Source organism: Rosa rugosa, chromosome 2 (assembly GCF_958449725.1).
Source record: "Rosa rugosa chromosome 2, drRosRugo1.1, whole genome shotgun sequence".
Classification (NCBI taxonomy): Eukaryota; Viridiplantae; Streptophyta; class Magnoliopsida; order Rosales; family Rosaceae; genus Rosa; species Rosa rugosa.
The window spans coordinates 47411729-47483574 of NC_084821.1; the positions used below are offsets into that span (position 1 = coordinate 47411729).

The 71846-nt window shown below is 40.4% G+C and overlaps 4 protein-coding genes and 1 pseudogene across 10 annotated transcripts in view; 2 read left to right on the forward strand and 3 right to left on the reverse strand.

Moving 5' to 3' along the window:
- The window catches only part of LOC133734776 (cytochrome P450 736A117-like), a 6938-nt gene extending 6515 nt beyond the window's left edge, over nt 1–423 (forward strand). The window contains exon 3 of the mRNA XM_062162395.1: nt 1–423. This exon is cut by the window's left edge and continues 411 nt beyond it. Coding sequence (XP_062018379.1) covers nt 1–207 — 207 coding nt within the window. The 3' untranslated portion in view covers nt 208–423.
- Nucleotides 424–20917: 20494 nt separating this feature from the next.
- LOC133734771 (G-type lectin S-receptor-like serine/threonine-protein kinase At4g27290) lies at nt 20918–25442 on the forward strand. Of its 4 annotated transcripts, XM_062162389.1 has the most exons (8): nt 20918–21147; nt 21754–22977; nt 23159–23272; nt 23458–23597; nt 23702–23912; nt 24041–24284; nt 24391–24541; nt 24625–25442. In XM_062162389.1, exons 2-8 carry the CDS (start codon nt 21969–21971, stop codon nt 24919–24921), a joined length of 2166 nt encoding a protein of 721 aa, XP_062018373.1. In that variant the 5' UTR covers nt 20918–21147; nt 21754–21968; the 3' UTR covers nt 24922–25442. The 4 variants fall into 4 exon arrangements, with proteins under 4 accessions (XP_062018373.1, XP_062018369.1, XP_062018372.1 ...); XM_062162385.1 differs by lacking the exon at nt 20918–21147 and having other exon boundaries at nt 21216–22977; XM_062162388.1 differs by lacking the exon at nt 20918–21147 and having other exon boundaries at nt 21216–22977; nt 23213–23272.
- Nucleotides 25443–25947: 505 nt separating this feature from the next.
- Nucleotides 25948–30341, reverse strand: LOC133734772 (protein FAR1-RELATED SEQUENCE 5-like). 3 transcript variants are annotated; one of them, XM_062162392.1, is made up of 4 exons: nt 30233–30341; nt 29835–29969; nt 27799–29762; nt 25950–26495 (listed from the first exon to the last, which is right to left on the reverse strand). In XM_062162392.1, the coding sequence occupies exons 2-3, from the start codon at nt 29947–29949 to the stop codon at nt 27823–27825; spliced, it is 2055 nt and encodes a 684-aa protein (XP_062018376.1). In that variant the 5' UTR covers nt 29950–29969; nt 30233–30341; the 3' UTR covers nt 25950–26495; nt 27799–27822. The 3 variants fall into 3 exon arrangements, with proteins under 3 accessions (XP_062018375.1, XP_062018374.1, XP_062018376.1); XM_062162391.1 differs by having other exon boundaries at nt 25948–26495; nt 27799–29992; nt 30233–30324; XM_062162390.1 differs by having other exon boundaries at nt 25949–26495; nt 27799–29969.
- A 5620-nt stretch (nt 30342–35961) lies between these two features.
- Nucleotides 35962–39842, reverse strand: LOC133734767 (G-type lectin S-receptor-like serine/threonine-protein kinase At4g27290). Of its 2 annotated transcripts, none has more exons than XM_062162380.1 (7): nt 38139–39842; nt 37848–37961; nt 37505–37659; nt 37190–37400; nt 36820–37063; nt 36562–36712; nt 35962–36477 (listed from the first exon to the last, which is right to left on the reverse strand). In XM_062162380.1, the coding sequence occupies exons 1-7, from the start codon at nt 39418–39420 to the stop codon at nt 36181–36183; spliced, it is 2454 nt and encodes an 817-aa protein (XP_062018364.1). In that variant the 5' UTR covers nt 39421–39842; the 3' UTR covers nt 35962–36180. The 2 variants fall into 2 exon arrangements, with proteins under 2 accessions (XP_062018364.1, XP_062018365.1); XM_062162381.1 differs by having other exon boundaries at nt 37848–37958; nt 38139–39835.
- Nucleotides 39843–48475: 8633 nt separating this feature from the next.
- LOC133734775 (calcium-binding protein PBP1-like) lies at nt 48476–49117 on the reverse strand (annotated as a pseudogene).
- Between the last annotated feature and the right edge of the window lie 22729 nt (nt 49118–71846).

The following is a 71846-nucleotide window of genomic DNA, read 5'->3' on the forward strand; positions in this document are numbered from 1 at the left end:
GGTTCTGGTAGACGAGGATGCCCAGGAATGCATTTTGCCATGGTTGGGGTAGAGATTGTTCTGGCAAATATTGTTCACAAGTTTGATTGGATATTGCCGGATGGTGCAAGGGCGGAGGACTTAGACATGAGTGAATCCACTGGCATAACCGCACATAGAAAATATCCTCTCAAAGCGGTTGCCAAACCATATACTTCTTGCTTCTGAGTTGCTACTCCATCCTCTCTTTAGAACTTTTCTTGTACCAAAACCTGTTTTATCACCTTCTATTAAAAGAAAAATGATCATAACAATTCACAGCGGATGCATGATCATGCATGTGATAAACAAACTACCCTGTTTAGGTGTACCTTTATATGTTTGTCAAGGAAATATATATTCTGAATAATGTGCAGACTCTGTTATATTTCTTTCACATCAAAATGTTTGGATGCAGATCAATCGGACCAGGACTGTAATATTGCTGTGATTTTCTGTTTATTATACTATACTAGAATACTGCACCCATGCAGTGCATGTATGAGGAAAATTATCAAACATGTACTTGATCTGTTAAACTGCATGATGCAACAATATCAAACATCAATAACCAAGATCATCTCATATAACAACATATCAACAACAAATAAACCAGCACCACAACATCCACACAAATCTGCAGAATAGTTTTCCTAGTGGAACTAGGACTCCACTTGGATCAATAACACTTTGGATCCCTGCAGAAACAGCTTGTCCTAGGTTCGACATCTTGAGCAACTGGAACGAGGATAAATAGCAGCAGAACTGGAGCAAGAAGCCTTCTGTATGTCAACACCAAAAGCTTCAGAATGGGGTTGAACAATATGCTAAAAACTGGTGATGAATACAGGGACTTTGCTCCCTATATATATTGGCCAAAACCACGAGTTAGACTCATCTCATAAGGAGTCTAATATTGACTGAATGTTTATCATTTAGAGAGGCTTAATTTTATCACAACACTTAATGCTAATCAGGTTAATCAGCAAATGAGTTCCCTACTTCTACTAGGAGATATACATCCATGTAGATAACCGGAATTAAAGTTATAACTATGTACTTCTTGTTATTTATGCTTAGTTAAATCAATTGTTTAATCTTAATGCATATCAGATAATGTTAAGTCCACATTTTTCCAACAATCTCCCACTTGGACTAACATTGTCTGCTTGCTACACAATTGAACCAATAACTAGATATAGATAACAAACTAAAGTGTGCACTGAAATACATAACTACTCATTACTCATTCAGCTCGGTCAATTTGCAGAAAATAATGCAGAACCTCAAACCAACTATGATTAAATAACCAGGCTGATTAAAGATCACTAACATGAATTTCTGCAATCACATAAGCTCTAGGTTGTAGAATGCCGGCGGTGGAGTGCACGGGTTAAGGGTGAGCAGGCGGTGGAGGAACTGCCTTGGACCGTCTTTGTTTCTCCGATCAGAATTCGTCACCGGTGGCGTGATAGGGATGAGGGGCCGAAGGTAGGAGATGTGCAAGAATTGGGCTGGGCCCTGTTGGGTGGCTCTGATCTCTCTACTATTTGGGCTGAAGATGGGGTTTGGGCTCATTTCTTGGGCCCTTCCCTGGTTATTATTTTATTTCATGTTGTTATTTTTTTATGTTATTTAGTTTGTTTGCGCTTTTTGCTAGAAATAAGTCCCTACATTTGTCGTGTAGGGCTAGTCGGGCTATATGTCTGTGTGTGCACTCAAAGTGCCTTGTCTGCTCTAGGTTGGCAACGACTTATTTGCTTCGTCAAATGGGCGTTGCCGCCTAGTGGCAGGGTGAGACTAAGTGTCGTCGGATTTACTTTTCGGCGGCAACGTAGGAGGAAAGCTGTGCTAAAGCTGGTAATTATGCTATGTTGTAATCAGGTTACATATCGAGTTATCTTTCCGCTATGTCACTGCTATATTAAAGCAAATGGAGTAGCTAATTGTGCACTCTTTGCTAGTTGGTGCTTGTTAGAATACAAGTCTCCTGTAGAGATTTCTGATATTATTTCAGAAAATACTCTAGGTGTTTATTGTAATCAAGGGTTTAGGCTCAATGTCCCCCACAGTTTCATTAATCAAGGCTTGAGGGCAGCCGCATCAGCCCTTTATTCAAAAAAAAAAAAAAATCACTAACATGAATTTCTGCAATCACATAAGCTCTAGGTGATAACAAGAGCAAAAATTTGGATAAGTATATCTACCTGCAATATTCAATGCTCATAGTCCAACAAAATGACTTTGATAACTCAAAGTCTTAACAGCAAAACTGAAACACTAGTGAACTGGCCGGTACTTGCTTAATTGAAAACTCAAACTAAATCTGCAGCATTTGAGAATGCAGAAAAGTTCACTTGATAACACACACTGATATTTTAAAGTTCAAAAAACCTGTAAGCAACAGTAAATGCAGAAAACTAAAACAATACTGAAACTAAAAAAAACATATATGAAATACCTCATTTTATTTAAAGTCTGCAAAATCAAAAATTACAAGCCAAGTTTAAAGAATGCAGTAACTGAACCAAGAAACCTATTACAAAAACAAATTCTAAAATTAAAAGATGGCTCCCAATGAACTCAAGCCTCCAAATCTGATAGAATTCCCATGTTCTTGGTATGTTTCTGAAAGCTTGTAACTGACAATGCTTTAGTGTAGGGATGACAAAAATCCCCAGCGGGGTGGAGCTCCATTGGATACCCGCTCCTAATGGGGGGAGAATTTGGGGACAAATGGGGAATGGGGATGGGGATCCCCAATCCCCGCTATTTAATATTGGAGATGGGGCGGGGATGGTATTGTGAACCCCATCCCCAAACCCGCCCCAATAATATATAAATATATTTAACTTATATATTTTTTAATTTATTTTTTATAATATAAATCACAAATATATATACATTTACTACTTTACTTTAATGGCTACATTTTTACTTTAATGGTGTTTTGACTTTTGCACTCACTGAATTATGATTTATGAATTTAATCATATTTTAAATTTATTTGTTGTAGATTTTGATTTTAAAAAAGGCAATATGAGAAAAAATTATTTTATTTATTAAATTCTTATTGGGGATTTGGGGCGGGTTTGGATGCTTAGTCCCCAGTGGGGATGGGGACGGGGAATCCCCAATATATTTTTATTAGGGATTGGGGCGGGGATGGGGGTAGAGAATGACCTCGGGGATGGGGATGGTATTGTGATCCCCATCCCCAACCCGCCCCATTGCCATCCCTACTTTAGTGAAAGGGTCTGCAAGCTGTGACTCGGTATTTATGTTCAAGACATTTATCTCACCATGCTTCACTTTTTCTCTAACACTATAGAATTTTAAGTCTATGTGTTTAGAGTTGTTGGACCTCTTACTGTTTTTACCAAAAAATACTGTAGCCTCATTATCACAAAATATTTTCAATGCATCTGAAACAATTGAACTTAACACTTTAGTATGCATTAAAAAAAATTTTGATCCACAAGCCTTCACAGACTCCTTCATAAATGGCTATGAACTCAGCCTGCATAGTGGAGGTTGAAATCAATGACTGCTTCATGGTTTTCCATGCAACAACCCCTCCTGCAAGCATAAAGACATAACCAGATGTGGACTTTTTAGAATCTGGATAATGACCTACAAAGTCTGAATCAGTATAGCCAACTAGTTCAAGCTTTTTAACTTGTCTGTAAACCAACATGTGAGATTTAGTTTTCTGCAAGTATCTAAGCACTTTCTTTCCTGCAACCCAGTGCTCATGACTAGGATTAGATTGAAACCTAGATAAAATTCCAACTGCAAATGATAAATCAGGTCTAGTGCAGACTTGTGCATACATTAGGCTACCAATCAACCTAGCATAAGGCTTGCTTTCCATATCAGACATCTTCCCCCCATTTTTAGAATTTTTGTTTTTGGACAGTTTGTCATAGGTGCATCACCTGATGCACAAGACTCCATTCCAAACCTCTTCAACACTTTTGTGATGTAATTGTGTTGAGACAAGCCTAATAAGCCTTGTGCCCTGTCTATCTTAATTTCAATTCCCAAGACATAGGATGCGTCACCTAAATCTTTCATGTCAAAATTTTTAGATAGAAAAGTTTTAGTATCTTTAAGCAATTTTATGTCAGTGCTAGCTAAAAGAATATAATCTACATACAGTATAAGAAAAATAAAATTATTCCCAACTGTCTTAATGTATACACATTCATCTACAATATTTTCTGAAAAGCCAAAAGATGAAATCACTGAATCAAACTTCTTATACCATTGTCTAGAAGACTGCTTGAGTCCATAAATTGATCTTTTCAGTTTGCATACATGATCTTCTTTTCCAGTTTTCACAAAACCTTTAGGTTGTTTCATATATATGACCTCATCTAACTCTCCATTCAAAAAAGCTGTTTTTACATCCATTTGATGTAGCTCCATGTTATAATGAGCTACTAGAGCCATTATAATCCTAAATGAGTCTTTAGTTGAAACTGGAGAGAATGTTTCTGTATAGTCTATGCCTTCTTTTGTGTGAAACCCTTAACTACTAGCCTGGCTTTATGCCTTTCTACATTACCATTTGCATCTCTCTTTGTCTTAAACACCCACTTGCAGCCTATTGGTTTTTGGTTTGGGTTTGGTTTAACCAATTCCCATACTGAGTTTTGCTTCATTGACTCGATTTCAGCCTTCATAGCCTTCTGCAACTTCATGGCTCTTAATAGCTTGCTTGAAGCTTGAACGATCATTATCTTCACCTAGGATATCAGTTTCTTGCAGATATACTACAAAATCACTCTCTTCCCCATATACTGGTCTTCTTTCCCTTTGTGATCTCCTAGGTTGAGGTGAAATTTGTTCTTTTGCAGGATTATTTTCTAAATGGACATCATTCATAGGTTCATCTATATGAGGTTCTAAGGCTACTAGTTCTTCTAAAGCTTGATTTTGGCTTTGAGTTTCTGCATCTGCATTACTTGACTGAATTAAAAGCAAGAAGCTCTCTAAATTTTCATTTTCTATAATTTCTTCTAATTCTAAAGACAAGTCTTCAAAATTAGTATTACTAAATCCTTCATCCAGAAATTTTGTTTGATGAGTTTCAAAAATTATGGTAAAATTATGAGCTGCATAGAACCTATAGCCTTTGGATTTTTCACAGTAGCCAATAAAATGACAATTGATTGTTTTGGATTCAAGTTTCTGTGTTAGTGCATTTGGCAACTTGGCTTCAGCCTTGCATCCCCACACATGGCAGTGATGCAAGCTACGTTGCCTTCCACACAACAACTCAAATGGCGTCTTGTCCACTGATTTACAAGGTGATCTATTGCAAATATAATTTGCAATCTTAAGAGCTTCACCCCATAAAAATATAGGTAGACCTGTAGTGCACATCATACTTCTCACCATGTTCAACAAGGTCCTATTTTTCCTTTCTGCTACTCCATTTTGGGTAGGATTATAGGGAGTTGTGTACTGAGCCTTAATGCCATTTTCCTGTAAATAAAGTGCAAAAGGACCCTTTTGCTGGCTTGCTTCAGTGTGTTTACCATAGAACTCCCCTCCCCTATCAGATCTCACTAACTTTATTTTATTCTCTAGTTGCAATTCAACTTTAGTTTTATAAATTTTGAATGCATCTAGAGCTTGTGATTTTTCTGACAGTAAATAAATGTAACAGTACCTAGAAAAATCGTCTATAAATGTGATGAAGTAAAAATTTCCACAGATAGTTTTGTGTTTAAATGGACCACATATGTCTGTATGTATTACTTCTAATAGGTTTTGACTTCTTAAGGCCTTTTTCTTTCTGCAGTTTGTCAATTTCCCTTTAAAACACTCAATGCAGTCATTCAAATCAGTATAATCCAATGCAGGTAAAATTTTATTCTTCTGGAGTGTTTTCAGTCTTTCTTTAGATATATGGCCTAATCTTCTATGCCATAGATTTGCAGACTTGTTAAATAAAATTCTTTTGGTTCCTGTGACAGTGTTATTCTTCATAGTGTTCTCATTATTTTCAATTAACATAATTTCCTGTTGAACAACAGAACAATTTAATTTCAAATAATCATGCATAAACACACCACAGCCAAGATAATTTGAACCCTAAAATAATTTTATTCCACTAAAATCAATAACAAGTTTGCATCCAATCTTAACCAAAAGACCTAGTGAAATCAAATTCCTTTTCAGAGAAGGAATGTAATAAACACTATCTAGAAAAATAAATTTCCTAAGCCTAAATCGATCTTCAGAGTCCTAATGGCCTTAACTGCTACTCTCGAACCATTTCCCACACAGACTTGGACCTAACTTTTCTTTGGTGTCCTCCTGTTTGTTAAACCCTGCAAGGAATTTGTAATGTGTATAGGTGAGCCTAAGTCTAACCAGCAAGAATGGGAAGCTATATTGACAAAGTTAACTTCTAAAGAAAAAACAGAATTTGGAAAAGACTCACCCATCTTAATCATCCAAGCCTTGAAACCACTGCAATCTTTCTTCATGTGCCCTATTTTCTTGCAAAAGTAGCACTTAAACTTAAATGTCTTTTCAGCTCTTGGTTCTGCAGCCTTTCCAGGTACTTTAGTGGTGGTAGTCTTCTTAGCCTTGAGTTTATTTTGTTTCTTCCATTTAGGCTTCTCAACTAGATTAACTGCAGTAGTTGGTTTGCCTTCTTTTCTGATCCTTTCTTCTTCTACTACACATATAGAAATCAACTTGTTCAGGTCCCAGTTAGACTCTTGGCATGGTATGAGGTTCTCAGGTTACTGTAGGTGCTAGGCAGTGACTGAAGTGCCACATGCACAACCTGAGAGTCTTTAACTCCCATGTCTAAATCCCTCAGCCTCGAGTTGAGGTCAATCAACTCCATAATGTGCTCCCTCACACTTCCTTTTCCTGAAAACTCCAGCTCATTAAACCTCTTAGATAGCCTAGCAGCTTTTGCTTTGTCACTCTCCTGGTATTTATCTCCTATGGCCTCTAGGAAATCCATGACAAGCTCTGGCTCAATAATTGAGCCCCTCACAATGTCAGACATAGAGGTTCTTATCACATTCTTAGCCTTCCTGTTGCAGCTATACCACTCCTTGTAATATTTTCTATCTTCTTCTGTGCTCTCAGTGTCTAACTCTAGGGGCTGATCCTCAATCAAGCAAAGATCCATATTTTGATGCATAGACAGATAAAATTCAACTTCGTTTCTCCACTTCTTATAATTCCAGCCATTAAGCAACTAAATCTGGCCTATAGTGACCACATTAAGTCCTAAAAACACAGAAAAAAAAAAGAAAAAAAGATTCTGCAGAAATTTTTATCTGTGCATGTGTTAATCTTTTAAAACAATACTCATGTACTTCAAAACACAAGACAAGATAAAGCAGAAGACATAGAAATTCAGAAGCAGTCATAAGCTTTAAAATCTTTAGATACATGATTAGTTTCAATAATACCCCATAGCTGAAATAACATTAAGTAATACCTTTATGGCATAAAACTCAATATTCTAAAGTTCTAAATCACCATACTGCATTTTACAAAAATCAGTCATTCCTTGAAGCAGTCTATATCTTTGGATAAGAAAAGCTTCAAGGTATCTAAATAGATAGTTGTGATTACATATGATGCTGTTCTGCATTCAAAATTACACAATGAACTACTTCTTTGGAAGACAAAATATAAGTGCAATTTTAAATGCAGTAACACAAGTTTCAATTTTGATAACACTCAAGTTTTGAAAAATGACAGTGAAGATTTGCTTTGTGCAAAATAATCAATATAATTTTCCAAGAATCACTCAAAACTAAAATTAATAACCTCATGTTTAGTTTCTCATATGAACTTATTAATTTGCATACATGCTATGAAAATAACAATACTGCAGATTTAATGTTGGGAGACACATTCCTAATTGTTAACTAAAGATTCATAGCATACTTAACCAAACAATACTCAATCCATATCACATCATCATAGTAACCACACAATTCTCAGTTTCACACTTCATATCACACGATCACAGTAAAGCATTCAACCATATATGCAGGATTCCATCAATTTGCATGATCAAGCATTCTAAATATGATTATGACAACCTTTTACATATGCTAAACAGTAATCCATATGACAACCCTTTCCATATGCAGAAATTTAAAAAACAAGTTATGAGATTCTCAATGAATATACCTTGGCCTCTGCTACAGCGCTACAACTATTATTTTAGCGGAAGCAAGAATAAAAAACAATCAACAATTTTAACCCTTCTGTCGATCCAAAAATTTCTAAAAGAGGGTCTTGAATCCTCAGATCTGAGAATTTTAATCTCAGTAAGCCCTACTCAATCCGATCCCTAAAACATAAGTGACCGTTATGTTCTAACGGTAATATTCTTTACCTGATATTTTAATTCTGGACTCGGGTTTGGGCCTATTTACTTAATGAGTTGGATTAGTACTAAAAACCGGGCTAACAACACTTGAGGCCTGTTTTGCTATAATAAGAAAATATACTTAAATTTTTTTTTTTTAGAAAATAATTTTCACTGTATTGTTTTCTAAATCATAACAAAAACGCATGATATGTGTTTTATGAAATTCCTATGGCTCTGATACCATTTGTTAAACTACACGATGCAACAATATCAAACATCAAAAACCAAGATCATCTCATATAACAACATATCAAGAACAAATAAACCAGCTGCACAACATCCACACAAATCTGCATAATAGTACTTTTTCTAGTGGAACTAGGACTCCACCTGGATCAATAACACTTTGGATCCCTGCAGAAACAGCTTGCATGTCCTAGGTTCGACATCTTGAGCAACTGGAACGAGGATAAATAGCAGCAGAACTGGAGCAAGAAGCCTTCTGTATGTCAACACCAAAAACTTCAGAATGGGGCTGAACAATATGCTAAAAACTGGTGATGAATACAGGGACTTTGCTCCCTATATATATTGGCCAAAACCACGAGTTAGACTCATCTCATAAGAAGTCTAATATCGACTGAATGTTTATCATTTAGAGAGGCTTAATTTTATCACAACACTTAATGCTAATCAGGTTAATTAGCCAATGAGTTCCCTACTTCTACTATGAGATATACATCCATGTAGATAACCGGAATTAGAGTTATAATCATGTACTTCTTGTTATTTATGCTTAGTTAAATCAATTGTTTAATCTTAATGCATATCAGATAATGTTAAGTCCACATTTTTCCAACATGATCGACTTTCAGCTAATCGGTGTGAAAAATCACATGCAGATGTCAAAACTTCCTTCACTGATACTTTCACTTCCATCCCGTTGCTCTATATTCAAAAGTCTGAAACAAAAATATTAAAAAAGAGAAAAAGAACTGTGTTATTCCCCAAGAAAATTGAAAAATGATTAAAATAGTGTACTGTCAACAACAACCTGCTCCATATACCCAGCTTGAAGATCTTGAGGAATACCATAGGAAAATGATGACAAGGTAATATTAATATTATATAAATAGCCTATAAGCACTACATTACCCGGTGGCAACAGTTGAACTAGAAGACGAGGAGCCGTCCAGCTGCCAAACAACCTCTTTCAACATCGATCTTCGTTCTGATTCTGGTTTTCTTTTGAAGAAATGCATTACGACGTTCTATAGTCATGGCCATGAGGCCATGAATGATAGGCCTGAAGCTGCCAATGCCCACGATATTGCTTTAGTCGAGGCCCTTAAAAAAAAAAAAAAAAAAAAAACTAATCTTCACACCCTTTTGTGTTCTAATTAACAAACAGATAAAGAGTGTGATTAGTAATTTGTAACGTAAAACGGTATGTTAATATCACCATCTTTAAAATTACATTTTCTAAAATAATCAAAATCTTATATCTTTCGCATTTTTTGTTGACACGAAGCAATTCATTTAATCAACCATATGTCATTTCTATGCGGTGCATCCGATATCTTGAATAATTTTTTTTCCTAATAGATTGTATGATGTTATGCTGATGGCCTGATGGGTATTAGATTGTTCTTGAGAAGCATAGTGTTGAATTGTCTGTCTGTGGGCAAGAAAGGAGCTCCAGCCAACTGCCAATATTGAGTCATATTCCAACTGATCGAAACTAGCTAGCTTCATGCAAGATAGATATTAATGTACGTACGTAGTTCAATGTTGGCTTTGAATATAGGCTATGCATGACATCCACGTACATTGAACGTAAGAAGTTGATTACGAGCGAACCAACGAACTATACTTTAAACAGGGACTGAGCGAGTTAGGATAAAAATTTTAAGGAGGCCATAATATATAGTACGACATAACTTTAATTTTTGTGGCCATTAAAAGAAAAACAAATTAACTGTAAGTCTATAATGGGAAAATGAGAGAAACATAAATTTAAGGACTAAATACTGTTTAGTCCTTGAGCTTTTGACCATAAAACAGTTCAGTCCCTGACCTTCTAATTTCACACGTTTAGTCCCTGTACTTCAAAATTTCAGACCAATAGGTCATTGTCGTCTAAAAGTCGCGGCGAAATGTTTATTATACTATCAGTTTTTTTTTTTTTTAATACCCTAAATTTATTCCTTTCTCTTTTTATTATTTTTTCTTTTTTCTTTATTTTATTTATTCTTTTTTTTTTCAAACAGAAGGAAAGAAAGGAAAAAAAAACATAAAAAAAAAACAGAAAGAAAAAAAGGGAAAAAAAATTCCTTTTCCAAAAAAAATAAAATAATTAATTAATTTAAAAAAAAAAAGAACTGAAGGCATAATAGACATTTCGCCGCGACTTTTAGACAGTAAGGACCTATTGGTCTGAAATTTTGAAGTACAGGGACTAAACGTGTGAAATTAGAAGGTCAGGGACTGAAGTGTTTTATGGTCAAAAGCTCAAGGACTAAACAGTATTTAGTCCTAAATTTAAAATGGTTTGATTTTTTAATTTAAATGAGCCATGTGAAAAATTGATTCGCTAAAATGTCATATAATGTTTTTTTTCAACGTTTGTCTCTTGTTGTTTTCAGTGTTTTTGGAAAGGGTGGTTCTAGTCGAAAATTCAAAACAATCTAATTTGAAATTTCCTTATAATTCATTAAATATTTTGGTGTAGTTATTACTAATTAAGATCCGCGATCAACTCATTTTAGTTATTTTTAATCGATATATATTATATATTTGAGAGCCAAAGTCTTTTCTAGAACCACCGATATTGCAAAACAAACAAAAAAACCTATGATCTTGATTATCAAAAAATCTTTGTAATTGTCTACTTGTTCAGCCCCTCTAAGAATCACTTTCTGGTTCCACCACTAAAAGTATACCAAAAATGTAGGCAGCTCCCTCACAAAATTCTTCGTCGTTGAATGGATAGAGGTAAAAAACAAAAAAACAAAAAATTGTAGAAAGTACAAATTTAATTGTTCAAGGGTGTTTTGGTAAAATTAAGGAGGTATACTTAGTTTTTTTTTTTTCTTTTTTTTTTGAAGGGGTTTGGAACCCAGCCAAACTGGGAGGCTCATCCCCACGCCTGACTTATTGCATTAAAATAGAATCATACCTCGAGGGGGACATAGGGCCTTGACCTCGATTATAGTTACAATTGTCCTCATAGAGTACATCCTGAATAATAGCAGGACTCTCCTCTAGCCATAAATCATTAAGATAATTTAAACTAGCAAGGTGAGCTAATCTATGAGCTGCACCGTTTGCTTCACGGAAGACAGGACAAATCTGAGTTGAGTGAAAAGATGTCAAATATGACTTATAATCATCGATAATACGCCCAACTTCAGATAAGGAGGTATACTTAGTTTTTTAAGCATTCAAAAAAGTGAATTAGATGTTTAATAAGTAAGAGAGGTCTAAATATCAAATTTGGAGGTCTAACTAGAACTACCCTTTTGGAAAATATGATAAAAAAAAAAATCAACTATCCCTTCCATACGACAACCCCACCTCATCAAAGACTCTATACTCACCTGACCAACAATCTCGCCTCACCAAATGATCAGCAGTCTCACTTCACATACTAACCGGTGATCACATCAACCAGATTGCGCGATCTCACCGATTGACCGATAACCTCACCGGGAGAATGACAAACTCCATAACCATTACACCAGCTCCTCCACTATCTCCTAACCCACAACCTCACCAACCGACCGACTTTCTCACTCGATTGACGATCTCACTAATAACTCGATATGCAATTTGTTGATCGACTGTTCCATGACCTCACTGGTTGGCAACCTCACTAACCAATGGAAAAATCTCACCACTACATCACCAGCGTCTTCACACCTACTTGACCAACGCTCAAATGATCAACCCATCAACAACCTCGCCTCACCGAATGATCAGCAGTCTCACTTCATAAACTAACCGGTGATCACATCAACCAGACTGGGCGATCTCACAGATTGACTGATAACCTCACCGACAGAATGAAAAACTCCACAACCATTACACCAGCTCCTCCACTATCTCCTAACCCACAACCTCACCAACTGACCGACTTTCTCACTCGATTGACGATCTCACTAATAAATCGATATGCAATTTGCTGATCGACTGTTCAATGACCTCACTAGTTGGCAACCTCAATGACCAATGGAAAAATCTCACCACTACATCACCAGCGTCTCCACACCTACTTGACCATCGCTCTACTGATTGACCCATCAACAACCTCGCTAGTCGGTAATTTTACAAACCAACTAACAAATCCCACCACCACCTCACTAGCAATTCCACAACCACATGATTGGCGACTTGTGATCGTCAAACCCTAACACAACCTTACGATGAGTTCACAAATATTTGACTGGCTTCTTGCCAATTGACTGATTTTCTGCCTCAATTGGCTATAACATTGTGAGACCTCATAAAATTTAAGAAGTTGAGATTAGTGCATTAGAGAGGCTGTGTGAGTGTGTTTGTGTGAGTCATTGAAGAGACTCAAGACTTTGAGAGGGGAACTGAAGATTGAGAAGGGAGTGAGGCTATTTATATGGTGGCTTATTAGAGATTCTGACTTAAAACCAAAATGACGTCATTTTGATAATTCTGGTTCAGTTTGGTTTTTGACACACAAAAACTGAAATCCAAAAGAACTAGTTCGATTTGGTTTTTTTTGTTTGCGATTCGGATTTTGGCCCCTTTTTTATTAGTTTCCGGTTTCACGAACAACCTACTAATACTTAGTTTGAAACTGGTTTGGACCTGTGTGTCCAAATTCTCTCTTATTTGCATACATTCGGCAATCTATATCCATGAAAATCATTTAAAAGTTAAATCAACCTATAAAGATCATTTTTGTAAAAAGTCGATGTGAAAAAAAGAATCGTTTATTCATTTGATTGGATCAAACAGATGAACAATTTTGTGAAAGTTTATAGTCTCATGATTAATCTTCCATTTGCTTGATGCAATGGATACATATTTTGTCGATAGTATTATGTCGGAATAAGTAACTGATAAGGGCAACTTCAACAATGAAGTGCTATTTGTGGGTGCTAAACTCATTTGGACACCTCCTTGTAACACTATTCATATAGCACCCATTCTCATCCTTAACAATGAGGTGCCCATATGGGGTGTTGTTTTCACTATTCTAGATTGAAAATATAATATGAGTAAGATTGAAAATATAATATGAGTATAATATTTATGAATGTTATATTAAAATATGTTAATATAATTAAATATGTTGACAAATTTTAGAAGAGATGGAGGATGTTTGTTACTTTGGTGTGAAGAATAAGGAAAGAATGAGTTTGTATTTATAGAATTTTCCAAAATTTCTATTCCAATGGGTAGATTTTTTCTCTTCAACTTTCTAGGTTTTTATTTTTATTGAAATTACCGTTGATTTCTCATTTTTGGATGAGTTAAGTTATGTTATGTTGAAGGAAAACCTAATTTGTATTTAGCCCAAACTCTAGGTTACTTGACCTAGTGGTAATAGGATTTAATTAGAAGGATCTAGAATCCTAATCAATGTAGAATTACTTTCCTTGTATGATTGAGATTCTATGCATTGTAATCCTCTATATAAAGAGGCCCCTATTATCAATGAGAATACACAGCAAATTCCTCTCAATTTCAGTTTCTCTACAACACGTTATCAGCACGAAGCCCTAACCCTGAAACCTAATATTCGTAGCCTTCAAATCCCAGAAACCTCCGCCGCCCTCCCGGAAGCTCTCACCTCCAGAAGAACAGAACCGGCGGCGCTGCCCCCTGAACCGGCCGGCAACCACCCGAACCGGCCCCCAGAAATTCCGATATTCTCTTTGCCCGGTTCGAAGCCTTCCTCCCTGCCTACTGCTACCAAACTTCACCAGCAGCTGAATTCTGACCCCAGATCACCGGTGACGAAAAATCTCCACCGGAACCGGTCTAGAACCACTCGAACCGGCCGCCTGAAGTAACTGCACCACCGAACCGCCGTCTGCATCTCCCTTGCTTCAGTCAACCTTGCTTAGGTCAAGGGGAGCCCAGATCAGACGCAGCCCTAGGCCCAGAAACTGAGGTGCAGCCCAAAGCCCAGAAACAGACTCACGCTCAGAAGAAAAGAAGCAGGCCCAGAACCAAAAAGCAGCCTGCCACGTCAGCAACCCGTGCCACGTCAGCAACCCGTGCCACGTCAGCACATCGGTCAACGATGAGTCAACACCGGTCAACCCACCGGTCAAAGACCGGTCAACACTTTTCCGGAAACTTTTCCGGCCAACTTCCGGCGACTTTTCCGGCCACTTTCTGCAGTTTTCCGGTGACTTTGCCGGCCACTTTTCGGTCAGCTATAGTAACTTCCGGCGCTACAGTACTTTCCGGCAGCTACAGTACTTTTTCGGGCAACATTTTTCCGGCCATCTTTTAAGGTAAACTTTTCTAAAAGTTCCCGTTTTTGAAGTTTTTATTACTTTTCTTCTTCTTTTCTCGGGGACTTGCAACCTCCCTTCTTCTACCCCCCTTTCTTCTTCATAGGGGAGACCAAAAGCCGAACTGTGGGGGTTCGTGCTCACTCCAAGCTTGGAGCTTGTAGAGTCCTCCAAACTTAAGAGTTTGTTGAGAAGAAAACGATCGACCACACACATCATTGTTTCGATCTAATCCAACCCCTCTTGGAATCGAATTTCTTGGAAGCGACTACGCTCAGAAATTTTATATGTTTTCGTGGTAGCCTTTCACGCTCCGAAACTAACCCTAATTTCTTGTTCTCTTTCAGGATGAGTAACCTGAACAAATTGGACTTTGCTCCATTGGGAACAACTGGCTCTGAATATCACAGGTGGGTTCGTGATGTCCGCCAGCATCTCAAGGCCGATGGAATCCTGGATACGATTCTCGAGCCTAGCCAGGACATGTTAACTGTTGAGCAAGCTCATGCTTTGGAAGCAAATAGAGCAGCCTTAGAGGCAAATAAGGCGAAAACCATCATCCTAATGACTCGTCATATGGATGATTCGCTCCAGTACGAGTGTATGAATGAAGAAGACCCCAGAAGGCTGTGGGTCTCACTCGAAGAAAGATTTGGCAACGTCCGTGACTCCTTCCTTGCTTCCTGACCTAGAAGTGAGATGGCATAGCCTCCGCTCCTATGATTTCAAGTCAGTTCTTGACTATAACTCGGAAGCACTTCGCATTAAATCATTAATGGAATTCTGTGGTAAAGAGATCACAAATGCGATGTTGATTGAGAAGACTCTCCCTACCTTCCCCGTTTCTGCATTGATGGTTGCTAAGAACTATCGAATTGATGTTAATGCAGGACGGATCACAAGGTTTCATGAGCTCATTGGAGCTATGAATGTCACTGAAAAGTATGACAACATCCTTGTGAAGAACTATAATTCGAGATCCGTGGAAATAGAGCATATTCCGGAATCCAATTATAGTCGTGCCCCTAAGAGAAGGCGCCAAGAGCAAAACCCTAACATTAGGGATACTTATGGACTTTGGACTTTCTGGTCCATATAATCGCTCTACTTGGGAAGGTAACCGCCAAAATAGGCAAACACGAAACCGAAGAGGTAAACGTGGAAAGAGAGAGGGAGGCAACGCCTCTGGCCATGTTGGTGGCGCCACTAACACTAAGAGCCATCTAAATGACGCTTTCAAAGCGCCTCAATCAATGGAGTTTGAGCAAAGAGATGTATGTTCCCGATGTGGAGTGTCTGATCATTGGGCACACATTTGTAGAGCTCGAGAAGAAACTGTCACCGCCTACAAAACATATTGTGAAGCAAGAGAAGCTCACTATGTAGAACAAGAAGATCAAGAAGATGATCTAGAGTGAAGGGTTGAAGACTACGAATCTGGCTGGGATTAATAGATCGCCAATTCTGTTTAAGTCTTTATTTTCCAAGAGATGTAGGCAATTGCCATATTATTTTTTTTAGTAGATGCCTATGGTTTAGTCTTTCCTCAAAGTAGGCGTACTCAATGTAAATGTGATGTCTAGGAAGGTTTTGAGATAAGTGGTAATTAAGCGAGCTTTGCTCCACCGACATCTCCCTACTCACCTGGTCACATTTGCGTTGGAATTACCGAAAGAAGTTAGACGACTACCATTGTTTTGCATTAGCTAAGCATTTGGATTAGATTCTCATAATGGTTAAGAGACAATGATGTACTCCGTTGGCTTATGAATAAAATTTTGAGTTCTTTTCATTATGACTCCATTTTGATTCATGAGCATGTTACTTTGTGACTACGATGGCTGGGCCATCAGTATTAATTCAAGGACATGGAATAGCCCAAGTTCTCTTTGCCAAATGGCACCTTGATTAATGTCACAGAAACTCTCTACGCTCCTAGGGCATCTCGCACCTATGGATAGCCAACGGATTCCATGCGAAAACGCGTGTAGAGAACAGAAATGAGTTCCTTTGCACTGCCTCTAATGATTGCGAACGAATGCGCATCTTAGAGAAGTTTATGTGTCTCTCTAGTGGACTCTATGTCACTATTCGAGCTATTAAATCCAATAAAGTTATGAGAGAAGATCTCTTGGATTTAGACACATATTGGCTTTGTCTCGACAGGATAAGTCACCCTGGTCATGATATGGTGATCCGTCTACTAAAGACTTCATATGGACACCCTCGAGAAAAATGAAGCAAGAATAAAAAATTGGTTCCTGGACTTAGCAAGACCGCAACAATTGCAGCATCTGGCGCTGCAGCTGTCTTGGGGCGCCATATGGCCGCCCAAGTCCCTTGTGACAACGCCATATATGGCGCTACCCATGGCCATGACGCCATGGATGTCAATCCCCATGGTTATAACGCCATGGATGCCACTTCCCATGGTCATGACACCATGATGGGTGATGTAGTCACAAACTTTGCTTCAATATGCGTTTCAAACGCTCAGGCCCAACCAAAATTCTCATTGGTTGCTTCTAAAGCCTCTCGCTCGTTTTACAAAGCCCGTTCCTTAGGGAAATTAGGACTGAGACCGTCCTATGCAAAGGATATGAAAATACTCATTATGTTCTTACATAGAATCCGTAGGGATTCTGTGGACTGATTCCACCAACTTGCGGACGTTTAAATATCTCATGATGTTGGTTGATATGCAAACACGCTGGTCACGTGTTGTCATTGTCCACTTGTAATGCTGCTTATGAAACACTCCTAGCACATATCATATGACAACGGGCTCACTCCCCGAATCATCCTATTCAGTCAATTGGATTTGACTATGCTAGTGAGTTTACATCGAAGACTTTCGATAGTTATTGCATTTGGGACTGATGTTGGACATCATATTCCCATTAGCACACCCAAATGGTCTCGCGGAAATGACTACGATGGTAGTCCGGACATTGGTAATAAGCACCAACCGCCTTATATCCGCTTGGGGTGATGCAATATCGCATGCAGCAATGCTAATTCGTCTACGACCCACCGCCACTCAATGTACCTCTGCGTTACAGCTAGTGACTGGGTACACGTATCGTACTTACGCGTATTTGAGTGCGCCATTTATGTGCCAATTGCGCAGCCACAGCGCTCTATGATGGGTCCTTACAGACGAATGGGCAACTCAGTTGGATTTGAGACTCCAACAATCGTCCGCCACTTAATGCCCTTGCATGGCGATCTCCTTACCGCTAGATTTGCGGATGTCACTTTGATGAGACAGTCTTCCCGTCGTTAGGGGGAGATAAGAACACAGATGTTCAGCAAGAACGACCGGAATTGTCGTGGCCTGTCCCCACTATGTCTCATCTCGATCCCTGTTAAAGTGACGAGATCACACAAATATGCTGCAAACATGCCTGCAAGGATGGACGTCCCTACGAGAGGACATAGCGCCACCCTACACAGAGGTAGGCATGGCGCTAACGCCTTAGAGAGTGGCACTCTGGCGTTACAGGCCATGGCCCCAGCTAGAATGCATGGGAGGACCGTGGGTTCGAAGGATACTTTGGCACATTCCAATCCTTTGATCATCGACACTCAAAATCCGTCTCATGAGTATCTTCCGGGTTATGGTTATTGTTGGGGGACGCCTCAACGTCAGAACCTATTCCTGAGAATATAGAGCTCTATGAAACTTACACTAGTGTACATGAGACGTGGGATAGAAACTCCATCATAATTGATGATGTAGTTGCGCATTTCGTTGCGCATGAGTTTGTTGAGTTAGATGATATCGAACCACGCTCCGTTGATGAATGAATGCCAACGTAGAGAGATTTGGCCTAAATGAAAAGATGCGATCCAGGTTAAGATGGATTCTCTAACGAAGAGGAAGGTTTTCTGAGCCAGTAATGCCAACACCTCCTGACATAAAACCTATTGACTAATGGGTCTTCGTTAGAAAGCGTGATGAGAAAAAGAGATGGCAATCTCGCCTTATGGCGCAAGGCTTCTCACAAAACGCCTTGGAATCGACTACGATGAGACATATTCTCTCGTAATGGATGTCATTGCACTCCACTACCTTGTCAGTTTGGTAGTTTCCGAATAACTGAACATGCAGCTTACAAAAGTGGTCACTACGTATCTCTATGGGGATCTAGATACGGAATATACATGAAGGTTCATGGTGAACTTCATTTACCCAAGTCAAATGGCTCTAGACCACGGAGCGCGTTTACAAAGAGGTTGAAACGCTCACTAAAGTGACTACTTGATTGGGAAGGGATATGCCCACGCGTTTCCATAACAAGTTTCGGATTCTATCGCGGTTCATGTTGGACATGATCTTCATTGGAAGCCCTTAAAGAGTTAAATGAAACCGCTGAACACTAGAAATCCGAGTTTGAGATGAAGGATTTTGGGAGAACACGATTATGTCTCGGTTTGGAACTTGAGCATCGTGTTGATAGATGCTTAGGCGCTTTGACAAGGTCAAACCTCCAAGTACCCCCATGATCGTCCGTAGTCTTGATCTTGAAAAGGATCCTCTTCGTTCAAAGGATGATGACGAAGATGCGCTAGGGGCAGAAATGCCCTAGTTAAGTACAATATGCGCATTATTGTACTTAGCTCCATGCACATGACCGGACATCTCATATATTGTGAACTTGTTAGCTAGATATAGCTCTGCGCCAACGCGATGCCATTGGATTGATGTAAAAGATATCTTTCGATACTTGAGATGTACGATTGATATGGGCTTGTTCTATCCCTACAGAGAGATGATGGATTCGGACCCATCACACACCAGGAACGCCGCCAACACTGGCCTGCGTCCCCTCTCCCCATCCCAAAACGAAGTTAGCGTTTTGGAAGGTTTTGCTGATGCTGGGTATCTCTCTGACCCACACAAAGGTCATTCCCAAACTGGTTAAGTGTTCACCATGGGTAAAGACTGTGATATCTTGGAGGTCTACAGAATAGACCCTAGTCGCTATATCTTCGGACCATGCAGAGACTATTGCTCTTCACGAAGAGATTCGTGAATGTATATGGATTGGATCCATAATTACGCATGTTCGAACAATTGTGGTTTGAAGTCTACCATAGATGAGCCTACGAGCATTTAGGATAATGCAGCTTGTTTTGAACAAATGAAGTAAGGCTACATCAAAGCGACAACACCAAGCTTAATCAGCAACAACAGACTCTCCTCAAGATCAAAATGAACTAGGTTCGATCTGAGGACAGTGTGGCAGACTTGCTCACTAAGTCATTGCCTAAATTCCACTTTCGAGAAACATGTTGGTAGCATCGTTTACGGAACTTATCTGAACTCCCATGACCGTAGTCATCAGGGGGAGATGCAGACATCAGGGGGAGATGTCTACATGTATGGTCTCGAAACGTGAAGGGTGTGTTGTGCTCTTTTTCCCCTTCGACTGAGGTTATTTTTGTCCCACTGGGTTTTTGTTACTCTGCAAGGTTTTTAACGAGGCAACGAGAGAAACACCGCGTTTGGGCAACACAAGGGGGAGTGTTGAAGGAAAACCTAATTTGTGTTTAGCCCAAACTCTAGGTTACTTGACCTAGTGGTAATAGGATTTAATTAGAAGGATCTAGAATCCTAATCAATGTAGAATTACTTTCCTTGTATGATTGAGATTCTATGCATTGTAATCCTCTATATAAAGAGGCCCCTATTATCAATGAGAATACACAGCAAATTCCTCTCAATTTCAGTTTCTCTACAACATGTTACAATATATTATCATTCAAGGGTATTTAGGGAAGTTTAAAAAGTTAACCATAGTGGGAAGAATTGGCTTAACATAATGGATATTAAAAAAGGAATGTACATACACCAACCAAGCAACATAATAAAAAGCCACATGTTCGGTGACTTTTAGTCATGCGTGGAAGTCCCCTAAAACTATAAAAACGGACATATAACCTTGTTGTCAATGTAGTAAAACTTCGTAAGTGGCCCGTAAACTCCCAAATTCTCAAGGCCCCACACCCTGAGAAAATCTATCTTTGGCCCATAGTCGCATACCGCCAGCAGAAACCATTTTCACATTCGTCCTCTTCAACAAAGCTTTCAAACAGTTCCCCGAACCCCCCAATTTGAATTCAGATGAGCTCGCTCAAAGCTAAATTCTTTTGAGCCGGAAACTCAAACTTCATTTTAGACCTGTAGTTTAGGCAAAGCTGCTGGTATTTTTCTGGGGGTACAGGCCCACCCGCTTGCTGTGTTTAACAATGGTAATCACTTCCTTACTCCACCAAAACTAGTTCTGCTCAGCAATTATTGTATGGGTTCATTCATTGAATTAGTCTCTTTCTATTTAGTTTCTTTCTTTTAGTGTGTGTGTGTGTGTGTGTGTAGTGTCGTACAAGAAATCAAAAGAAGAGTCTACCTTTGACAAGCTTGTCAAACACCATTAGTGTTTTTCCACCATACTTTGACGATTGACTGATTAGGAATTAGTGTTTTTCCACCATAGTTTGATAAATATAATACTGGGTGCTGGAGAAAGACGTCGTTGTTTTATTAGGAATTAGTGCTGTCATCTCTCATCTCTTGACGAAGTTTCAATTTTGTATGTACTAAATGTTGCCGGCCTTTGACTAATATGCATGCTTATTAGTCAATAGGCTTTGTCCGAACTTGCATATCTTCTTCTAGATCCTCAACCTACCACCGCATGTTTTTTTTGTTTCCCTTTTGATCAACCATATATTTTCTTTCCATTTTTTGAATATGAATGCTACTAGTAGAGTAGGTAGCTAATGAAGGAAAATTAAATTCGATGGGTGATCTTTGTTTTGTGGTGTTTAGTACTAGTTTGCTCTTTCTGTTGTTCACAGGTTCATTTGCAGTTGACAGCATCGGTCCCTCGCAGTCTATTCATGATAACAGCAGCACCTTGGTTTCAAGTGATGGAAGCTTTGAGCTGGGGTTCTTTAGTCCAGGTAACTCGAAAAATCGTTACTTGGGAATTTGGTACAAAAACATCCCAGTTAAAACTGTTGTTTGGGTTGCAAATCGATGCAACCCGATTGATGACTCATCCGGTGTGTTGATGATAAACAGCACAGGATATCTTGTGCTGTTGGGTCAGAATCAGAGTGTTGTGTGGTGGACAAGTTTAGCTAAGTATGCACAGAATACAATGGTACAGCTATTAGATTCTGGAAATTTTGTAGTAAGAGATGTGACAGATGGAAAGTCATTGTGGCAAAGCTTCGATTATCCTTCTGATACATTGTTACCAGAAATGAAGATGGGACGGGACTTTAGGACAGGTCTTAAAAGGGGATTATCAGCATGGAAAAATTCAGAAGACCCATGTCCAGGGGAATTCACTTATGGGATTGAAATGGAACCTCATGCATATCCTGAGGCATATTTTCGGAAAGGTGGTGTGAAATATTATCGTTCTGGCCCATGGAATGGCCTAAGATTCAGTGGTGCACCAGAACTAAGGCCTAATCCAATTTATAGTTTCGACTTTGTGTATAATGATGATGAAGTGTACTACATGTACAAACTTCAAAACAAGTCTGTAATTTCAATCATGGTCTTAAATGGAACCACGAGCACACGCGATCGCCTTACATGGATTGCAGCAGAGCAAACTTGGAGGGCCTATGCATCAGTACCTAGAGATTTCTGTGATCAATATAACCTCTGTGGAGCAAATGCAAATTGTATCATCAGTAACAATCCAGTATGTGAATGTCTACAAGGATTCACGCCTAAGTCACCAGAGAAATGGAATTCGACAGACTGGTCACTTGGATGTACGCGCAAGAAACCCCTAAGATGCCAGGAAAGTGATAAAGACGGGTTTGTCAAGTTTACTAACTTGAAATTGCCGGATACTACACATTCTTGGGTGAACAAAAGTATCAACATCAAGGAATGCAGAGCCAAATGCTTGAACAACTGTTCCTGTACGGCTTATACAAGCTCGGATATCAGAGCAGGAGGTTCTGGCTGCGCCATTTGGTTTGGCGATCTACTAGATATCAGAAACTTTCCGGGTACTGGCCAGGATCTATACATTCGAATGTCGGCTTCAGAGATAGGTATGGTACTTTGTAACATGAACTTCTGAAAGACTTTTATGTGAATTCAGTTATTCTTGCTAGTGTGTTTCAAGAATCTCATTGTTGTCTTTATATTTAAGTCATTAAACTTGCTTTCTCAATTTTCTCTGGGCCTGCAATCTAATATTTTTTCTACTTTAATGCGTCATCACATGACAAGAAGATGATGATAAAGTGAACACAGGAGTTATAGTTGCTGTTGTGATAGCCGCAGTGTTTTCAGGAATGCTCTTAGTTGGCTACTATGTCTACCGAAGCAGGACCAAATTGAAAGGTAGACTAACTTTGTAAAAATTATGTTGAATTGTGTTTGATTGTATTTGGATGAGCTCAAATGGCTAAAGGGCTTGAAAGTACTATGTGCTTTGAATAAGTTTTAGTGCGCGTTTACTTTTTTCTTCTACATTTCTTATAGGCTACACCCTAAAGCTAACATTAGGTTCATTTATGCTATATCAGAGACAGAGAAACGAGAAGAAAGGGCACAAAAGGAGGACCTGGAGCTCCCGCTCTTCAACATAAGCACAATAGCTAGTGCAACAGATGACTTTTCAGATGATTTGAAGCTTGGAGAAGGTGGCTTTGGACCTGTTTACAGGGTAAACTTTCATCTTGCTTCAGAATAACGGCCATAACTAACAAAGAATGACTTCATACTGAATTTCACAATACTTGAAATTTGAAATACTGTATAAACTTACAGGGGACACTAGCAGATGGACAAGAATTTGCTGTGAAGAGGCTTTCAAGCAGTTCTGGCCAAGGATTTAACGAGTTCATGAATGAAATTATAATGATCGCCAAACTTCAGCACCGAAATCTTGTAAAGATTCTTGGTTGTTGCGTGCAAGAAGAGGAGAAAATGCTGATGTATGAATACATGCCCAACAGAAGCCTGGACATCTTCATTTTTGGTATTTAGTTTTGAAATATTGTAAAAGTTTGGTAGAATTAGTTTTGTGCCTAGTAGATAAACAGTTTCATATAGAGAATAGTTGGATTTCGGATTAATAATATACTATTGGAATGATGAACTTGCCAGATCAAACAAGGGAAGAACTACTGTTAGATTGGCCTAAACGATTCCACATCATTTGTGGAATTGCTCGGGGTCTCCTCTATCTCCACCAAGATTCCAGGCTAAGGATTATACATAGAGATCTAAAAGCAAGTAATGTTCTACTTGATGATGAAATGAATCCTAAAATTTCAGACTTTGGCTTGGCTAGAATATTAGCTGGAGGAGATCAGACTGGAGGAAATACTAAGAGAGTGGTCGGGACATAGTAAGTTTTCCTCTAAACATTTGTCATGATAGACATGTCTACTTTTAATAATCGACATCAATGGTTTAGCTTCTCTTACTAATCTGCGATTTTCTACTTACTACAGTGGCTACATGGCACCTGAATATGCTTCTGATGGGCTATTTTCTGTGAAATCCGATGTCTTTAGCTTCGGTATATTGGTGCTGGAGATTATAAGTGGAAGGCGAAATAAGGGTTTTTATCATCCAGACGATAGCCATAATCTTATTGGAAATGCGAGTATCAAAAAAATGTTCTTCCTTTTACTTGTTAAACCTTTATACATAGAGATTGACGAATGGGGTTTGACGTGTTTCAGGCTTGGAGGTTGTGGAATGAAGGAAGGCCTTTAGAATTAATTGATTCATGGTTAGAGAGTTCATGTAATCTATCAGATGTGTTACGTTGCATTCAAGTTAGTCTTTTGTGCGTGCAACATCATCCTGAGGATCGGCCTAGCATGGCTTCTGTGGTTATAATGTTGGGAAGTGATATTGCATTGGCTCAACCTAAACAACCTGGTTTCTTTATGGAAAAGGAACATGAAGCAGGCCCTGATATAGGTAATGAATCATCTACCAATGAAACATCCATTTCGCTTTTGGAAGCTCGGTAAGGATCAATTTGTGTAGCCAGGTTCATGTTGCTTTGTTGAGGACATGATCATATATCTAAAACAGGTAACCTTTACATCTGTACGCTAGAAATTATACTTCAACATGAGGTAACTTGATTCAGAATAAGAAACATGCATTTTGCAACTCATATTGATGTATCCAAGTACAAGCCAATTTTATAAAAATTGGTGGAAAACGAATGTTGTTTCTTTTCTTTAGATTAAAGGGGGAAGACATATGATACACGATAACACTTGGCTAGACTGTGTGCTACTCTAAAGTCTATTACAATATATGGGGGTGCAAGAAGCTGCCTCGTCAATTGTCGGCGGCCAATGACACCACAGACCGGTCAGTTCAGCAAAGCTCACCCCTCGTGCATTTGACATTCTGACCCAACTCAAGGAGCAGAGCTGCCCTTGAACATGAAATGCAGTCATAGTGATATCAATTTAGTGAGTTTATAAATCAACATGTCACCTACTTTGATCTGTATTGGTTGTGGAGATAGTGGATTTTTTTTTTCCAACTGCCCTCAAGCCTTGATTGATGAAACTACCGAATACAAGATGAAGACATTGAGCATAAACCCTTAATTACAATAAGCATCTAGAGAACATCTTGAAATGATATCAGGCTTTACTAAATAAGTGTATTCAACTAGGCACCAACTAGCAAAGAGTGCTCTACTAGTTACTCAATTTGCTTTGACATATCAGAAAGATAACTCGATTACAACGAAGAATAATTACTAAAAGCATAGCTTTCATACTATATTGCCACTTGAGGATAAATCTGACGACACTTAGCTTTACCCTGCCACTAGGCGGTAGCGACTATTTGACGAAGCAAGGAACTCGACGCCTACCTAAAGTAGACAAGGCACTTTGAGTGCACACACAATCATGTAGCCTGATTAGCCTTATACAACAAATGTAGAGACTTATTACTCGCAAAAAGCCCAACCAAACTAAACAACATAAAAAAAAAAAGGGGGTGAAATTTGCACCCCCATATTTACAAACTACACCCATTTTCCTTTTTTTTTAATAATATTTCACCCAAATTTTATTGCACTTCCTAAAATGCCCTCAAAAGTAACATTTTCTTTTCTTTTCTTTTTGGGTCTTGTCTGCTCTCTCTCTCTCTCACTTTTTCTCTTCACGACAACAAGCTCCTCTTCTCTCTTTCTTCTCCAGAGAAAACGTCCTCTTCTCCATTGAAAATTGATCAACTTCTCCATTCAAAAGTCAATCAACTTTTCTCTTTTCAAACCAGATAGGCAATTGGTCATGCTCCATGTAACATATGTTACTGCATAAATCCTATTGACTTCAAAAAGATACATAGCTCAAATCCTAAATTTTTTCTACCAATTACATAGCTCAAATCCCCTAATAATACGTCATCTACAAAACTCTCCTATGTTGTGAGAGATACAAAAAGAACGTAGTCCAAGCCATGCTGCACAAAAAGCTTCCTGACCAAGTACACTGGGCCAATTTCTGTTTCATCTTTTTCCCCTTCAACTTCCTTAAAGAAGAGAGCCACACTTCCATAAATTTCTTGCTCTCTGCACAAAGAAGCAAAATGCAGACAGAGTCAGCTTACATTATTCATTTAAACCAAAGAAATACTAATTAAAAGGGGAAAGGGCAGTGTGTTAACACAATAATTTAGTTTAAGCACTGAGTGGCTATTGAGGTGGGTTCACGGGAAAAAGAGGAGACAAGTATGGAAGTAGGTAAAGCAAGCTGCCATTAAACACTCACTCACAGAAGATAAATCAACAGCTGGCCAAAAGAATCTGAACTATAATACACAATCTGAACTTATAGTACCCATGCGTTCAAACAGATTGTACTAGTTCCTTATTTCCTGATTTTGTACTATAAACATACAATGTGTCCAATATAATACACAATCTGAACTTATAGTACCTGTGATCTCTAAAATTATTGATAAACCAACTTATGTACTATAAACCAACTTTGATCTAATCTTAAGTTCCAGTTCTTAAACCATTCATTGATAATTCTGATTGTGTGCACCAAGATGTTGAAAAAGCACATAATTGATATTGAAACTAACATTCCATTTCATCAATACCACAGCTTCAGAATGGAGGTGCATCTCGAGGATAAAAGTGACTCAACATCAGCCATATTAATTAATAGGAAAACCAGCAGATGTTCTCTTTGGAGTCACTTGCCAAAAGTTAGTGATCGAAGAAGGTTACACAGAGCAAGACAACCCTCCAGAACAAATCTTCAAGAGCATTGGCCAATTCAAAATCTGGGAAATCATATTAAACGACCGAGATGACCTGAAAATCAAAGCTGTCTATCCAGACATCCAACCATCACCAGAAAAGATGCTTACAAATGTGACACCAGAACATCAACCACCTTCAAAAAGAGCTTTGCAACTACCTAAAGACTAAACTCAGAAAGAGCTCTTTAAATTAGAATCCAGCAAAAAACAAAAAAGGTAAGAGCATAACCTCCTTTTCTTTAAAAATGTTTATATTTAAACATACAACCAGCCATACTAACCAACACGCCATCCACTCTTCAATGCTTTAAAATACAAGTACACAAAGACAAAGAGATCCAACACTAAAATAGGAGTCAAGCATATAACCTTAGTACCCGAATATAGTTATATATAACAAAAAGACTACTAGAAACTAAAAAAATGAGGGGCCAATCCAGCAAACAAAGTGACTCACATAATTCAGTTTGCCTAATCTCAGAATGCATAACAAAAAACAGCAATTTAGCAACCAATTCAGAATTCCTCAAAATGCATAACAAATAAATCAGAATGCGTCAACCAAAAGAAAGAAAGAAAATAAACAAAAAATTCTGACTAACCCAAAAGAAGCTGGGAGCTTTATCTCACTGTGTTCCTAGTGTGGTAGACTTATTATTTGATGGACACTTGTTACGATAATGGCCAGTATTACCGCACCCACTACATTTTCGAGGTGCCTTCTCCACTCTCTCAAAATATGAAGGTTCCCGCCTTGTAGAGCTAGTTTCCTTTCTTTTATTTGATCCTACCGGACGACCTTTGTGAGGTTGAAGAGTAGGTTCAAAAATTAAAGGACAAGATGCACCAAGAATCTGAGAAAGCTGCCTTATGGCATTTTCTTTTTGCGCTAGCGGCTGTTTTTCGTACTTCTCTTTAACCTCAGATAAAAGACTACTAAATGGATCTTCATGATCCAAGCTTGCACGATGATCATTAGTGAATGATCTTGTGCCAATCCTCCATTGCTCATGAATCTGATTTAAAGGCAACACTTCAATATTCATCTCCTTGATCATGTGCACACATGGAAGACCCATGGTTTTGGAAAACTGGCCCTTGCATTGGGATGAATAGTCTTTGGTATTTGCCAACAAATATTGCTTTTGTAACTCAAACAAAGCATAGAAAGATACCTTATTAATCACCTCTTTAAAGAAAGGGATGCAAAGCTTTTGAGGAACACGAATTTTTTCACTTGCAAGTTGAGTTCTAATTTCTTGAAACTGATTTTGAATAGCAAGACAAATATTTTCCTTCACTTCACGGAGACCACCAGTAGAAACTTGAAGATATTTCTTTAAGGTTCCATGTGCACCTTCTGCTCTAGAAGTAACATTATTACCGAAGTGTGAAATCTGTCCGGTCCATGCAAATACAAACCTCTCTTTCCATGGAAGCCAAGTATTGCCAATGTAAGTTAGAATGGAAGCATAGTCTTTGTACTCAATTTGAAAACGGTTCCAAGCTTCATTAAACGTTGACACGTCCCAAGACTTTACAAGGGTACTCCAAGAAGACATAAAACCAACCCAATCTGCATCTTCCTTAAACTGACCCTTACAATGTGCAAGAATATTTTTTTCAATATGCCATATGCATAAAAGATTAGGAGTCATCGGAAACACAACTTGTAATGCTTTCATTAAAGCCAACTCCCTATCAGTTATAATCGCCAATGGATGATTACCATCTCCCAACAACTTACTGAACATTTCAAGAGCCCACTGATAATCCTGTTGTTCCTCTTTTTGCATGAAAACAAAACACGAATAGAATGATGTGTTGAAACTCGACACTCCTACAATCTCAAGTAATGGCATCTTGTACTTATTTGTCTTATAAGTACAATCCATCACAAAGACATTAGAGTAGCTTTTAGTCAACTCAATGGAAGTGGGATGAGCAAAGAATAGATGAGTCAAATGACCAGAGTGATCATATTTGACATTATGAGAAAAACCAGCACCACCAAGCTCATCTAATAATGCTTGAATAATCGAACGCCCACCTAGACTCTCCCTTCTAAACTGAGATGTCTTGCTATATATATTTCTGGAAACAGCTAGAAGATCAGGATTACTTTGTCGAAGCGAAGAGAGAATTTGACGTGGTTTTATGATAGCCCGACTCATTTGTTCAACTTGTGAGGCTTCCTCTTTAGTAAACCGACGACAATATGGATGTCCAGCCATGTCAGTGGAAGGCTCATGGTTATGTAACAAGCTACTTATCTCAACCTTCCACAACCCTTCAGCTGTCCTTCTTCCCACAATTTTGAAAGGGCAATCTATCCGACGAGAAGCTGAATTCTTTTTCTTCTCCTCAAGTGCAGAGCAGGTTCGATAACAACCACCTCTATCACAACCAATAGCCACATCTCTATTGCTTCTAGATCTTTTAATTACCATAACGTAACCTTGCAGCAACCCAATCTTACGAATAGCACTGACAAGGTCTTCTCGATTTTCAAAAAATTTCGTCGATAATGAGAGGAATTCATCAGAATCATCAATCATAGAGGGGCCTTCAAGCAAATCAAAGAAAAACAAAATAATTAGCTCTAAACATAATAAAAGTGATAACACATAATACTTACCATTGACAATGGGGACTTCAATGATACTAGACGGGTGATTTGACTGTAAGTCTTCTTCCATATCATCTGAAGACATAGAAATTTGCAACCCAGCATCTAGGGGCTCTTGTTCCATTGTTCTGACCTCCCCAGCAGCTGATTTTGGGCATAAAAGCAACCTAATTTTTTCAATCTCCAAATTTTGAAAGGATTTCAAAAAGCAAAAAGGACTCCAAATTTCTCAATTTATCAGCAAACATATTACCCACAAATCATAAAGAAAGAAACTTGTCCAATTTGAATGATCTTGTGGGGAAGGAACAGTAAGAAATATTGAATTGCAAAAGAGAAAAGCAAAGTTAAACATGAAATTAGAGTAGATATAGTGAGATAATAAAGAGAAAAGTTGGGATTGTAACCTGGTTTGGAAAGAAGAAGGGTTGAAGTTGATCAATTTTCAATGGAGAAGAGGACGTTTTCTCTGGAGAAGAAAGAGAGAAGAGGAGCTTGTTGTCGTGAAGAGAAAAAGTGAGAGAGAGAGAGAGAGCAGACAAGACCCAAAAAGAAAAGAAAAGAAAATGTTACTTTTGAGGGCATTTTAGGAAGTGCAATGAAATTTGGGTGAAATATTATTAAAAAAAAGGAAAATGGGTGTAGTTTGTAAATATGGGGGTGCAAATTTCACCCCCCAAAAAGGAAAAAACAAAAACTAGCAATAAAATAAAAGCCAAGGCAGGGCCAAATAAGTGAGCCCAAACCTAAGCACTAGCAAGGAGATCACAACCATGTAAGGCCGAGCCCAATTCAAGCACAGCCCCCGCCGACTGCCCACTGCCCTGGTTGTACCACCACCTGCGTCGGGCTGCCACCTCCAACACTTCACCAACCCTGTTGCCCCAAGATTGTTGCTACACCGCTCACGCTCTCCAAACTCGGCCACTCCACTGCCGTCCCACCACGACCTACACTCCACAAACCTAGGAATCCACCCGATCTAGATTGGATCTTGGATGAATCACGACACCAACCCACAATAGAGCAACCAATAAACAACCTTACAGGACCCGCCCCGAATTTCACCCTGAAATCTAAGGTGCCCTTGTGGGCTCATTTAAGGAATAACTCTACCGAAAGTTCGGCAACATTACTCTTGAAAATGGACTACCCAAAAACCTGTGGACAACTAAATTCACACTTCTAAATATTTCACAACCAACCTTAACTCCTGGAGCCTACCTGCTCCTCATTTTCATATCAAACTCCACAACAGATACAAAAGTCTGCATCTACCCAATTTACACAACAGATTGGTTATCAGAGCACTTCTAATCCACAAGGTATACAAGAAAATAAAAATACGGTAAGTATGCGGAAGCTGTGATGTTGACTATGCCTCGACTCCAGGTACGCCCGACCTCAACTAATTTAGTCTGAAAACTGGGCATGTGAAACCGAAGGGCCCAAGGAAACGTATTGTAAAATACGTTTGAGTGAGTGGACAAAAATTAATATTTGAGTAACTGAAAACGAAATAAAACTTTAATACTTTTCCCACATTTTCCTTTAAAATCATCGATGCATGCAACGTTTAAGAAACACTTTTCTTTAAAACTGAAATTCTCGTAAAAATGAACCAGCCTTGCTAGTTAAGCATAAATGTATAGTATGGGGAAGAAATGTCACCATACGGTAAAGAGAGCCTCCCAAGCTCGGGATAATGGCTCTGAGAGTCCATTAAGAAAATACTTGTTCTCGAGTCAACTTTGTTTGTTAAGTAATGAATACATGTGATAGTTTCGGGTGAAAAATATTTAGCAAATTAAGCAATGAAATCAATCATAGATGATCGAACATATTTGCCAATAAGATATTAAACAAAGAAAAACAAACAATAAAATAGAAAGTAGAGGTGTGCAACTGCCGGGCCAAGACCAAGCTGGGTTTAGATTTATATGAACCACATATTGGAGCATTATTTTGGTGCTATACCGTCAATTAACCTCAGACCAAGCTGGGGCCAATATTCCTAAATTTATACAGTAATAAGATTTATGTGTACGTACCACAAATTGGAGCATTTTTTTAGGGACGCGGATCCTCTCCTAATCTCTTTATTGTCCTGAGCTTCCTAAGCTTTGGACCAGATAACGACACATATCTATATCAGATCCAACGGCCTAGTACTAACAATTCTTTTTCATTCTTCAGTTCTCTCTCTCTCTCTCTCTCTCTCTCTCTCTCTCTCTCTCTCTCTCTCTCTCTCTCTCAAGAGGACTCTTCCAATTTGTTCTTCTAAAGCCATCAGCGATTATGGCTTTATCAAAATCTGATTTCTTTCAATGCTTTATTAGGATTTGCTTCATCAAAATCTGATTGCTTTCAATTTGTTGTTCTAAAGCCATTAGCGATTATGCGCCGATCATAGTTTTTGCTCTCGTGTTTCCTTCACTGATTTTGTTTTCTTTCTTCCTTGTGGTCTTCCTTTTCTTCATACAGCCCACTGGGTTGTACAAATTGCGCCATGAATTTACCAGTCATCAACACCAATATATACGACAAGCATTAATTGAAGTGGATTTTGCTGTAACTTTATGACTTTGTCAAGGGGAATCCCAAGGCTTCCTAGGCTCAAGATAAACCCCTTCGGCGCATGTGAAATGCTCCAACTGTGCATTACAGCACAGTGCCTGGCCACTTTGACAGGTTCGGGGTTAGATTTTGCTGTAACTTGGTATGGAAGAAGGTTTGATTTTCTGAAATTAAAATAAAAATTCCATTAAATAGGTGTCTTAGGTTGATCCCTAAAATTAGTTTCTCATAAGGGAATTATTCCTGCAGCAGTATTATCTCTATTTGGAAGAATCAAAATGGTTGATGGGGTTAGGGGAAGATGGTGCCTTTCTTGCTGACAAGCAATTTTTATTGAATTTTTCTTCTGATTAGTTCAATGCAGGGAGTTTTTCTTCTTCTGATTAGTTCAATGCATAAATTTTTATTGATGATGTTTGAATTGGTCTTCTTAGTTCAATACAGAGAGTTTTTCTTCTTCTATAACCTTGTGAAATGACAAGATTGAGAAGAGAAGAGAGAATAGAGAGAAAGATATTGCATATATTAGAAGGTCTCAACTACCAACTTCCCATTGTCTTTCGATTTGGCTATTCTTTTCGCTCGTCGTCTTCATCACAATTCCAGACCCAATCATCTCAGACGAAATCAAACCACCTTCCATGGCTCTTGATTTATTTAAATTTTGATGGAGTTGGTGTTCTTTTCTTAAATCGAAACAAAATGACTTGTTTAATGGGTGGAGGATGAAGGATGAACAACTGGAAGAGTGCGCATGAGAGAGAGAAAAGAAAAAGAATATTGGCAATAGTAGAGGAAAGTGAGCTCTATAAGCAAAATGAAAACCAAATTTATGGTAGACCATTATATCTAACAATAGACGCGTGTCTTCATCTGCTTAAAAGCTTAGGTAGCTCAGGTAAAATATGCTTAGGAGAGGATCCTCTCCCTTTTTTGAGTGCGGCATGTTCTTGACAAGGTGAATTGATGCATCAATGAAATGTAACCACGTTGGAAACAACTGGAAACTAATTTTTCCAAATTTCCCTTTCACATTCCATGAGGGCAGGAAGGGGACGCAATCAAATATCAAAATCTCATCTGTGGAACCCGATATGTACAAAGAAAAGTGACATTACATTGTTATCATCTCTTTCAGTCAGGTAAGATGCACAAAGGGGTGTTGAGCTAATTTGCTAAACTGGTATGAGGAGTCATTGCCTCAATGAAGCTCGTTATATTCAGCGATAACTGACAAGGCAGCTTCTTGCTCCTCTCTATTATATTGTAATCGACTATAGTGTACTTATATGAGAATTTTTCTAAGTATAACTAGTTCTATCGGGTCAGCCCCAGTTTGCCGCCAGAGGCACTAGAGCCGTCAAAGGTGTGACCTATGGAAACACCATCACATGGACTATCACCTGAGCTCAGATTCAGGCCAATATCACCTCTGAAGCGCCACCACGCCCCTCAAGGTCACCTCGCTGAGGCATCAGAAGCTGCAAACTGATGCACATCAATCCCACATCGGAAACCAAGAGGAGAGTGATCTCCTCTTCATCTATAAAAGGTTCATTCCTCTCTCTTCATTCATTATGCATTAAATACTTATCTAACATTACGCTGTCAACACAAATATATTGACTAACTTAGGCATCAGAGTAGAGAAGACCGCCAACTGTAGTCTCCCCTCTGACGCTCTTTGTATTTCATTTGACAGGTGACACTAGTGCTACGCATCCTTCAGTAGCAGTCCGAACTCGGATCAGCGTTAACGAGATTTGGATACTCCCAGATCTTGAACATTAACACATAGAGTGGCAATGTAGAATACGTCAGGCATAATGCCCAATTTGCTATCATAAATTTTATTTTAGCTAATTTATTATTCTAAGTTTTCAAAGGCACTGTTTTTAATAACGATCACCTATTGATCACCTACTCAGTTGAATCTTTGTTCAGTTGTGCTCAACTGATCTTGGCTCTAATTTCAATAGTAGAGAATAATGAGGCAAATAAATGTAACAGTTGAGCGCAACAGACTTAGAAAGTAACTGAGTAGGTAAACATAACTAAATTGTTTATATACATCTTCACATTCTAACATATCCACAACCAAAGATAAGAACAAGCATTCTTATTTCTCTCTCTCTCTCTCTCTCTCTCTCTCTCTCTCTCTCTCTCTCTCTATTGCCATTGCGCTAGGGTTTTCAAAAAAAAATTCTTGTCTCCGTTTGATGGCACGTCCATGGACATGTCGTCAACTAGCGTTGTTGATGAGTGCGCATGGTGCCTGACTTCGGGACAGTGTCGCTATAGATCGATGGAAGGTGGTAGGAGAGATCAGGGTCATTGTCTGGTGGTGGTCTGATTTTCGTTGGCCGGGTTAAAGGCTAATGTCGTCGAGGGGTCTACCTAAGGTCGTCGGGTCTAGCATGGTCGAATGCGATTGTTCATTGGTTGCTCTATTGTGGGTTGGTGTCATGATTCATCCCATCCCAGATCCAATCTGGATCAGGTGGATTCCTGGCATGGTGGAGTGCATGCCGTGGTGTGTTGGCGGTGGAACAACCATCTGGGGCAACATGATTGGTGGAGCGTTAGAGGTGGTGGCTCGACGCAAGAAGTGGTGCAATAACGGCAGTGAACAGTCGGTGGGGACTATGGTTGAATTGGGCTGGGCCTTACATGACTGTGATCTCCTTGCTAGTGCTCGGGTTTGGAGTCACTTACTAGGCCTTAACTTGGCTTTTATGTTTTTGCTAGTTTTTGTTTTTTATGTTGTTTAGTTTGGTTGCACTTTGTGCGAGTAAGAAGTCCCTACATTTGTTGTGTATGGCTAATCAGGCTATATTTCTGTGTGTGCACTCAAAGTGCCCTGTTTGCTCTAGGTAGGCGCGGCGAGTTCCTTGCTTCATCAAATGGTCGGTACCGCCTAGTGCCAGAGTGAAGCTAAGTGTCATCGGATGTATCTTCCGGCGGCAACATGGTAGGAAAGTTACAATTGTGCCAAAAACAATTGTGTTTCATTGTAATCGAGTTATCTTTCCGTTATGTCAAAGAAAATAGAGTAGCTACTAGAACACTCTTTGCTAGTTGGTGCCTAGTTGAATACATTTATTTAGTAGACACACCTAATATCATTTCAAGACATTCTCTAAATGGTTATTGTAATGAGGGGTTTAGGCTTAATGTCTTCCCCTTGTATTTGACAGTTTCATTAATCAATACTTGAGGACAGCCGCACTAATCCTTTATTCAACAAAAAAAAAAAAAACATCGCCACAACCCAGATCAAAATAGGATAGTCTTATCAACTCGCTAAATTGATATCACTATGACTGCATGTTTAAGCGCAGTTCTCCTCCTTGAGTTGGGTCAGAATGTCAAATGCACGAGGGGTGAGCTTTGCTGAACTGGCCGGTCTGTGCCGTCATTGGCCGAGCTTATCAATGAAGCCCGTTATATTAAGCGACAATTGACCCGGCAGCTTCTTGCTCCCCCATTTATTGTAATAGACTTTAGAGTAGCACAGAGCCAAGTGTTACTGTGTATAAAATGTCTTCCCCCTCTAATCTAAAGAAAATAAACTACATTCGTTTTCCACCAATTTTTATAACATTGGCTTCTACTTGGATACATCAATATGAGTTGCAAACTGCATGTTTCTTGTTCTGAATCAAGTTACCTCATGTTGAACTATAATTTCTAGCGTATAGAGACAAAGGTTAACTATTTTACATATATGAACATGTCCACAACAAAACAGCATGAACCGAGCTACACAAATTGATCCTTACCGAGCTTGCAAAAGCGAAATGGATATTCCATTGATTGATGATTCATTACCTATATCAGGGCCTGCTTCATGTTCCTTTTCCAGAAAGAAACCAGGCTGTTTAGGTTGAGCCAATGCAATATCACTTCCCAACATTATAACCACAGACGCCATGCTTGGCCGATCCTCAGGATGATGTTGCAAGCACAAAAGACCAACTTGGATGCAACGTAACACTTCCGATAGATTACATGAGCTCCCTAACCAGGAATCAATCAATTCTAAAGGCCTTCCTTCATTCCACGATCTCCAAGCCTGAAAAACGTCAAACCCCATTCGTCAATCTCTATGTATAAAGGTTTAAAAAGGAAGAGGAAGAACTTTTTATTTGATACTCACATTTCCAATAAGATTATGGCTTGTGTCTGGATGATAAAAACCCTTGTTTCGCCTTCCAATTATAATCTCCAGCACCAATACCCCGAAGCTAAAGACATCAGATTTCACAGAAAATACCCCATCAGCAGCATATTCAGGTGCCATGTAGCCACTGTAGTAAGTAGAAGCATCGCAGATTAGTAAGAAAAACATAACCATTGATGTCGATTATTAAAAGTAGAGATGTCTATCATGAAAAATGTTCAGAGGAAAACTTACTATGTCCCGACCACTCTCTTAGTATTTCCTCCAGTCTGATCTCCTCCAGTTAATATTCTAGCCAAGCCAAAGTCTGAAATTTTAGGATTCATTTCATCATCAAGTAGAACATTACTTGCTTTTAGATCTCTATGTATAATCCTTAGCCTGGAATCTTGGTGTAGATAGAGGAGACCCCGAGCAATTCCACAAATGATGTGGAAACGCTTAGGCCAATCTAACAGTCGTTCTTCCCTTGTTTGATCTGGAAGTTCATCATTCCAATAGTATATTATCAATCCAAATCCAAATATTCTCCATATGAAACTGTCTATCTACTATGGACAAAACTAATTTCACTAGACTTTTATAATATTTCAAAAGTCCATACCAAAAATGAAGTTGTCCAGGCTTCTGTTGGGCATGTATTCGTACATCAGCATTTTCTCATCTTCTTGCACGCAACAACCAAGAATCTTTACAAGATTTCGGTGCTGAAGTTTGGCAATCATTATAATTTCATTCATGAACTCGTCAAATCCTTGGCCAGAACTGCTTGAAAGCCTCTTCACAGCAATTTCTTGTCCACCTTCTAGTGTCCCCTGTAAGTTTATACAGTATTTCAAATTTCAAGTATTGTGGAATTCAGTATGAAGTCATTCTTTGTTAGTTTTGGCCATTATTCTGAAGCAAGATGAAAGTTTACCCTGTAAACAGGTCCAAAGCCACCTTCTCCAAGCTTCATATCATCTGAAAAGTTATCTGTTGCACTAGCTATTGTGCTTATGTTGAAGAGCGGGAGCTCCAGGTCCTCCTTTTCTGCCCCTTCATTCTTCAGATTTTCTTCTCGTTTTTCTGTCTCTGATATAGTATAAATGAACCTAATGTTAGCTCGAGAGTGTAGCCTATAAGAGAAGAAGTGTACAAGAAAAATGTAAACGCACTAAAACTTATTCAAAGCAGATAGTACTTTCAATCCCTTTAGCCATTTGAGCTCATCCAAATCCAATCAAACAGAATTAAACTTAATTTTTAAAAAGTTAGTCTACCTTTCAATTTGGTCCTGCATCGGTAGACGTAGTAGCCAACTAAGAGCATTCCTGAAAAAACTGCGCCTACCACAACAGCAACTATAATTCCTGTCTTCATTTTACCATCATCTTCTTGTCATGGTTGATGATGCAGTAAAGTAGATAAAATATTAGATTGCAGGCCCAGAGAAAATTGAGAAAGCAAGTTTAATGTCTTAGATATAAAGACAACAATGACATTCTTGAAGCACACTAGCAAGAATAACTGAATTCACATAAAAGTATTTCAGAAGTTTGTAAGTACCATACCTATCTCTGAAGCCGACATTCGAATGTATAGATCCTGGCCAGCATCCGGAAACTTTCTGATATCTAGTAGATCACCAAACCAAATGGCGCAGCCAGAACCTCCTGCTCTGATGTCCGAGCTTGTATAAGCCATACAGGAACAGTTGTTCAAGCATTTGGCTCTGCATTCCTTGATGTTCATACTTTTGTTCAGCCAAGAATGTGTAGTATCCGGCAATTTCAAGTTATTGAACTTGACAAACCCATCTTTATCACTTTCCAGGCAGCTTAGGGGTTTCTTGCGCATACATCCAAGTGACCAGTCTGTCGAATTCCATTTCTCTGGTGACTTAGGCATGAATCCTTGTAGACATTCACATACTGGATTGTTACTGATGATACAATTTGCATTTGCTCCACAGAGGTTATATTGATCACAGAAATCTCTAGGTACTGATGCATAGGCCCTCCAAGTTTGCTCGGCTCCAATCCATGTAAGGCGATTGCGTGTGCTCGTGGTTCCATTTAAGACCATGATTGAAATTACAGACTTGCTTTGAAGTTTGTACATGTAGTAAACTTCATCATCATTATACACAAAATAGAAACTATAAATTGGATTAGGCCTTAGTTCTGGTCCACCACTGAATCTTAGGCCATTCCATGGGCCAGAACGATAAAATTTCAGGCCACCTTTCCGAAAATATGCCTCAGGGTATGCATGAGGTTCCATTTCAATCCCATAAGTGAATTCCACTGGACATGGGTCTTCTGAATTTTTCCATGCTGATAATCCCCTTTTAAGACCTGTCCTAAAGTCCCATCCCATCTTCATTTCTGGTAACAATGTATCAGAAGGATAATCGAAGCTTTGCCACAATGACTTTCCATCTGTCACATCTTTTACTACTAAGTTTCCAGAATCTAATAGCTTTACCATTACACTCTGGGTATACTTGGCTAAACTTGTCCACCAAACAACACTCTTATTCTGACCCAACAGCACAAGATATCCTGTGCTGTTTATCATCAACACACCGGATGAGTTATCAATCGGGTTGCACCGATTTGCAACCCAAACAACAGTTCTAACTGGGATGTTTTTGTACCAAATTCCCAAGTAACGGTGTTTCGAGTTACCTGGACTGAAGAAACCCAACATAAATGTTCCATCACTTGACACCAAGGTGCTGCCATTATCACTGATAGACTGCGAGGGACTGATGCTGTCAACTGCAAATGAACCTGTGAACAACAGAAAGAGCAAACTGGTACTAAACACCACAAAACACAGATCACCCATTGAATTTAATTTTTCTTCATTAGCTACCTATTCTACGGGTTGCATTCATATTCAAAAAAAAAAAAATGGAAAGAAAATATATGGTTGATCAAAACAGAAAAAAACATGGGGTGGTCGAGGATCGAGAAGAAAATATGCAAATTCGGTGAAGGCCTATTGACTAATAAGCATGCATACATATTAGTCAAAAGCAGGCAACATTTGGTATTAGGCAAAAATGAACTTCGTCAAAAGATGAGAGATGATAGCACTTGATTAGGAATAAAACAATCACGTCTTTCTCCAGCAACAGTATTATAGTCATCGTTAGTCAACCATCAAAGTATGGTGGAAAAACACTATTGGTGTTTGAGAAGTTAGAAGTAAAAATTTTCTTTTGATTTCTTGTACGTATTCTCTTATCTAAAGCTCCAGCGTTCCTGAACAGTAATTTACGATATTTGTTTACCATTTTGCTCCTCCCTCGAAATCAAATCACCCCCAGACTCTCTATCTACTAGCTGTCGTTTTTTCGTCTTTAATGCAAACAGAAATCAAACCCAATCACTCTCATAATTCATTTGCCACCCTCTTCGACTCCCACCACAATAAATCATAATTTATATGCTTAGTGTTTGCTGCTCATTAGTTTATTCTAAATATAACTGGTCATCCATGCTATGGACAGCTGGGGGAGAAGAACAGTGACTACTGCACAGAGCATTAGCTAGATTTTGGATTTTTCAGAGACTGCAAGCATATAATTTAGGCCTTAACTAAATTAGAATTGAGAGTGAGATAAGGGAAGATGTTGATCCCATAACTCACATGGTGTGCTGGCAGTTTCTAGTACACACTAAAAGAAGGGAACTACACAGAGAGAGACTGATTAAATCAATGAACTAGTTTTGGGGGAATAAGGAAGAGATTACCATCGTCTCACGGAAAGCGGGTGGGGCTGCGCCCTATAGAAAAATGCCAGCAGCTTTGCCTAAACTAAGGTCTAAAATGAAATTTGAGATTCAGCGAGCTCATGTGAATTCGAATTAAGTTCAACGAACTGTTCGTAAGGGTTGTTGAAGAGGACGAACGTGAATATGTTTTCTGCTGGCATAATAAATTTTCTCTGGGTGGGCCTTGAGAATTTGGGAGTTTATGGGCCACTAACAAAGTTACATTTAGGAAAATTAGCTAGCTTTCTTTTATGACAGATTTTTGCCGACAATAAGGTTACTGGAAAAGCGAAATGTCTAAAAAATTTAAGGATTTTCTCTTCTTCTTTTTTTCCTTTTTTCAGTATTTTTTTTTGGAAGTGAAATTTGCACACCCCACATTACAATTTGCACACCCTTCCTAATTTTTTAATATTTTCTGATGTCCTCTTATATTTGTTTCCCATATTACCCTTACATATTACAACATATTTCTTTTCTCTCTCTCTCTCTCTCTCTCTCTCTCTCTCTCTCTCTCTCTCTCTCTCTCTCTCTCTCTCTCTCTCTCTCTCTCTCTCTCTCTCTCTCTCTCTCTCTCTCTCTCTCTCGTATACTTTATTTCTTTATATAGGTACGTGATCTGATCAGTTTGGACACCCCAGATCATTTGAGAAGAATCAAGGTCGAGACCCGGATCGTTGACCCGAGTGCTTCTACCGACGACCCGATTCCATCTTCGCCGTCCGGCCACGACACGACGGCGGACCACCATAAATCGAAGCGTCTCTTCATCTTCGACCTCTTGGTGGTCTCGGATCATCGATGCACTGGCTGTAGAGAGAGAATCGAAGGCCCGAAGTTCATGATGCTCTGACGGTTTCTGGGCAAGTTCCGACAACTCCGTCTTCCGGCCACCCCACGACGGCGCACCAGCACTGTTCTCTTCGTCTCGATGTCGTTGTTACACTTCTGGTTGTAGTTCGTTCAATCGTCGACTGTGGAGGAAGAATCGATGACGAGAAGTTTTTGGAGCTCCGACGGTCATCATCGAATTCTGGCCACCGATTGACTTGAATGTGGTATGAAAATTGATCCCCTCGTCATGCTCTCACGTTAGTCTACTTAGCTTTTCAATTCGATCGATTTTGACTGATTTTGGTTTTGGGGTTGCTTTGGCCCTGTCGCTGTCTTCGACGCCAACAAGTTTTCCAGCGATATTCTGGGCTGTTCGAGGTATATATGAACCTTCTTCTACTCGTTGTGCTCTACATGCTGATATAATTGGTTTTTAGTTTTGATTGAGTTTTGATGGATGAGTGTTTTGATTGTTTCGGCCGTCGTCGGAGTTCACTGTGCTTGGCGATCAGTCTGTCACTGTGCTTCAAATTCTTTGGCCCCCTCTCCGATTGCTGCAAAAGCTTTAGCTCTGCAAATGGTCTGTTCTCTCTTTGCAAAGCTTCCCACAGCTTCATCTATCATATATATATATATAAGCCAACGAGGAGAAACGGGTTTGAGAGGATGAGATGCAGCTTTGAGTTGGTTGGAGAAGAAGGGTAATATGGGAAACAAATATAAGAGGACATGAGAAAATATTAAAAAATTAAGAAGGGTGTGCAGAATGTAAAGTGGGGTGTGCAAATTTCACTCCTTTTTTTTGAGTGCTTGTATTGAGGGTCCGTAACAATTTTACAAACCTGGGATTCGAATGGTAAACTTGTCGCCGCGGTGGTTGACGTCGAAGTGGAGACAGATTCTTGGAGAGGCAGCGACGGTGCTCTTCTCACCAAAGAGACTTTAGGAGAGCCGAAGACGGCGGGGTAGTGGACGGGGTCAATCAAACCGGCTTGGATCAAAACAATCTGATCTCGCCTTCCGCATCTACAAAGATGGTAGAAGTTCTAGATCGGCGGCAAGGTGGCCGAGCTTTGGTTGCCCCGTTTGGGGGGAGTCATTTATCACAATTGTAATTTGTTTAAAATGATGAGGATAAATTGGTAAAATTACAGGCTTGTTTGGGTTTAAACACTGCTGGGAGCATTGTTTTCTAGTTTTGTCCTTTGGACCAGGGACCTTTGGAAAGATATGTCCATTTTTTTATTTTTATAGGAGAATTTCGCCAATGATGGTAAATGTTCATCCATTATATATATATATATATATATTTTATAGGAGGCTATTGCGGCTGAATAATTCGTTGAAAAAAGGCGGCAATTTCTATAATTTTATGGGTCACTTATTCCGACATAATATTTATCGACAAATATGTATCCATTGTATCAAGGAATAGAAGGTTAATCATGAGACTGTAAACTTTCATTAAAGTTGTTCATATGTTTGATGCAATCAAATAAATAAACGATTTTTGTTTACATTGATTTTTTTTTTTTTGCAGAGATGATCTTTAGAGGGTGACTTAACTTTCAAATGGTTAAATCATGAATTTATTTTGTTGAATGTATGCAAATAAGAAAGATTTTGGAAACACCATGTTTGGAAGTAAGTATTTCCAACAACCTATTTCTACTAGGGGTGGCTCAAATTGCCGAACCTGCATCAACCGAACGGAAACCAGCCGAACAAGTGGTGTCGGCGCCGACAAAGACGGTAGCCGGTGGATCGGTACCGGTAGTGCCGTACCGAAGTGAGATTGTCGGCTCGGCAGTGGCACAGCATGTTTCATAAGTTCGGTATTACCGAACCGACCGACATGGTTTAATTCCAAAAAATTCCCACCCCTTTGCGCGTGCCAAGCAGCCGAACCTGCCGCAAACCAGCCGAACCTGCCGCAAACGACTTCCTCTCTCTCCCTCACTCTCTTATTCGATCTTCCTTCTTCTTCTTCTTCTTCCAGAAACGACTCTCTCTCTCTCTTCATTTCTGACTTCTATTCTTCTGCCATTCTATCTTAGATTCTTTCTCTAATTAACTACAAGGAGTACAAGTTGCAAATCTCCCAAACCTCATGGTGGAATCCAGCTCCTCTTCTCCTCTGTCTCACTCTCTCTCATGCATCTCCTCCACCCACTGCCCCCCCCCCCCCCCCACCCTCTTCTCCGCCTCCCCCTCTCTCTCATATCCCAGCTCCTCTTCTCTGCCTCCCTCTCTCATCTCCAAATTGTTTTGGTCTACTGGAGGACAGAGAAACTAGATCTGTTTTCTCTCTCCTCCGACACCCACTTCCGGTCATCACCGTGACTAACCTCCACCATCACGGACCTCACCGACCTCCGACGATTGGTGTGCCAAAATACCAACCGATACCGACTGTTTACCTCGGTAAACCGAGGTTTCGGTAACCGAACTTCCGGCACGGTACTGGTTTCAATTCTGACAAAACCGAAGATCTTCGGTCGGTATTCGGCTGACCTCAAAAATGTCGGCAACCGTGCCGCAGCAAACCCTAATTTCTACATAAGGAAAAGGATACGATAGTAAATAGAATATATCATATTAGAAGGAAACAAATGCATTACCTCCCATAAATAAATAAATAAATAAAAGAGAGGAGAAGCTTCTTCAAACAAGAGACTTTATTATGCAAGCTATGAGGTGGATCATTGGTAATGGTAAAATTATCAATTTCAGGTCTTTCAATTGAGCTTTCTCTTTCCCTCTTTATGATTTTCTTACTGATGCACAGAAAATGTTGATTAGCTGGATGATACTATGGAGGATGTTCTACATAATAAAACTTGGAACACAAGAAAATTTCTTGACTATTTTAATAAAAGTACTGTGGACCAAGAATTCCTATTCCTCTTACTAATCAAGAGGATGAATTTGTTTAGGGACAGACCTCTAATGGCAAGTTTTCTATTAAATCCGCAACTTGGTTGCAATATGGTTATCTAAACAAACATGATTAGATTGAACTTATTAAGAAGATGAGAAAACTTAACATTATTCTACCAAAAATTAAAATTTTCAGTTGGCTTCTTCTTTGGGGAAGGTTTAAGACAAGAGATATACTCTCTAGATTTAGAGTTCTAAATGATACTCTTGCCTTCTTTGTAACTGTGATAATTTTATTGTAGATCATATATTTGGAGCTTGTCATTTTACTAAAAATGTTTGGAGAATAGCCAATTTTGACCATTATATTGGAATGCTAGTTACTTGTATGTATTCCAAGATTTGTTTCTAAAACAGGCTTAATTGTGATAGCAATACTTTTGCTAGAATTCGTACACTCTGTTGGTAGATTTGGAAGCAAGAAATGAAGTCATTTTCAGGAAAGTAAAGTTAATCCATCTTTAACAATACATAAAGTAAACCCAAGATTAGAAACAAAAAGTCGTGCCGCTCGAGTTTTCTTTGAGAGTTTTGTCTCCGTCCAATGGCACGTCCTTGGGACGTGGTTGTCGGACGGGAAGGTCAGGTCTGGTGTTTGGGAGGATGAGGGGTGAAATTTCCATGGCTTTTGGTAAGGGTTGGGTGGATTTGGTGGTGGTAGAGACCGAGATCGATCTGATGTCGGAGCAGGTAGATTTGGTGATTGCTGATGGCGAGCTGTTTGATCAGATGATGGGGTTGTGGGATCGAGCTTCACTATGGTTGATGAAGAAGCAAGCCAGGGGGATTGGATCGCGGTTGAGGCGACCAGTTTAGGCGGCGATCCATGTACGAGCTCTAGACAAAACAATTTGGACGGGCGACAACCGTGACGAGCGGAGCATTAATGGTGGTGCCAGCGGGTTAGACTGAAGCTGGTGGAGTGTCGATGATGCCAGTGATGCAGCGGTGGTGGGGTGGTGATGATGGCTGGGGTACTGAGACAAGTGTTGTTATGGCTAGCTCGGGTCTTGTTCCACTCTCCCCTACAATTGAAGAGGTGGGGGGTTAGAGATGGGGTTGTTTCAATCGATGGGCTTGCAGGAGCAAACCGCGATTTGTTTGAAGCAATCGCATGAGCTTGTTGTGATCGGTGGATCGGCAAGTGTTGTTCGCGATCGAAGTGGTGCAATTCAGATCAATGGTGTTAGGGGTTGGAGGTGGCAGTTAATCGTCGAGGTTTTCCGACTAAGTGTGGTATGGTACAAATGGGTAGATTGTGGTTGCCGAGCTATGAAGGTCTTATCTTCGTTATCAGTTGCTTTTGGTTTGAGGCTTTTAGTTATTTGTAGTTTTTGGATCTATATTCAGATCTCAAATAAGTCCTTATTCTTTCGAGTTAGGGTTGCGGTCATGGATTCTGACGAGTGGCTAGAGTTGGGTAGCTGGTTTGTTGTTAATAGAACCTAGTCTTCTGCCGGCTTAAGGTTGTGCATCTCATTATCAGCCTGTGTTGAAGTTTCCGAGAGATCCTGGGATGGCCCACCCAATAGTTATCTATTGTGGTCATATCCTGTCCCAGTTATTGCTACCTAGTTTGGTCAATTTAGCTCGATTAGCTGTCCAGTTTAGCCTTCGTCGTGTGATTCATTGACATGTCAGTCTCTCCTCTTTAGAGTGAGTATGCATAGTGTTAGTCAATTGTTGCTTGTCCTTGGTTGTAATCCCTTGATGGGTGCTGTGATTGCGATCAATTTGTAATTGCAATTTATTGAAATGAAATTTTTGCTTAATTAAAAAAAAAAAAAAGTTAATCCATCTTTTGTGGTTGTAGTAGCTACTGCATAAGTTTGAGAAACAATTGCAGGAAAGCAGGGAGTTTCTAATCCAAAACATCCAACCACTACTATGTGGCGACCTCCCCCTGTTAACACTTACAAGTTCAACTTCGATGGATCAAGGTCTAATAATTCAGCAGCAATGGGTTTTGTAATCTGAGACTGTAATGGTAAACTCTTAGTTGTTGCTTCTAAAAGAATTGGAGTGACTTCTATTTTGATTGCTGAAGCTCTAGCACTTCGTGATAGCCTAATAATTGCACATTGTAATGGCTATCAGAGGATACATGTGGAGGGAGACTCTAAATTATTCATTGACTGAGTCGATGGAATAAATTCACCACCTTAGAGATTATTGAAAACTGTCCGAGATATCTAGCACTTAGCTAGTTCGTCTGACTCAATTTCTTTCAAACATATCCTAAGATGGGCAAATTCTTTTGTGGACGCACTTGCAAATTTAGGTCACAAACTTGTAGACCAATTCTATTCTTGTAAAGGCTTCTAGAGCTATTATATTTGACAATGTAAACTCTGGTTGCACAAAAGACTTCCATATCTAATCGGGTTAACTACAAACTACCCTCGGAAGAGACTAAAACTTAATCTGACATAAAGGGGCCCTCATCTGACCACATTAAAACTTAATTAACAGAGGTATGAAAACACTAACGGAATCAAAATTGAGGTACCGTATGAAAACGTAAAAATACTTCAATATGCAAATGAAAATGACTCTATAATACGGGGGTCCTTTGTAACTAATCCTATCTAATATATATATATATATATATATATATATATATATATCCAGAGTGACGTCTCACTCTAAAATTAACGTGTGAGGTTGGAGTTTAGGGTCACTTTTCGGTCTCATATCCACATCTCGACCGTTCAGTTTTTAGGTACTAATGTATAGATCATCTCTGCAAAATTTCAGCCAAATTGATGGTCGTTAAGGCATTGATAATTGCCTTAAAGCTAGTACGGTTCAGGGTGGACAGATTCAGTTCGTCCATTGGTTTAAGTGAGTTAGATACCTTAAAGATCAATCAATTTGGCTGAAACTTTGCTAAGATGATCTGTACATTAAGTACTTAAAAACTGAACGGTCGAGATGTGGATATGAGACCGAAAAAGTGACTCTAAACTCTAACCTCGCACTTTAATTTCAGAGCGAGGCCTCGTTCTGAATAGAAATATATATATATCAGTCCGGCTACGGTGCGGACGGTACGGATTTCCCGTTTTGCCCCACTTTCCGATCACATTTTCACATCTTAACCGTTCAATTTTTAAGTCCTAATGTATAGATTACCTCTGCAAAATTTCAGCCAATTTGGTGATCGTTAAGGGAATCCAAAAACTGCAATTTACCATTATAAATACGAACGGTTCCGGTTCGACAGATTCGGTCCGTTCGTGTAAATTGCAGTTTTGGATACCTTAACGATCATCAAATTGGCTGAAATTTTGCAGAGGTGATCTATACATTAGGACCTAAAAACTGAACGATTAAGATGTAAAAATGTGGTCGGAAAGTGGTCGAAAACTGGAAATCCGTACCGAAAATTCGGTACGGACGTCCGCACCTGAGAAAAATCCTATATATATATATAAATATATATATACGGAGGCGTTCCAAAGAGGGACGTCCGCACTTTCCGTTAAAGTGCGGACGGCGCGCTGCTGCAGCTCGGCTAGGGGCGCGACGGAGCGGCGGGGGCTTGCCTGATGGAGGTCAGGAGTCGGACGGACCGGTCTGCGGTCGGTGGAGTCGCCCGGCGACGTGGTTCCCAGGGCTGCCCAGAAACCTGTTTGTTGCAGGTGAGGTCGCTGCCCAGAAACCTGCAGCAACGACCTCCTCCGACCTCGATGGCTGCCCAGAAGTTGTCTGGGATGCTTCCGGCCTCCGTCCGGCAAGCCCACGCAGCCTCGCCATCGCCTGAAAGCTGCTGCAGCAGCGCCGTCCGCACTTTAGCTAAAGTGCGGACGTCCTCTTTGGAACCCGCCTGTATATATATATATATATATATATATATATATATATATATATATATATATATATAAAATAAAAAATCATGGTTAATCTTGAGGGCTCGAGGCTACTTAAAAGAGTGATACGGTCATACACATGCCCCGGAAGATTAGACCAAGTCTACCATCTTCCACGGTAAGAATATTCGTCCACAAACAAAGATGCTATATATCTTTCATCGAAAGTCTACCTTTTAAGTTTGTTTCTTTTGGTCTGGACTCTGGAGTCTACATTTTAAGTTAAAAATTATAGTATGGCAGAGAATTTTAGGCTTTCCAGGAGAATGATTTGATTAAAAAAGAAAGTAAGAAACAGACTTTCTGCGAAGCTCCAGATTCAGTGCTCTGCTTCATTTGATCATTTCTATTCACTGAAAAATGAATCAACTGCATTTTGGAGTTTTGATAAAAAAAAGTAATTGCAATCCCAGAATCAATTTCCTTTAAACGAGAGTCCAAGGCAATAATAGATCAAACAAGAAACACAGGATGATCTGAAACAATGAGTCAAATGTCAATTTCATTTCTGTATATTTTTTCCTTCCTTAATCCAATAACAACAACAATAATCACCGGAAAAAGAAATCAAGAAAAACCCCAGAAACATTGAATTAATCCTGAAGAAATCTCCATCAGCAATGCTTAAACTCGTATTGAAGAGCATCGTCCAGCCAGAGCCGAGACTCCTCCATAAGCTCGGGACTCATTCTAAACATCAACACGCAAAACTCCATCTGATTTAGCGCCCCATCGCCGTCGAAATCGCCTTCCTGCAACATAGACCGTAGATCGTCGTCGCCCAGGTCCTGCAAGCCCAGCAGGGCCGAGTTCCTCTTGAGGCTCTCGAAGGTGATGACCCCTTTGGCGGGATCCATCAGAAGATTGAACCCATTACAGAGCTCGCCGATCAAACCGTCCCCGCCGAGCTTGTCGGCCATGGTGGGCAGCAAGTCTTGGAAATTTGCTTGTGCGTTTTGCTGAGGAGAAGCCATTGATGATTTGGGAGATGACAGAGAGAGAAAGAGAGAATTAGGGTATGTTTGTTGGGGAGAGAGATATATGGGAGATGGGTATATAAAGGAAGAGATGGGGGTGATGAGTTTTCCAAGAAAGAGTGGCCATGGAAGACAACTAAGGTACAGATAGTCGGTCGCTCACTCGGTTTGGTTTTTTGGTGAAGCTGCCTTTGGGGTTCTGGGAAGGTCGTGGAGGGGTATAATGGTCCGGCTAGGTGGAGAATGTGGTCAAGAGAAAGGTGCTGAAGGGGTGAATGTGTCATTTTGGAGGAAGGTGTCTTTTTTTTTTCTTTCCTTTCTTGGAGTAATATAGATGGGAAAGCTGAAGGAAAAAACTTCGCTAACCAGCCCTGGTCAGCAAGGGTTGCCCATGATTCTCTAGTAACAAATCAGGACTTTACACATAGGACACATTTTGTCTCTTCCTCTACCAAAAAATTCTCTATTACTTTTATGCTTTACTTACAGTGAAATGAAAATTGACGAAGCGTAGTGGGTCCATATTTCTGAATTTGTTTATTTATTATATATTACGACTATAAATCTATCATCTATACTCAAAGGTAAACAGTTAATTTTAACTATTCATAATTCCGATCATTTCCAGATTATATTTAGTTGCTATTTGCTAAAGAACTAGCGAAGAATTAGCAGAAGAAAGAGAGAAGTTGAGAAAATTAAGAGATTTTAGATCCAGGCTTAGAAGAGAAACTCCCGACTACTGGGATATTATCTTTATAGTCCAGAAAAGAATTTACAAAGTTGAGAAAAATATTCGAGATATCAAATATACTCTTAAAGAGGAACAAAAACCTCTTGATTATTTGAGCATCGGTTAGATCCGCAAATCACTGGTATCAGAACTTGCTGAAAAAGCTCAAAAGGGAATCCCCAATAGGGACAATGTCTGAATTAATATTAGAGAAGTTGAATTCTCTATTAAAATCTTCTGATGAGAAACATCAGAATCTGATAAAAGAATTATCTAGATGTCAAGATCATCTAGAAAAAGTACCAGATATAATCTCCCAATTAGAAAAATTGGAATACAAACTAGATTATATCAAAGAACTTCCTAAAAGGGAAGAAGAACAACTAACAAGTGTTTGCAGAAAAATCAGCGAACAGCAAGAAATGCTGGATTCTATGAAAAATTTACTGAAGGATAAGAAAAAGCATCCAGTCAAATCCAAGAAATCTAATGGATTTTAACCATTAGAAAAACCTGAGAAGAATCCTACCCCAAACATGATTTTCCTGGAACCCTCTACTAGTCTGACTAGTATTAAATATGAAAAACCAAAACACTTGGTAGCAAGAGATGTCAAGATGATGAGCATCTTTGGAAAAAAGAAAAGAGTACAACTCCTAAATGCAGAAGAATTTGAATATAATGAAATAGAACAGGAGGTGAAAAACTCTGCAATGTTGTAAATATTATATATATGTGGCTGTCCACTGTAAATACTCATTAGTTATATCCTTATGATGTAAACACTACTCCTATATAAAGGGGTCTAATGAGAATGAAACATACACTTCTACCTCCTCCCATATTCTCTTTCTCTCTCTTATTCTCTAGTTTATAACACGTTATCAGCACACATTTGCTCTTATTTTGTCTTCTTCTTCTTTGAACTCTATGATGATCCGCAAGTCTTATGGTGCAACATAGTTACCTATGACCAAGGCTAATGATCTATGAGTTTTTCTCTCATTCTCAAAGAATTGCTTCATATATAATATAGATATCTCATATTATCGTATAACAGATATATGTGTTTCATGTTTATCATTTTTTGTTCCTATTATATATGAACATCAATTATTTTTATGCGATCATGTAATTTTTAGATATTTGATATATAATTGTTGAAAGTTTATATTTCATATACGACATTGAGAACTACATGTTCTAATAGTCAAGACTCGAGTCCGCTAACCGAGTAGTCTTAGACCTATGGCTCTACAGACATCACACGAATGTTTTTCTTGTGTTTTCCTTATGGGATCCATTGTTCATATTTATGAACATTTCGAAACCTCTGTTTCCTATATGAATTTTCTATCATTGTTCATAGAACATATAGTTCTAATACTTATGGATCCTGATATATCTCATCTTTTCTCTTTGTAGAAAGATGACGCATCTGACAAAGTTGGACTTTGATCCTCTTGAAATTTCTCGCAATAACTATTTGAGCTGAGTTCTAGATGCTAAAATTCACCTTATGGCTAACAACCTTGGAGATGCCGTCAAAATTGACAATAAGTCATGAGTGCAAAATTGCGCTAAGGTTATGATTTTCTTGCATCATCATCTTGACAAGAGCTCAAAAGATGAGTACCTTACGGTGAAAAACCCGCTTGAGCTTTGGCAAACATTGGCTATTAGTGAAGATAACAAGCTCAATGTCTCTGATTTTTTTTGTAGACAATGGAAAACATATTGATGACATGATCAGCGCCAATGTTCTTGACATCAGTTAATTTTAAGCCTATGTCTAGGCGTTTTTTTTGTCTCTATTTATTTATTTAGTCATTTTAAGCCTATATTTTGGCACCGATTAAACGTAATTACGTTTCCTTATCTTTATCTGTTTAATCACATTTATTACGTTTAAATTACCTTTATTACAATTCTTACATAATTGAATTTGTCATGAGTATTTGTTGCAAGAGTTACAATTATCATGATATTACCATTATCTAACCACCATAGGTGGTCGAGTTGGTAAGAGCCTCCAGGTGTGGAACCCCCACACTCGGGTTCGAATCCCGCCGACGCTTATTGGAGTTAAATCCCAATATATTCTTGGTGGCCAGGGGGGAGGAAGCGTTCTGACATGATCCCCCGGCACAGATTAGTCTCTGGGCCTAGGAAGCCTTTGAGGAACCGTGTGATCTCGATCAAAAAAAAAAAAATGATATTACCATTATCTGGTAGTTATTGTTATTAATAACTCATTTTATTAACATTCTCCCCGATAATTATTGTTATAATAAAACTCATTTTATTACCATTATTTGATACTTATCATAATTATCAAAAAAAAAAAAATGATATTACCATTATCTGGTAGTTATTGTTATTAATAACTCATTTTATTAACATTCTCCCCGATAATTATTGTTATAATAAAACTCATTTTATTACCATTATTTGATACTTATCATAATTATTTATTTTATGCGATCATAATGAATATTTGTTACTTATGATTATTTTTGTCATGTCTACCTCATATAATTATGTCGTTTGTGAAAAAATAACAAAATACATTCCATTACCAAGATTTGAACCCTGGTCCCTCGGGTGAGAGCCAAATATAATAACCAACTAGACTACAACAAATTTTTGATTATTTTGTTATATTAATGCATGTATCAATTATTGATTCTAAATTAATATCTCTCTATTTTGGCATATGGTACTCACGAATTGGTATCAACAATATTAATTATATTTCCTACAGAATCAAGGTATGTATTTTTATTAGTTTGACGACTTCAATTTGGTTTCCTCTTATTATTTAATCTGATAAATTTGATAGTAAATTGTCAATTTATAATGAGATCGAAACTACATGTTTCTTGATCCAATTACATGTGGACTTAAAATTCATCCACTGATTGTTATACAATCAAATAGATCGAAACCTCTTGTTTCTTGATCTCCAATTATGTTTGGATTTTTGTCCCCTCTCATTACGAGTACATGTGAACCTCTGTTCACTCCACTTTTAGAACAAGCTTCTAATTGTGAAGACTCGAGCCAAATGCTTTGAGTACAATATGAAATTTGATGAGGCTATGATCCTTCATTGTATTATTATTGGAGTATATGCTTATACCCATGGACCACTGTCCCAGACTCGAAATTTGAGTATATAATTTTGACATTTGTTTTCAGTGTCAAACAATAATATGAACCACGTGTTCATCAATAAATTCAATTTGAACTATGAATGTTTATGATAAACATAATGACAAACATATTTGTCTTGCATATAATGCAACTATATATGGAGATGATCCATTGCAATTGTTGATAACTTTTCACAATTGATGCTTCATAAAGCTAAGGTAACAATCATCTCAAGAGCTGCAGATCTTGGTTGATGGCTCCAAATGAGCTCGTATTATGTTACCTATATGGAATACCATTACATGTGTTGGTGATGAAATTTTCACCTAACTTATGTTGTAAGTATACTACTGTATACTGTATCATGAACTAAAATTTTCATTGAGCCAAATAAAATTATTTTGGCATGACTAATGTGTCATTACTATGTCATGTAGACTCATGTAGACTCATCTACATACTCTACATTGTTGTATAATACAACAATAATTGCAAATATTCCTAACAAGGAATTGAAATTATAATATCGCATATCTGTGATTTGTCACTTTAATAAGACATTTCTCCCATCATTAAGGGGAGAAATATCGTTTATGAAAAATGACATTAATTGGTGTGTGATACTTATCCACCATGTCTCATTTTTATTTTAAGAAAAAATCTCAATCAATGATGAGAAATTGAGAAAGTGACACTCATTAACTATAAGTTTTTGACCTAAAATTTGGTTTGGGCTTGCCACCCCCCAATGGATATCATAAATCCAATATTTTTGCAAGCATATTTTGCAAATTGTCAGACTAGATAGTCTTCCCGCCGTTAGGGGGAGGAAACACTATTGTAACGGCATGAATTTATGTGGAATATATCCACCAAGTCCAATGTCTCAAGCTCCCTATAAGGGAAGATTATACAAGCCCTATAATGCTCTTCATGAGGTTATACAAAGATCCACATTCTCTAATAAATTTTTCTTAGAGAGACAATACATTCCTAAAAGAGGAATGAGTACTTGATACCAACATAGCTTATTATAGCTAATGCATGCATATATGGATGTGTGAGATCGAAATTTGATGATATCTCATCTATAGTAGTGCTACTGAAAATCATCAAGGGTTGTATACTATACCACGTTTCGTTGTGTTGACAAACTATAATATTGGCCAAATTGGAAAGAGACAATTCCAATGAAATAGAATATTGTAAACGTGATGATATATTTGGACTTTATCAACCCTAAAAATTACAAGAGGCTGTACTAAAGTGAATTGAAATCACTATGACACAAGTCTCTTTATAGAGATATGGGATTATCATTCTTCTCCAAACAACTACTTTTCTATAAGTATAGTGTTACATATATCATATATGTGTTATATTGACGAGAGGCTTATGGTATATTTTCTTGGTTAATATGAAGATCTTAAAGGCAAATTGCTAAAAGTAAATCCCAAATCCTATGTGTCATTATAAGCATATTGCTTAACCAAATCCTTAATGGATTCATATTGCCAAAGGCAAGTCCATGAATGAATGAAATAGCTTAAAGCTCGCTCACGGAATCAAAAAGTCTAAAGTTCATATATACTCATTCATTTACGGTCAAAGTGACTTATTGCCTCAATGAGTACTATGACAAGACTAAGAAATCAAATTCGAATCATGCTCACAATGTTGCAACATATTCTAACTTTCACGAAGTTATGAATTTATCTAAAGCTCATATTGAGCCTATATGAAATTATCAATTACACTAATTGATATTTATGGCTAAGTATGCCATACTTAAATTTCAATGCTTGGAATATTGTATAAAGGTAAATGTGTCAATTGTTGTTCCTTTATATTGTTATTCTTTGCTAATATCTTTATCTATAATTTGAGCATATGAAATTGGTTCTGCTTGAGGTAAGATTTATTATCATAGTTTTATTGGTATTACCCTAACCTTCGTAGGAATTGAAATTCATGATGAGTCCCCTTTATGCAAAGCACACATGTTCTCACCTATGTGATCAACACACCATATCCAATATACATGGTGCATGTATTTTATTGCATACATGATTAAAGCTTGCAACAATCAGGGGGAGCATTCAAAATTATGCTACCAAGGACATATGTGCGTTGCATGTACTCTTTTTCTCCTTCGACCAAGGTTGTTTTTATCCCACCGAGTTTTTGTTACTTGGTAAGGTTTTTGACGAGGCAACATTAAACGCGTCCAACACCATATTATTTAGTGGTGGACATTCAAGGGGGAGTGTTGTAAATATTATATATATGTGGCTGTCCACTGTAAATACTCATTAGTTATGTCCTTATGATGTAAACACTACTCCTATATAAAGGGGTCTAATGAGAATGAAACATACACTTCTATCTCCTCCCATATTCTCTTTCTCTCTTCTATCTCTCTCTTATTCTCTAGTTTATAACATGCAATTCCAAAATTAGATTTCAAACAAATCTATAAAAGAGGAAAGTTTGAACTGATGGATAGCCATCATTTTCAAATTATTAGAATTTACAACTCCATCTACAATAGGAGAAATAGATCTCTTAATGATCACTCCTCAGGAAGTTGGCAGAGCAAAGACAAAAATTATCAATTTATGCACATTGGAGCAGTCCAAGTGGGCATAAAACTTCTTTCCCGAGAAGGCATAAACTGTTTAGTTCTATATGTCTTACAAGACAATAGACTAACAGATTTTCAAGCTAGTCTATTGGGAACACTTGAAGCATCTTTATGCAATCAAGTGGCGTATTTCAACTGTTTCCCAAACTTCTCAACAAGCTTGAAAGATGATGTTGACTGTCTAAGATTAAGAGTCAAGACAGATGACATAACTATGACAGAAAATATGCAAGAACTTGCAATAGTATACAGAATATACTATAAACTGATGAGTACCACACTAGAACCCAAGACAAGGATATTAAATATCCCAGGTCTTACTACTGGATTTCTCACTAGTCAGAAGAATCATTCACAACAAATTCACAAAGTTACTTGGAATGAAGTATCTTTTTCTATTGAATGGAAATTATCTGGTCCAAAAAAACCACCAGAAAGTGCTGAAGCAGCAATTTATGAAACTAGAAAGACTGGAGATATTAGTCTAAAATTTGATAATCACAGGAAAAGTGATGTCGGTCATGAGAATATCAGGATAAACAGAAATTTTAGAAGTTGCAACAGTACTAGAGAAGCAAGTACTAGTGGCACTAAATTTGTTGTAGAAGAACCAATAGATCCTATTACTGAAGAAGAACTAGAAGCTGATCTAAATAGACCAGTGAATATGCTTAAAGCAAAAAAGCTCTAACTCTATAATGAAGCAGAATCTTGCAAAAATACTGAACGATTAGAACAACTAATCGAAGAAATGAAAAATTTTAATATAGGAAAGGTAAGAAAAGTCCTTTCTTATCAAGATTTAGAAATGGAAGACAGAGAAAGCTCCAATTCCAAAACTTTTATCATAAGAGAAAAGTGAAAACTGAAACTCCCTGTACAGAAAGCCCCTACCGGCAAGAAGGAAGAAAGAAATTCTCAAAAATTTGTCCCAGAGGACAATATGGCTAGGGTATCACAAATTATGGTATATGGCTAAATCTAGGCAAAGTTCTAGATAAAAGAAAAGCTATTAACCAATGGGTAGATAGCCTCATGATGGCTGCTGCTCTCACCCTTGGAAAATTTGAAGCACCAGATCTTCAAGTATATTTTGAAACTACCTTCACTGGAGTGGCCAAGAAATATTACTTTTCTTTCAAAGAAACTACCAGAGGAAGAGACTGGTTAGAAGAAATAAAAAACTCGAAATCACCATATGATTTTGTAGTACCTCTGTATGATCAATTTTGTCGAAATGTCTCAAACCTAAGTGAAAAGGCCAAAGAAGCGGCTAAATTAAACATTTATGCTCTCAAAATCTGTGACATGAGATATTTTGAAGATATCTAAATGAATTTCAAGAATACTGTTGTACAATAGGTGAGCTAGAAAATACTGATCTAGTAAACCTGTTACACAGGAAACTTCCTGAACCATGGAGAACAGCTGTGAGAGAAAGCATAGCTGAAAAACCAATTGAAAGATTTTCAGTTGACCGAATTGCCGGCAGAATCAGGCAATTACTAAAAGAACAATGCAAAGCGAATCTTAGAGCCAAAATGGCCAAGAAACAGCTCAAAGGAGTTGAAAACTTCTGTTATGAATTAACGGATATGCCCACCAACTGGGGATATCATGAATCCAAATTCCATACGAAAAGAAAAGAAAATTACTCAAAACGGTTCAGAAAGAGTGAAAACAAAAATTGGAAGTTTATGAAAAGCTCCAACTTCAAGAAACAGGATGGAGATACAAAGAAGAAATTCTTCAAGAAAAAGAAGAATCACCAAACCAACCACCAGAATAAACAACCAAGCAAGAAATCTTGCAGGTGCCAGTTATGCAAAGCTGAAGGACATTATGCCAATGAATGTCTAGAGAAAAATAAAAGATCTACAAAAGCTCTATTTGAAAAATATGAACCTATAATAGAAACAGCGAATATGATCGAAAGGATATGAAATAGCTTATTTTGATGAAGATGATGACATGTCAGTATACTCTACCTGGTCTGAAGAAGAATTCTCATCTGACTCTGAAATAGAACATTTAGAATCTAGACAGATGAATGTTCTTAAAGTAAAAAATTGGGAGGAAAGTAACACAGAAGCAATAATGTCTTCATATCAGGTTAACCCTGGTACATTCATATGTGACTACTGCCTCTGTCATGAAAAGAATGGGCTTCCTATGTTCTGTGAAGAATCAAAAAAGACTTATCACATAGAATGCTTCATAGCCAAAGCAAGAAGAAAAACAAAAGATGGCAATATAAGCCAACTGGTAGAACAAGAATACAAAGAATATTTTTGTGAACAAAAGGAGAAAAAGGTAGAAGTTTTGTTCCAAGAAATTACTAAATCTTCCTCGAAAATAAAGGAAGAAAAGATCGATGAAAATATAGAACTGGTTGAACCATAAGACATTCCAGAAGAATGTAAACCATTTGTACCACAAGACGAGCTTCAACAATCGAAAGTCATCTGTACTAGTAGATATAGCAACTACATAGAGATTGCATTGGAATTCCCTGATCACAGAAAGTATCATCTACATGCATTTGTAGATAATGGATCAGGATTCATAGTTGCAAAAAGATTTGCAATTCCAGAAGAACTCTAGAAAGAAGATAATAAAAGAATAGCTACTGGTGTCCAGTTTGATGGAAGCCATTTAACCATGAAAAAGGTAACTAGAGATGTTCATATCACCATTGGTGGAGGAACATTTATCATCAACACTCTTTGGCAATCAGAAGGCCAAGAGTCAGATTTCTTGTTGGGAAATGATTTCCTTCTCCAACAAAGATTTGTTCAAGATGAAGAAGCTATGGGCTTCAGAAAAGGAGACAGAATGTTTTGGGCCGATAGACTTACCCAAGCAAAAAGTGTAGTAGGTCCAAATTTTACTACTCAATATTAGAGATCGCAATGAAATCGTGGTGATCATAAGCCCTATAAGCCCAGATTTGAACCTGTGCTTCAAATTAAGCAACAGAAAGAATTGCTTATCGAAGATTTTTCTGAAGAAGAAGAAGAAGAAGACGAAATTAGCGAAGATGAAGAAGCTAATTTCATCCATGAGCATAATCTCAAGCACTTTCAAAACAAGCTTGAATCTCAGAAAATCCCTACTCTTGATAAAATCAAGAAATGCTCGAACATAATATAGATATCGACTCTCATAAATTTTTGGAAAAAGACCCAGTGGTCTGTGAATTAAGACTATATGATATGAATGCTATATGTCATGTCAAAGCTATTCCTCAATACAAAGAGGAAGATAAAAAAGAATTCAGGAAGGACATAGAAGATCTCCTGAACAAGAGATTAATTCGACCATCTACTATCCCTCATCATGCTCCAGCTTTCTATGTGAGAAACCATGCAGAAAATGTTAGAGGAAAAGCTAGAATGATGATTGATTACAGAGATGTCAATAAAAAGACCGTTAAAAATGGTTATCAAATAGCTCAAGCGAGAGTCTTGATGAATCAGCTCAAAGGAGCTAAGTTTTTTTCAAAATTCGATGCAAAGTCGGGTTTTTCGCAAGTCAAGATGCATCTAGATAGTGTTCCTCTCACTGCATTTGGAACACCGCAAGGTCATTTTGAATGGTTAGTAATGCCCTTTGGCCTAAAAAAAACCCCTTCAATCTTCCAGAGAAAGATGTATGACATCTTCAAACATGTTGCTGAATTTTGTGTCGTTTATATCGATGACATTCTTGTCTTCTCCAAAAACAAAGAAGAACACATGAAACACCTTTACGAGGTGGTTAAGTTGATAATTCTGCATGGAATCATCCTAGGAGAAAAGAAGGTCTTTTTTTTTATCCTAGATGAAGTTGATTTTCTTGGTATAAATATCAAGAATGGAATAATAAAGCTTCAACCTCACATCCTAGAGAAAATCTGGAAAGTCCCAGATAAAATACCTGATGCTAAGAGTCTAGAAAGATTCTTAGGAGTCATCAACTATGGAAGGAATTTCATTCCCAAAATCTCAGGTCTAACAACAATGTTATCTCCTAAAACAAGTTCCAAAAGAAAATAGAACTTCTCAGAAGATGATGAAAAAATTGTGAAGCAGATAAAATCCCTCTGCAAGAATCTCCCTCCTCTACAACAACCAGAAGAAAATGATGGAATCATACTCCAAATTGATGCTAGTGGTAATTACTGGTCAGGTGTTGTTCTGGCAAAAACGCCTGGAACTAACATTGAAAAGATCTGTAAATTTTGTAGTGGCAAGTTCAGCCCTGCAGAACAAAATTATCCTACAGGAGAAAAAGAAATCTTGGCTGTCAAGAAAACAATTTTAAATTCTCTCAGTTTTCTAGGAAAACCAGTTACTGTATGCACCGATTGTGCTAGAGTAAAGAATTTTAAAAATTTTAAAGTTGATAAAGCTGCTGATAGAGGAAGATTAGCAAATTAGCAATTATTTCTTAACCAATATGATTACAATGTTGAATTAATTGCAGGAAACAAGAACTATCTTCTTGTTTCTGGTGGCTTTCTCCGGGTACCTCACACAGAATGCTATACCGTCTGGGGTACCGATCCAACTCCTAAATCCTGTATCAATAACACACGCTTAGAGGGGTAAACCGTACCGGACGGTTTACGCCTCTCCGATGCTTGAATGAGAAACTAATATAGATGCGTATCAAGTAAATAGTGGACAAAAGGAGTTATTACCCGTAAAAGGTGGTTGTGCTAATGCCTTTATACTCGAGCATGTGAAGGGAGTCTCCCCCATCTTCGATGTGGGACACTAGTTGTTCTTCTGATGCCATATCAGTCCTCCTGTTGTGTAAATAGTTGGGCTATGCTGGCCTTGCCCAGGGCCCTGGGTGCCCGGGGTGGCATCCCAAATGAGCCCCGCCATGGTGGGTCGTGAACCCGGCCCATGGCATAGTACATGGGAGTACCGATGGGGCCCAGCCGATAGTGCCAAACTTAGTTGAGACTTCCCTAGTATGTACAAGTCCCTCAAGTTCCCGTTCAAGATGTTTCTTGGGTGGGGACTTATTATTGTCTCGGAAGTTTGGCACTAGTGTGCCTATAGGGAGTCCCCCAAGTTCCCGTTCAAGGGATATCTTGAGCGGGTTACGCTATAGGTAGCTAATCTACACGCTGCGATAGGGTGAGGGTTGAGCCTCCGGTACCCAATGGGGTAGAGAGGACTTGACTCTGATACCCGATGGGGTAGAGGATGTGAGCCTCCGGTACCCAATGGGGTAGAGAGGACTTGGCTCTGATACCCGATGGGGTAGAGGATGTGAGCCTCCGGTACCCAATGGGGTAGAGAGGACTTGACTCTGATACTCGATGGGGTAGAGGATGTGAGCCTCCGGTACCGAATGGGGTAGAGAGGACTTGACTCTGCTACCCGATGGGGTAGAGGATGTGAGCCTCCGGTACCCAATGGGGTAGAGAGGACTTGGCTCTGGTACCCGATGGGGTAGAGAGAGGACTTGCCTCTGATACCCGATGGGGTAGAGGATGTGAGCCTCTGGTACCCAATGGGGTAGAGAGGACTTGACTCTGATACCCGATGGGGTAGAGGATGTGAGCCTCCGGTACCCAATGGGGTAGAGAGGACTTGGCTCTGATACCCGATGGGGTAGAGGATGTGAGCCTCCGGTACCCAATAGGGTAGAGAGGACTTGACTCTGATACCCGATGGGGTAGAGGATGTGAGCCTCCGGTACCCAATGGGGTAGAGAGGACTTGACTCTGATACCCGATGGGGTAGAGGATGTGAGCCTCCGGTACCCAATGGGGTAGAGAGGACTTGGCTCTGGTACCCAATGGGGTAGAGAGAGGACTTGCCTCGGATACCCGATGGGGTAGAGGATGTGAGCCTCCGGTACCCAATGGGGTAGAGAGGACTTGACTCTGATACCCGATGGGGTAGAGGATGTGAGCCTCCAGTACCCAATGGGGTAGAGAGGACTTGGCTCTGGTACCCGATGGGGTAGAGAGAGGACTTGACTCTGATACCCGATGGGGTAGAGGATGTGAGCCTCGTGGTGCCCAGTGGGGTAGGCGGTGCATGTCAGCCACGTGGGGCAGACTGAGTGCAATAAATGCCCGTCCCCTCAACTGACGGTTTTCGAGACGTGGGACACGTGTAGTGATCTTGCGGTTGAGGGCTTTTCGTCTTCAACGGCCCTGCTGCTTTGGAGATTGAATTTAAGAGGGAAACAGACTGTTTCCCTTCTCACTTTTTCCAAAATTTTGAGAATTTGCGAGTTTTGCTTTTTACCTTCTCTCTGTGTGCTTCTGTTGCTGTGAGGAGTGAAGACGAAAGCCTTGAGGTGCGATCACAGAGAAGGCCTTGGCCGGATTAGCGACTGCAGGAAAAGGGGTAAGAGAATGTGGTTTAGTTTTTGGTTTTTCTTGTGTGTTTCCGTTTGGCATGTTTTTTTTTTTGTGTTTTTTTCTGGGTTTTTTGTTTGCGTTTCTGGGTTACTCAGAATAAGCAATATGTGAAAGTGGGTAGGAATTGCTACGGCCGATTGGGTGTTTATGGACTTTGCTTGAATTTCTGGGTTTTTTCTGGGTTTTTTGTTTGAAGTGGGGAGTGATCCGCGCTTCAACATGGTCTTAGATCTGGCTAGGCTAACCCTTGTGCTTCTGATTCCAGATATATCGAGTTTTGAGGTCCCCGGTACCGTAGTTAGGATGGAATCAGAAACCAAGGGTGGGGATGCGGGATCGTCGTACCAGTCCTTTGCCAGGCAAGCTGAAGTGGACATCGATCGGTACTTAGCGCAAGTAAGTCAATTAGCAGAGAATACCGGATCCTCGACTGGGGTGTTCTCGGAGAGCAGTGAGGAGTCCGACGAGGGTGAGAGCGAGGGAGGGTCGGCGGAGGCCCCGGTAGTCACGGTGGCAATTCCCAAGGGCATACCGAAGCCTAGGTATACACTTGCGGACGGGACCGTATGCGACGAACCCGGGAGAAGTATGACGATGAAGGAGATCATCGCCATGCGACTGAAGTGGGGAATACCGGATACAGTAGAGCTTAGGCCTCTCAAGGATGGAGAGATGGCCGCAAATCCTGCCCCGGGGTGGGTGGCGCTGCACGAGAACCAGTTCCACCAAGGGTTATCGCTACCTCTGCCCCGGTGCCTACAGTATCTGCTGCGGATGCTGAACCTGTCACCGGGGCAGTTGACCCCGAATGCTATTCGCCAAATATATAGTATGTTGGCCATGTGGGACTTGTGCCAACAAGGGTGGCCTTCCGTAAATGAATTCCGCGCGGTGCACAGGGTCCTGTACTCGAGGAAGCTGTCCTGTGCGGGTACGGTGACATTTGCTGCTAGGGACTACGAACCACTAGTTACCGATATGCCTTCCTTGATGAGCAAAAGGTGGAGGAATAAAGTATTTCTAGCTGGGGGCCGGTGGCAAATTAAAAATAAGAAGTGGCAGCTGACCGGTACCTTCCAAGCTATCGGGGACCAGGCCTACAGTTTGTCTGAGGTAGAAAGGAAGAGGATAGCCCGGGTATATGCCGTTTGGAATGAGAAGGAGAGGAGCTCTTATAGATTCATCCGGCACTCTATACTTTATAGGCTAGGACTAGGATGGCTTCCCGGTGAGGCTGAAAGGTTTTTTTTTTGTTTGTTTTTTTTTTGCATGTCACCCTGTCCTTTTTCCTTGACTAACTTCGAACTGATTGCAGTGAAAGCACCGAAGAGGAAACCCCGGAAAGGCAAAGAGGAGGACAAAATGGATGATAATCAGCTGATGGATATGCTGATGGGGCAGGGAGAAGACGCCCTTCATATTGAAGTCGACCTAGGGTCGAAAACTACGGGTCGGTCCGTTGAAGAGACCCTACTGGAGCTTACTGATGCGGGGTATGGGGAACCTGATCCTGAAGCTCCCGCGACCCAAGTCGTGCAGCCGTCGGTTGCTGACTTCATTACCATTGCTGATACCGGAAAGGAAAAAGCACCGGCCTCCGTATCTATTTCTTCCCGCTCCACCGGGAGTGATGAGGCCTTGCTTCCAGGTGAGAAGAAGAGATCTCACAAGCATCGGCACCGAAGCGAGAAGCATGAGGTGACGTATACCGGCCGGGACGTTAAGGGATCCGGTGCTAAGAGACAGAAGAAGGATCACCCGGTACCTGAGTCGTCGCCTTCGCTTGCCCTGTTGTCTCCTGCCCTTCCGGTAATCCCCAAGAAGCCCATCAAGCAGCTGCTGAGTGAGTACGGGGTTGCTGATGAGAAGTTCGTGCGGGCCATGCTTAGTGACCTGAAGGACATTGATCTCGACCGGGTGCGGGCCAAAGACAATACTCCCAAAGAGAATCGCCGTCTTGCCCGGGAATCCATGATGCGGGTATGGGTTTGCTTTACCCTTGTAGCCTTTTATTACTATATATACATTTTAATCGGTGCGCTTGCAGGCACTCTTCAATGTGTACGCGGTGGATGCCAGCGAGGAAGATACTCAACTGAAGGAGGAGGTTAGCAATCTCTCCGGGCAGGTGAAGTATCTTCATGGCGAGAAGGCCAAGCTGGAGAAGGAGCGAGACTCCTTGAAGAAGAAGATTGAGTCTTTGACTCCCCTGGTTGCCGAGATGGACGCGGCCAAGCAGCGAATCGCGGAGCTTGAATCTGAAATCTCTGAGGCCAGGGAAGAGGTGAAAAGTGCCCGGGACTCCGAAAAAGAGGCTGCGGAGTCTGCCACATCCTGGAAGGAGAAAGCAGACTACCTGGAGGAGTGTCTTCCCGCGGAGAAGCACGAGGCCGTAGAGGAGTACAAGGCCTCCGAAGAGCTCATTGCCATGCTGGCTGCTGCCCAAGACAAAGCTGTTATCATGAAGTTCAAGGAATGGGTGGCGGCCGAGTACTTGGATGAGGCCAAATTCAGGCGGGGCCTTCTTGAGAAGAAGAAGAAAGACGAGGCGGCAGCCAGGTCTGGTGCCGGTGGATCCCAGAGTACCGGTGGGGAGCAGTAGTACTTGGATTCCTTTTTTTTGTATATGTTTTTTTTTTTTTAGTAGAAGTTATCCTTGCCTTGAACAATGGCGTAATTCCTGTGCTTGGTAGTCCAGGCTTTTGTGGATTAAATTTTTTTGAATTTGAATGGGAATTGGAAAGGAATTAAAATTTCTAGGATTTTGTACCTTAAGCATTTACTTGCATCACTTATTACCGGAATAGAGTAACTGACAATAGCTATGTCCGGGAATGTCCGGGGTAGGTAAAAAAAATGCTAGAAATGGTCTGAATAATTCATTTTTCCATTCAAATACCACATGGTGGTTAAATACAGAATGAGTACCCGATGGGTAGCTTGCCATAGCTGTATGGTCAAAAAGCAAAAGCTAGGACAAGATGCTCCCGGAGCTACTTGTAATAGTACCGCAGGCGCTGGGTATTCCATGGATGCCTGGAAACAACCCCGTTCGTATCCCGGATGTAAAAGGTTGCGGGGCCTGCCTCTTCAATGATCTCGTAAGGGCCAGTCCAGGATGGATCCAGTCCCCGGGGCTCTGGGTAGACCTGCTTCATGACCCAGTCCCCTAACTTCAGTGTCCGGGATTCTACCTTGGCGTCGTAATAGCGGGCTATCCTCCGCTTGTTAGCCAAGTTATGCATGTGTGCCACATCCCTTCGTTCCTCGAGTAAATCAGCATCGAGCTGTAGGCCTTCTGGGTTGGTACCCGCATCGAAGTATTCGATCCGGGGACTCTGGATTTGTGTTTCAATAGAGAGTACCGCTTCTGATCCGAAAGCCATACAGAAAGGGGTCTCTCCGGTGGCCTCTGTTGCCGTGGTCCGGATAGCCCACAACACCTCCGGGAGTTTAGCAGCCCAAAGACCCTTGGCCTCGTCGAGCTTCTTTTTCAGTATTTTCTTGATTATCTTGTTGACAGCTTCGACCTGACCGTTGGTCTGGGGGTGAGCCGGGGATGCATAGAGGATCTTGGTGCCCAGGTTTTCTGTATAAGCCCTCAATTCATCATTGTCAAACTGGGTACCATTGTCCGTGACTATGGTGTCCGGGACTCCAAGCCTGCAGTAGATATTCCTCCACAGGAAATGTTTTACCTTTTCCGTGGTGATGGCGACAAGAGGTTCTGCTTCAACCCACTTTGTTTGATAGTCCACAGCGACGATGGCGTATTTGAATTGTCCTACTGCTGTGAGGAGTTTACCAATCAAGTCCAAACCCCACTGACAGAACGGCCACGGTGCCAGGAGGATGGAGAGGGCTATGGGCGGTGCCCTTGGGATATTTGCATACATTTGGCACTTGTGGCAAGAATTGGATATTGTTTGGGCTAGGGCCGACATGGTTGGCCAGAAATATCCTGCCCTTAGGGTCTTATGTGCGAGAGACCGGGCTCCGGCATGGTTACCGCATACGCCAGCATGTATGTCCTTCATTATTTTGTGACCCTCCTCCGGCGTTACACACCTCAGACTGGGGAAGCAGTGGCCTCTCCGGTATAACTTGCCATTCATGATCGTGTATCGAGCTGACCTTAACTGCTGTCTTCTGGCCTCGACCTTATCATCCGGTGCCAGGCCGTCGACCATGTATTTCAAAATTGGGTCCATCCACGAAGCTGTGTGATCCACAGCGAATATTTCTGACACAGTTTTAGAAGTGCTAGGTCTCTCGAGTATTTCGACTTTAGTGGCTCCATAGGTAGGACTTGGGGAAGTTGATGCAAGCTTAGCAAGGGCGTCTGCCTTGTCGTTTTCTGCCCTCGGTATTTGGGTAAAAATGTAGGAGGTAAATCTCTGCACTAATGCCCGAGCCAGAGCCTGGTAAGAGGACATGTGGGGTTCCTTTGCCTCGAAGTTACCGCTGACCTGGTTTACGACTAACTGGGAATCACTGAAAATACTAAGGTGCTGCACCCCTAGTTCCCGGGCGATCTGCAGACCTGCTATGAGTGCCTCGTACTCTGCGGTGTTGTTGGATGCCTTGAAGGCAAATTTGAGGGCGTACTCGTAGACTTGATCGTCCGGGCTAATTAGCAGGATACCGGCTCCACTTGTTTTCTTGTTGGATGCGCCATCAACATATAATCGCCAAGTGCCTGGTGGAGGCGGATCCGGGGCTAGTGGTTCAGGTGATTCCAGGGACGGGTTATGGGAGGGAATCGCCTCAGAAATAAAATCTGCCGCTGCCTGGCCCTTAATAGCTGTCCGGGGTTGGTACTTGATATCGAACTCTCCCAGCTCGATGACCCATTTAATTAACCTGCTCGATGTCTCCGGTTTCTGCAAAACCTGCCTCAGCGGGTGATTAGTGAAAACGGTGATAGAATGTGCTTGGAAGTAATGCCTAAGCTTCCGGGCCGATACCAGGAGGGCCAGTGCTATTTTTTCAATGTCCGGGTACCTGGATTCTGCACCAGTGTACCCCTTTCCAGCATAGTACACCGGGTACTCGCAATCGGAGTCCTTCCTAATCAGAGCTGAGCTTATAGCCGTTGAAGATGTCGCCAGATATATGTAGAGCATTTCTCTTGGAACAGGTTTGTAAAGTAGAGGTACCGCTGATAAGTACGCCTTCAAGCCAATAAAAGCAGTCTCGTGCTCAGCGGTCCAGGCTATTACCTCGACGTGCTAGGTTTTTAGCAGTTTGAAGAAAGGAGTACACTTGTCCGTCAGCCTGGAGATGAACCTTGACAGGGCGGCCACCTTGCCTGTAAGAGATTGGACCTCGTTCCGGTAGGTTGGGGATACCATGTCTAATATAGCCTGCACCTTCTCCGGGTTGGCTTCGATCCCCCTGTGGCTAATGATGTACCCGAGAAACTTTCCTACCTCGACCCCGAAGATGCACTTCTGCGGGTTAAGCCGCATACCATTGCGTAATATGATGGTGAAGACGATTGACAAGTTGGTTACGTGGTCCTCCGGAGTTAAACTTTTTACCAGCATATCGTCCACGTAAACTTCCATGATAGTACCGATAACCTCCTCAAACATAGAGTTGACAAGTCGCTGATAAGTGGCACCTACGTTCTTTAATCCGAAAGGCATGACCTGGTAACAATAGAGACCCTTGTCTGTGGTAAAGGCAGCGTGCTCCTCGTCTGCCGGGTTCATTCGAATTTGGTTGTACCCACTGAACGCATCCATGAAACTGAGTAACCGGTACCCAGCGGTGGAGTCGATTAGTTGGTCAATTCGCGGGAGCGGGAAGCTATCCATGGGGCATGCCCGGTTGAGGTTTGTGTAGTCCACACACATGCGCCATGATCCCTGAGATTTCTTTGGCACCATGACCACGTTGGCTAACCACCGGGGATACGTGACTTCCCTGACAAAGTTGATGGCTATCAACTTCTTTACTTCGGCCTGGATAGCCCGGTACTTATTGTGTGTGAAGGCCCTCCTCTTTTGTCTTACCGGTGCTGAATAAGGGACAATACTAAGATTGTGCGTGGCTATCTCCATTGGTATACCGGGCATGTCCTCATATGACCAGGCGAATGCAGATGAGTTTGAGCGGAGGAATGAGATCAACCTTTCCCTGATAACCGAAGACAGCTTAGTACCTATCTTAACAGTCCTGTTCGGGAACTGCTCTGATAGCACCACCTCCTCAATGTCCTCTACGGCACCGGGCCGTTCTTCGTCTGAATCGGTATCATCCCTGGGATCCTCGTACCTGTCCGTCAGAGGGTTAGTAGCCACGGGCAACATCTCAAACTTTCCCCTACCGCGAGATACGGTCAAAGAATAGCATTTCCTTGCTGCGGCCTGGTCACCCCGGATCGTAGCAATGCCGACCGGGGTTGGCACTTTCATCATCAGCATGTGACCTGCAATGAAGGTTTTCAGACGCCAAAGTGCCGGTCGGCCCAGGATAGCATTATAGGATGAGACGCAGTCCACCATGATGAACTCTGTTTTGATGGTTGAACAATTTGGACTTTCGCCTACCGTGATCGATAGGTAATCTGATCCGAGTGGTTGGACGATATCCCCTGAAAAGCTAATGAGGGGCTCATTATCCTGCGACAGCTTGGCTCTCCCTCTGTTCAAAGCTTTGTACGCATCGCGAAATAATACGCTAACTGAGGCCCCGGTGTCCACGAGCACCCGGGACATTATATAATGGTCCATTTGGAGCGTGATTAAGAAGGGATCATCATGGGGCATTTTCAGATCGACTTCCTCCTCCTGCAGAATGTCACCGATGTCCATCCGGTACCACCGTCTTGCCGCGGGGCCTCGTGGAAGTTGAAAACTTCCGGATGACCGAAACTAGAATTTCGCCTCTTCCTCTGGGGATGTAATTCCTTCGGGCCCCCACCGTGGATCGTGAAGATTTGGCCGTACACGTCCACCGCTCCTATCTCCTTAGCAGGCAGGTACCGTTGAAGCTTGCCCTTCTGGATAAGGGACTCGATAGTATTTTTTAAAGCAACACAGAGATTGGTATTGTGTCCGGCATCCTCATGATAAGTGCAGAACTTTCCGGTATCCTGCTAGGTAAGTTTACTCTTCGGGAACTTCCTTGGGGGTGGGCCCGGTATCTCATCCTTACTTTCGTTCCAAATAGTCTCGTATGAAGCGTTAAGGATTGTGAACACCTCATACCGGGGGGGTGGTGGTGTTCGCGGGGCCTGTTGTACCCCTGGCTCCCGCTGATGGTGAGTGGTCCCATAACTGTTAGTCCTGGACGAGGACTCTTTGCTTCTTTTGCTCGAGGTATGGGGTGACCTGTCATGACTATGGGCCCACTCCCTCTTTCGTGGCTCATCCCTGACAGTTGAGGCCGGGGTTGGCACCCTTAGCTCTGGTCTGGGGTGTCCCCGTAGGTTTCGAATTCTGCCTGGGCGTGTCTGATGACCGTGGCCATCAGCTCGTCGTAGTTGGCTGGAGGATTATGGTTAATCCCATAGAGAAATTCTCCGCGCCTTAAGCCCCTCCTGAAAGCCAGCTCGGCCAGTTCCTTATTAAGGTCCCGGCACTTGGCGGTAGCCGCCTGCCACCGATTTACAAAAGACTTCAAAGTTTCATTCTCTCCCTGCTGGACCTTTAACAGGCCCTTTGGTGTGTGTATCCCATCGGTGCGTAAGATGAATCGAGCTACAAACTTGTCAGCTAACTCCTTGAAATTCCTTACAGAACCGACCGGCAGTTCGTAGAACCAACTCAAAGCTTCCCCTGACAAGGTTTCCTGGAACATATTACAACACACCTCATTCGTATATCCCTTGGCGCTTGTTTGCGAGCGGAAGGCCTGTAGATGTTGGTAGGGGTCTCCAACCCCCGTGTAGTCAATCTTCAGTGGCTTCGACATATCCGCTCGAATGGCTCCTCTAACCTGTTGGGTGAAAGGACCCGGGCGGTCCTCGTAGGTGGTCATGGCCCTCCAGGAATAAGTCTACCGGTACTTGGATTACCCGCTAACCGCCTTCCGTAGAAAGTGCCGGGGCGATGAAGTCTCCTGCCATCTGGGCAGCGTTCACGCCTGTTGCTGGTTGGGATGCTCTAGCCAGGGCCTGGGTGAGCGCCTCGTTGTGCTGGTGCCTCCGGTCCAGTGCTCGGGCCAGCGCTGTGTTTTCATCTTCCAGATCCTGCATCTTCTGTTGCGTAAGGCGGTTTGTTTCCCTATCGGTACTCTGTTGTTCCCGATCGATCCTGGATTGTTCCCTGAAGGCTGCTATCTCCGCCCGCATGGATTTCAATTCCGATACCGAAGACACTTGGTCCGGGACATGCGGGTCCAAGGATCCGAGACCATGAATTTCTTCAACACCTAGTGCTTCTGCTGATGAAGTACCCGGAGAGAATATCAGTGCCCGGGCGACACTTCTACCCTCTCCTGTCGTTCCTTTCGGCTCAGTCATGATAGCAACCCCTATCTGGCGCGCCAATGTTTCTGGTGGCTTTCTCCGGGTACCTCACACAGAATGCTATACCGTCTGGGGTACCGATCCAACTCCTAAATCCTGTATCAATAACACACGCTTAGAGGGGTAAACCGTACCGGACGGTTTACGCCTCTCCGATGCTTGAATGAGAAACTAATATAGATGCGTATCAAGTAAATAGTGGACAAAAGGAGTTATTACCCGTAAAAGGTGGTTGTGCTAATGCCTTTATACTCGAGCATGTGAAGGGAGTCTCCCCCATCTTCGATGTGGGACACTAGTTGTTCTTCTGATGCCATATCAGTCCTCCTGTTGTGTAAATAGTTGGGCTGTGCTGGCCTTGCCCAGGGCCCTGGGTGCCCGGGGTGGCATCCCAAATGAGCCCCGCCATGGTGGGTCGTGAACCCGGCCCATGGCATAGTACATGGGAGTACCGATGGGGCCCAGCCGATAGTGCCAAACTTAGTTGAGACTTCCCTAGTATGTACACTTCTAGACGCCCTTGTTTGGCTCCAATTTTGCTGCAGCTGGTCAACAGTCTCTTTTCTGCGCGGGCGTGCCAGCACCGTTCGGGTGCGGTCGTCGGGGGTGTCCCTTGACCTGACTTCTTTCAAGCAATTGTAGACGAGGAAAGCACCAACCTCGTCGTGGGATTCTTTATGCCTCATGTTGAGGACTTTTGCTAATCTTCTTGAAAATCACAATCGATACTCGATGTTGTAGATCGAGCAGAGCGAGAACCACTGGGAAGTAGAGAGAACTTGCTAAAGCGTGACTTTAGCTTGGCTGGTTTGCGAGGGCGTTACCCTTTCTTGGCTGGTTTCATAACCGTTGTGGTCGTGGTACTACAATTGGCTCCCGAGGAGACTAGGACCGAAGTACGTTGACAGAGGGTTTGGTGGCACTGAAAGTCGGCTTCTGAGAAGAGTAGGACTAGGAGTGTGATCACCGGTAAGAGAAAGAGAAGGAGAGGAGTTGCTCTTAGAGAGGTTTGCTCTAGAGAGACTTAGATCATCTTAGAGATGTATTGATGAGTGAATTGTGTATTTAAGTGTTTCATTGTAACCTCTATTTATAGGCTACCATGCCAAAGTGTTTAGCATTAAACAAATGATAGTGGAGCATTAATTGGAGATCAGAAATGATGAATTTTGGAGATAAGGAAGCATAATTGGAGATAAAAAATGATGAATTTCGGAGATAAGGAGATAAGGAGGCATAATTGGAGATAATGAATGATGAATTTTGGAGATAAGGAAGCACTTTCGGCTCCTTTATTCCTTCAATTATATCTCCATCAAGCATTCAGAATTTGACCGTGACTTCTTCATAACAAATGTTCCACAATGAGTGTAGATCATCCTGGTCAAATTTCAGAGCTTTCATATAGTGGTTGGGCCGGAAACGCTGCTGGACCTCTTACAGGTCCAGTTTTCCAGTTTTGCTTCTGCAGAAAATTAGACTGATT

Bases quoted from the DNA above. Each gene is read 5' to 3' on its own strand.
- LOC133734772 (XM_062162391.1), bottom strand. From the start codon at position 29,949: ATGGAACAAGAGCCCCTAGATGCTGGGTTGCAAATTTCTATGTCTTCA.
- LOC133734767 (XM_062162380.1), bottom strand. From the start codon at position 39,420: ATGGGTGATCTGTGTTTTGTGGTGTTTAGTACCAGTTTGCTCTTTCTG. The intron at 37,401-37,504 runs GTAAACTTTCAT...ATAAACTTACAG, and splicing joins GCTTTGGACCTGTTTACAGG to GGGACACTAGAAGGTGGACA. The intron at 36,478-36,561 runs GTGAGTATCAAA...GACGTTTTTCAG, and splicing joins GCCATAATCTTATTGGAAAT to GCTTGGAGATCGTGGAATGA.
- LOC133734771 (XM_062162385.1), top strand. From the start codon at position 21,696: ATGGGTGATCTTTGTTTTGTGGTGTTTAGTACTAGTTTGCTCTTTCTG. The intron at 23,598-23,701 runs GTAAACTTTCAT...ATAAACTTACAG, and splicing joins GCTTTGGACCTGTTTACAGG to GGGACACTAGCAGATGGACA. The intron at 23,913-24,040 runs GTATTTAGTTTT...TGAACTTGCCAG, and splicing joins CCTGGACATCTTCATTTTTG to ATCAAACAAGGGAAGAACTA.